The 50,545-nt window shown below is 40.4% G+C and overlaps 1 protein-coding gene across 1 annotated transcript; it reads left to right on the top strand.

Moving 5' to 3' along the window:
* Positions 1–331: 331 nt before the first annotated feature.
* Positions 332–43,290, top strand: Gnai3 (G protein subunit alpha i3). The gene is made up of 9 exons (XM_004659032.2): positions 332–524; positions 22,079–22,121; positions 22,231–22,372; positions 26,657–26,814; positions 29,332–29,460; positions 31,565–31,694; positions 32,447–32,600; positions 41,867–42,079; positions 42,172–43,290. Exons 1-8 carry the CDS (start codon positions 407–409, stop codon positions 42,055–42,057), a joined length of 1,065 nt encoding a protein of 354 aa, XP_004659089.1. The 5' UTR covers positions 332–406; the 3' UTR covers positions 42,058–42,079; positions 42,172–43,290.
* The last annotated feature ends 7,255 nt before the right edge of the window (positions 43,291–50,545 follow it).

The following is a 50,545-nucleotide window of genomic DNA, read 5'->3' as shown; positions in this document are numbered from 1 at the left end:
TGACCCCAGGAAGACACCACGGACCGGAAACCCCTCTTTAAAAAAAAAAATCAATTATTTTTTGTTCCTACCAAGTTAAAAGCGGATTCCGACTGGGCGGCGGGGCGACGGCGCGACACAAGTCCTACGGAACCGCCAAGCCGCCCGGCGACTTCCGCTTTCCCAGACGCCCAAGCCGCTCCAGCAGCCGCGGCCACGGGGCGGGCGGGCGTGGCCGGAAGTGTCGTCACGCCGGACATCCGGTTCCTCGGAGGGCGCGCGGGGTGGGGGAAGCTGACGGAGGAGGAGGCCACCGCCCCGCAGCAGACGCCTCTTCTCTCGGCCTGCCGAGCCGCACTTCCCTGCGGTTGCGAGCCAGCGAGCGAGCGAGCGAGGCCGGGCCCGGCTCCCCTCTCCCGCCGCCGCCATGGGCTGCACGCTGAGCGCCGAGGACAAGGCGGCGGTGGAGCGGAGCAAGATGATCGACCGCAACCTGCGCGAGGACGGGGAGAAAGCGGCCAAAGAAGTGAAGCTCCTGCTGCTCGGTGAGGGCCCCGGGGGGGGGGCGGGCCAGGGCCCGGGGACGGGGCTGCGGGGCTGGGTCTCGAGCGCCGGGGCCCCGGTCCGGCCTGAGAAAAAGGGGGTGGGCCGCTGGACAGAATTCCCCACCACCCCCCCCCCCCAAAAAAAGAAGGGATGTGGCGGGAGGCCGCGGAGGAGGGCGTGGGGGTGTCGGAGGTTGTAGGGATTTACGCTGGAGAGAGGGCGTGACCCGGCGCTTGGGAAAGGGAGCTTGGCCGGGTGGGGATCTGGGGGAAGCTCGTAAAGCCCAGGGCCGGCGTGTCGGGCAGGCTCCCCGTGGCGGGTGCACCGCGTGGGTCCCTCGGACGGCTCCATCCAATAGCGCCCAGTGGCTTGTGAGTTTGTGTGAGCGTGCTTGGGGAACGTGACGGCCGGAGGGGCTGGGACGATTTCGCCGAGAAGCCAGGACAGCAGAATGGCCACACACAGAGGCCCTGTCTTTCGTTGGGACGAGCATTTTTGAGTCGTCGGTACAGATGGGTGGACGTGAAGGGGCGGTGTTGGATGAGATTAAATAAATAGCAGGCTTTTTAGGTAATAAAAAAGAGCTTGGGTACACAGGCTGTCGGTACGTGTTTCACCTTTCCCGATCATGTTTATTCTCTTGAGATTTCATGACTCCTGTTTTTATTGAAGGGAGAGAAGAATGGGGATGGTGTAGCTTGAGGAAATTCAAAGAATGGCTTCTTTGAGGTTTGTGATGGAGGTTCTAGTGGATGTTGGATTGCACACTGGGAGTGTTCTGGGATGATATGCATGGGAATGGAGTTAATTAAGGCTAAATTACGGAATGGGACATTCATTGTGAGACTGTTATAAACTTCCAGGGAGCTATTATATCTTTTTTTGGTATCCTCAAAGTAAAATTACTGCTCTTGGGACTACAGCCTGTACTATACCCATTTTAAGTGGCTTTTATATGCAGTCAAACATGTTTTATTCAGGATGACTTAGTTTTAAACTTGGGTAGACCCAATAAATCCTATAAAGTTCTGTGATACCAGCTTAGCCTTATTTCTTCGTTGTTCACATTTTCTAGCTATCTGTTAGGTAAGTGTAAGGACGAGTCTTGGCTGCCTTAATACAACATTTTTAAAATTTATTTATTAGAGAGGCAGAGAGAGAATGGTGTACCAGAAACTCTAGCCACTGCAAATGAACTCCAGACGCATGCACTACCATGCACATCTGGCTTATGTGGGTTCTGGGGAATCGAACCTGGGTTCTTAGGTTTTGCAGGCAAATGCCTTAACCACTATCCCATGTCTAATACAACATTTTAGACAACTGATTTTCAAGAAAAAGAAGCCACTGTTGATACCATAAGCCCAGACATTTGTACTTCAGAATATGCTGAGGGCTCTAGCTCATCTCGTCGTGTTAACATATATGACAGCTGTTTGTAGATCATAGAAGTTCTACCGACAGCCTTTTTGGACATAAAGGAAAAGTTACTCAGTGGAACTTGAGCTTCCAGTTTGAATACCTGACCTTCCTAAGGGTATGAGTTCAAATCCTAGTTCTGAATTGCCACTGTCTGTATACCAGGTGTCTTCTGGGCATGAACACGGTTCCTGGCACATAATAGGTGCTCCTTACGTATTTACTGTTAACCAGCCTGAGCCAGCTCATGTTGAACATTGGTCCTTATGGCATTTCATAAGTTAGATATAAAACCCAGTGCTTAAAATACTTAGCTTTTTTTCTTTTTCTTTAGACAGGATCTGGCCTTTTAAAAGTTCAGACTGGCCTATTATGTTCTCTAGCTTCCCCATTGCTGTTTCGCCATACTCAACAGCATTAACATATTTTGTATTGATAGTTGGTTATGACATTGAAGATGATGCTCATCTGAGATGGGGTTTACATTTACCCTCAGGATATTAGCCTGTTGTAATCCTGTGGTAAATTAATATGGCTTTCTTCTGAGTGTAGGACAGGCAGAACTTGTCGAAATGTCTAGAAAAATCTTTATTTAGGACTTTAAGTAGTGCATCCAATTAAAAATTAAATACACTTTTGGAACCTGAAGAGTGAGTAAAAGCCAAAGTACAAAGAGACTTGTTTTTAATTTTTACCAACTTCATCATTAAAAATTTTACTTATTTATTTGCAGGGGAGGGGAGAGAAAAAATAAATGGGCACACCAGGGCCTCTAGCCACTGCACATGCACTCCAGAAACTTGTGTTACTTTGTGCATCTGGCTTTACATGGGTACTGGAAAATCAAACCCAGGTCGTTAGGCTTTGCAAGCAAGCACCTTAACCTCTCAGCCATCTCTCCAGCCTTAACTTCATCATTTTTAAAGATTTTGTTTTGAGAGAAGATCTTGGCCATGTAGCGTAGGCTGACCTGGAGCTCTCGTCTTCCTGCTTCATAGTCCTGAATTTAGGATCAAAGGTGTGCATTGCTATGCCTGGCTCTTAAATTGCTTTGTAGTTTCAGAATTTGCAGCAGATAAAATAGTATTTGAACATTTGTGATGAGGATTTAGTGTGTTCAGACTCCACTAAGTAACTTTTCCTTCATGCCCCAAAAAAGCTTTCACTAGAGCTGCAACCTACAAACAGCCAAATATGTTAACAGGAAGAGTGAGCAAGGGCCCTCAGTGTAGTCTGGAGTACAAGATGGTAATTCCTTTTCCCAGTTTTAGGAGTATTTCAGACAGATACTTGAGGGTTTTGTTTGTTCGTTTGCTTTTTGTGTTTTTTGAGGTAGGGTCTCACTCAGGCCCAGGCTGCCCTGGAATTAACTATGTAGTCTCAAGGTGGCCTCGAATTTACAGCAGTCCCCCAACTCTTCTGAGTGCTAGGATTAGAGATGTGCGCCACCACGCCCGGCACTTGAGTATTTTTATGTTGTTATATTCTTCAAAGAATTTCATAAATATTTTGTAATGAAAAGAGTTAGATCTTACGGAAAAGACGTTAGTTGTATGTAGAATTGGAAAACTATTTTAAGTTTTTTATTATACAGTTGGTTATTCATACTTAATATTTCATATTACTAAACATGCTTATTTGAGAGAGGGACTCTTAAGTTATATAATATGCTATAGGTTGGTAATCATTGTAGTTGGTCATTCAGCATAAGGTCTATAGAAGTTAAATTTCTAGTAAGAAAATTGTATCTGGAGGAAAAAAAGAGAAAACTAGCCTAACAAAGTAGAAATGGGCATTGCAAAGAAAAGAGATTTTTTAAAAAATAAGCTCTGCTCTTTTTGTCATTTGTATAAGTGCAGTCATCACTCTTTCAGTCAGAAAAAAAAAAATGAGCCTTTTCCAGGCTATTTGTCATATGTGTGCTTCCTAGGCTATATTGTAGAACAGTGATATCCATAGAGGAGGGTATTCAGTACTTAGTAGATTTGACAGGGCATGGAACTTTCTAATCAGGACAGCAACTCTTTTTCTTTTAAAAAGTAATTTTCAGCTTATTACACTTCCTTGGAGTATTACCAAAACCAAACAAACAAACAAAAAAACACCCAAACGTCTTCAATGTTGGAATAGTTGTCTGGGTTAAAAGTGGTTCCTGGTTGAGAGACCTGTTTTAGAGGTTGGTGCAACCTGAAGCTGTTTACTGTTGATGCTGGCGTCTTCCTCTGCTCTCCCTCACCAAAGCTGCTGTGCCGCTTGTTTCATGGAAAAGGATGGTGGGCCTCTGAGACGGTTCTTTTATTTCCCACCCTGTCTCTCACCCCTGGGTTTCCCCACTGCATTTCTTTTTTGCTTGCTTTGATTTTCAAACTTTTGATGTCTGAACCCATTAGGGCTTCAGAGGCTCTGTGAACTTTTTAAGATTGCTAATAGCATTTGTGCTTGTATTCATTTATCTATATAACCAGAAAGATTTTTTTATAGATTTAAAAAAAATATGTATTTGAGCAACAGAGAAAGATGCAGATGGAGACACAGAGAGGATGGGTGTGCCAGGGCCTCTAGCATTACAAATGAACTTCAGACCCATGTGTCACTTTGTGCATTTTTTTTCACCCTACTTTTCTGTCTCCCCCCCACCCCCCAGACAAGGTTTTGCTATGTATCCTAAGCTGGTTTGAACTCACTATATAGCTCGGGCCAGCCTCCAGCTGGTGGTGGTCTTCCTACTTAATGGCTCCCACACGCTGGGATTATAGGTGTGCAGCATGATATTTGGTCCTGCCCTCATTTTATGTTTCTGTCTTGTTCTCATTTCTCAAAACCAGTCAGTTACCCAGTACAGTGACTCAATCATTAACATATTCCAGATTGTTTGATTTCATAGACAAGCATTTTCTTAAAATATTGGTCTAGCTGGGCGTGGTGGCACAAACCTTTAATCCCAGCACTCGGGAGGCAGAAGTAGGAGAATCACTGTGAGTTCGAGATCAGCCTGAGACTACATAGTGAATTCCAGGTCAGCCTGGGCCAGAGTGAAACCCTAATTGAACCCCCCCCCAAAAAAAAATTGGTCTAAAATATCTACAAGTCTAATTTTTTATTAGTAAGTTTTAAGAATATCATAACTGTTGCCCATTACTATTACTACTTGGTTCCTTTTCCCATAAATCTTGTTTTGATGTTCTGAAGTAGATACAGTTTGTCTCTTTAAAACTGTTACTTTTACTTCACTTATAGTCAGTCTTACTGCATGATGTTTATGTATGTTAATGCTTCACTATATAGTCCTTTAGGCAGGAGGACTAGGTATTTTTCATCTTCGTATCTGTTGCTACAGGACTTAATGTAATGCCCAGGGCCTGTAAGGATCAGGGATACTCACACCAGTACAAGAAAGGGCTTATAGAACACAACATCCGAGGCATTCGACATCCATGGATAGAGAAGTGAAATATAAGCAAGTTGAGTGCTGTTGTGTGGCCCCCTTCTAGAGCAAGTGACCACTTGCACTGCTTTGCTGGGCGAAGTCCCTTTTCCTATCAGCCTTCTTTGTTCACTTGTGACAGTCTTTCACCTCTGCTCCCATGGCTTCCTCTTGACACCTTTTGTGGCTCAGACTCTGCCTGATCTGGTAGTTAATACTTCTTGTCCTTTGCCACAGCATTCCAGGATCCATATTCCTGGGAAAGAGCAAATGATTTGTACAACCTTACTGTGTATACTTCATAAACTTAATCATCTGTGGAGGGTGTGTAGCAGGGTTGATGCTTCAATTTCTCACAAACTCATTTGCTCATACTCAATATTAAGTTGTAATTGTATAAGTTGGGAGATAGGATTCACCTTGAGGTTGTACAAAGAATTCTAACCTCCTGTTGCCAACGCATCTAACCTGGACTACCTAGATTTAATTGCCTTGAAACCCAACAGTAAAAGATACACATAAACAGTGTGAGTTTTCAGGGGCTGTACTGCTTCTGCTTTTCTTCTTTGTTTCTAGGTAGGGTCTCACTCCAGCCCAGGCTGACCTGGAACTCACTATGTAGTCTCAGGGTGATTTCGTGGTTCTCCTGCCTCTGCTTCCTAAGTGCTGGGATTAAAGGTGTGCACCACCACGCCCAGCAACTCTGCTTTTCTTCTTGCTGTTTTCCCTCTGTTATTCTTATGAGTACTGATAAATTGTACAGTGCTAAGGAAAGAGGTTAAGGAGTATAAAAACATTTGGCAAAGTAGATTTTGGTGTATACGTAGATAGATTTGGTTTCTGTGCTCTCGTTCCCTTCGGATGTTTAGTTTTACTGGCAAATGGGGCTTTAATCAAAACAGTTGGGAGAGAGATGCCTTAAGCACTCAAGAGCTGGCACATTAACTGTAAAGACCAAAAAAATAAAAATGGGGGGCTCATACTAGGAAATGCCTTGTGTCAGCCATGGGCACTGTATTTGTTCAAATTATGGAAATTTTTTTTTAGAATATAATAGACTAGTGTTAGTAAAATTCTTTTTGAACTGCTAATCAGTTCACAGATGAGAGATATTGTTTGATATAAAAGATCCTGAAAGTTCAGAGGTTGGTTCTAACTTCTGAGTGTCATTTTCCGTTCCTTGATTGTGAAGTTAATATAATTAACCAGAGAGAATGTTTTAGCAAGTTAAAAGGGAGGCCTGTTTTTTGTGTGTGTTATTTTTTAGTTTAATTGAAATTAGTTTAACATTACAAAGCTGTTTAGGAAGATAAAGACTAAAGTTAGAGACCCAAAGGACATATTCATAAAGTGCCTATGATGTGAATGTTTTAGGAAGAGTTTCAGTATTTGATTTTTCCTTAATTTTAATTGTCTTCATTTTAGAATAACTTTTTTAAAAATTTTTTTTATTTATTTGAGAGCAACAGACACAGAGAGGTAGAGATAGATAGATAGATAGATAGATAGATAGATAGATAGATAGATAGAAAGAAAGAAAGAAAGAAAGAAAGAAAGAAAGAAAGAAAGAAAGAAAGAAAAAAAGAATGGGCAAGCCAGGGCCTCCAGCCACTGCAAACGAACTCCAGACGCGTGTGCCCCCTTGTGCATCTGGCTAACGTGGGTTCTGGGGACTCAAGCCTCGAACCAGGGTCCTTAGGCTTCACAGGCAAGCGCTTAACCACTAAGCCATCTCTTCAGTCCATTTTAGAATAACTTTTGCAGTGTTTAGCAAGTTGGAGTTAATCTTTATGCTTTTATCTATCCAGGCTCTCCTGTTCCCTGATTAGTAATCAGCTGTATCACTTCTGTAATTCAAGCTGTTTGAACTGGATAACATTGTATCAGGATCACTGTTTAATTGTTCTAGTTTAGATATGCCATTCTGTATAAATGAATTATCCTATTTTTTCTCAGGTCATAATGGAAATTAGTGTCTGGTGTGAACTAAGGAAGGAAGGAGGAGATGGGAAAGGTCAGATTTGTTTGACTGAACCTAAATGACCTAGAGATCGTGAAAACAAGTTTTAAGAAGAGCTAGTCTTCAGACCTCAACTTCCAAGTTAGACTTGGAAGGTACTTAAAGGTTTAAGAAAAATTAAGAATTTGCCGGGCATGTTTGCACACATCTTTAATCCCAGCACTTGGAAGGCAGAGGTAGGAGGATCACCATGATTTCAAGGCCACTCTGAGACTACATAGTAAATTCCAGGTCAGCCTGGACTAGAGTGAGACCCTACCTTGAAAAAACAAGACAAAAAAATTAGTTGAGGTATTATTGTTTGCTGTTGTGGACGTTTTTGTTGATAAGTCTTATTTTCAAATGAATAAATGTTTTTAATATAAAAATCTTAGTTTATAAAATATTTTATTTATTTGAGAGAGACAGGGAGTAAGAGAGAGGGAGAATGGACACACCAGTGTCTCCACTCCAGACACATATACCACTTTTTGCATCTGGCTTTACATGGTTATTGGGGAACCAAACCCAGGTCATCAGGCTTTGCAAGCAAGTGCCTTTAACTGCTTAGCCATCTCTCCAGCCCCAAAAGTTTTAGGGCTTTTTTTTTGAATGATGTATTACACAATAACTTATTCTAGAATTAAAGGCATGTACCATGTACCACCACACTTGCAGTCTATAGCTCTTGAATCCAAAATGTCTTTCCATGATTACAACCTAGTCAGTCTGCATGCCTAGGCTCTGCTTACATCTGCTTTTATTCCTTTGGCTTGCTGTTACCACTATACTGGTTATGGAAAGGGCATTGAAAACAGAAATATTTAAAGTAAGCAAGGGAGCTTGATTCTTTTCATCTCATATTTAATTTTCCTATAATAATTTATTAAGAAATCTGTTTATAGTTTTAGATAGAAATAGTTTTCTGTTTTTTTTTTGTTTTTGTTTTTGGAGGTAGCTCAAGCTGACCTGAAATTCACTATGTGGTCTCAGGTTGGCCTAGAACTCACTGCAATCCTCCTACCTCTGCCTCCCCAAGTGCTAGGATTAAAGGCTTGTGCCACCATGCCTGGCATAAATTTTTCTATTTTAAATTGAAATTTTATAAATATTTATTTTTGTTGGAAGATCAAAGTGAGGGTATGATTCTAACATTTTCAGATGTCAAAATTTGGTATATATGGGGTCTGATGAATGAATTTAGCAATGCAATTAACTTTGGAGAACATCTCCAGTATAATGAAGAATTATTTTTCTGAATTAAAATGAGGTCTTTGGGGCTGGAGAGATGGCTTAGCGGTTAAGGCGCTTGACTGCAAAGCCCAAGGACCTCTGTCCGATTCCCCAGTACCCATGTAACTCAGATGCGCATGTGTCTGGAGTTCGTTTGCAGTGGCTGGAAGCCCTGGTACGCCCATTCTCCCTCTCTCTCACTCTGCCTCTTTCCCACTTTCAAATAAATAAAAATAAAATATTTTTTAAAAATGAGGTCTTTGGAGTACTTATGCATTGCAATTGTTTGTGGCATTTCTGTTCCTTTTTATTCCATATTAAAAATAGTTCTCAGTTTTGTCATATAAAAATATCATTTAATTAGTGCCAGCACAAAAATAGTTTTTTGTTGCCCTGCTTTCAAAGAAGAAAAAGGAAACTTAATAACCATAGGCCAAAATTAGAGCATTCAGTCAGTTTGAGAATAATCTGTCTCCATGCTGACAAATGACAGCTTCCCAAACATTCTTATATTTTTGGTGAGGAAGAAACCCAACTTCTGTCCATTCATTGGTCAGCTGCCAGAACTCAGGTTGTATTGTCCATTTGCTCAGTTAATAACATTTTGGTAATCTTTAGGGGCAGAGTGAACTGCCTATTTCTTCGTAACCAAACCAGTATATTCCTTAAGTGATTTATGATTTTGAAAATATATTTTTTAGTTTTATTTATTTATTTGAGAGAGAAAGAGAAATAGAATGCATGTCCCACCTTGTGCAATCTGGCCTACATGGGTACTGAAGAATCACCTGGGTCCTTGGGCCTTGTAGGCAAGTGCCTTAACCGCTAAGCCATCTCTCCAGCCCTTGTTAGGTTTTTTAAAAAAGATTTCTTAGGCTGAAGAGATAACAATGTTTGTTTTGTTATATATGTTACAAAAATTCCTATTTGTATAGTCAATATTTAATTTAAAAAACTCAAACATTTTAAAGGACACACAAAGTTTTAATTAAATTGTCTAATTAAAGACAATTTCGTTCCTTTTTTTTTTTTCTGTTTTTGGTTGAAAGGACAGAAAACATTTAAGCTAGCTGAGTTGGAGGGTGAGTTATTGTTATCACAGAGGGAGTGTTTTGCAATACAAGAAAAGTTGAAGATCAGTGTGGTTAATCTTGGTTGTCAATTTGATAGGATTTTAGAATCACTATAGGAACAAGGTTCAGGCATGTTTGTGAGGGATTCATTAGATTCATTGAGGTGGTTAGAACCAGGCTAAATGTGGGAGCAATACCATTCCATGAACGGGGGTTCTGGATTTCCTACAAAGGAGAAGGCTGAGCACAGCATTCATTGTACTTGGAATCCTGACCCTGAGTGCATGTGAGCAGATGCCTCCTGTTCCTGCTGCCACGGCTTCCTTGCCATACTGGGCCCTGTTCCCTTGAAATAAACTCTTTTTTTTCCTTCCTCCCTGTCTGTCTGTCTGTCTGTCTCTGTCTGTCTCTCTCTCTCTCTCTCTCTCTCTCTCTCTCTCTCTCTCTCTCTTTTTCTTTCTTTTTAGTAGGTTCTCATTCTAGTTCAGGCTGACCTGGGTTTCACTATGTAGTCCCAGGATAGCCTTAAACTCAGAGCAATCTCCCTACCTTTGCCTTCCAAGTGCTGAGAGTAAAGGTGTGGGTCACCACACCCAGTTTAAATTGCATTTTTGAGATATTTGTCACAGCAACAAAAACAGTAACTATAACTAATACCTGGCCTTCTGAATCTTATTTCACTAAATGTGTGATGATCTCTGGTTCCACCCCCCTTTTTTTTTCAGATGATAGAATTTCATCTTTATGGCTGGATAAAACTCACTGTAGATGCATATCCATCCATATGTGGATGAGTATGTGGGCTGGATCTGTATCTCGTCTCTTGGGAATAGTGCAGGAATAAAATGGACGATGATCTCTTTGGTATGCTGACTTAGATTCCTTCAGTTATATAACCAGAAGTGATAGAGCTGGTTCATGCAGTACTATTTTTAGTACTGATTTCCATAGTGGTTATACCAGTTTGCATTCCCACCAGCATCCTATGAGGGGTCATCTTTCCCCTCCTTACCAGCATTTCTTTGTTTTCTTGATGGGATAACCATTCTTAACTGGGGTGAGATGGAGCCTTACTATAGTTTTGGTTTGTCTAATGGCTAAGGATATTGAACATTTTTCTTAGATTTATTGACTATTTGTATTTCTACTTTAGAGAACTGTGTCCAGTTTATTTGCCCATTCTTTGATTGGATGGATTATGTGTGGTTTTCTTTTCTGTTTTAATTTTTGAGTTCTTATAGAGTGTAGTTGTTAGTCCCCTGTTAAGAATACATTCTGTAGGCTGTCTCTTCACTGCTAATTGTTTTCTTTGCTCTGCAGAAGCTAGTTAGTTTTATAACACCCTGAACTATTGGAGTCCTTTTCAGAAAGTTCCTCCCTATGTTTTCCTATAGCAGTTTCAGAGCTTTGAGTCTTACATTAAAGTATGTGATTCGCTTTGTATTGATTTTTGTCCAGGGTGGGAGGAGCGGTCTACTCTTATTTTTACACATGGCTAAGCCAGTTCTCTAAGCACCATTTGTTAGTCATTTTCCAGCATGCATGCATGTACACACACGCGCGCACACACACACACACACTTAAATTTATTTGAGAGAGAGAGGGGAGAGAGGAAGAGGCAGATAGAGAGCGAGAGTGGGCATACCAGGGCTTCCAGCCACAGCAAAGGAACTCCAGATGCATGTACCGCCTTGTGCTTCTGGCTTATATGGGTATTGGGGAATCGAACCTGGGTCCTTAGGCTTCACCTTAGTCACTAAGCCATCTCTCTAGCTCCAGTGTATACTTTTGGAACTTGTCAAAAGTGTAATGGCTCAATGAAGTTTCATAAAATTTGCCCTTTAAGCCTTTTTGGTGATGAGTGTCTGGTTGCATCCTAGAAAAAAAAATTTTTTTTTTCAAAAAAGACTCATCTCTGTCTTAGTTATACCATTAAAGTGTTTGTTCATTCACTGAACAAATATTTAGTGAGTTTTCACACACTCTTTAAGTGTTAGAGTAGCAGAGTGAATGGAATAGATTCGTAGCAACTTATTTGAGTAAGGTTAGAGCAAAGTGAAGCTAATGAGCGGGAATTTATTTTTTATTACAGTCATAGGATGAGAGTTGAAAGCCTAGCCAGGAGTGGGTGTGGGGGCTGAGTGAAGAGAGCAGAGGAGTGGAAATCTGTTTCTGTTAACTGCCCACATTGAAAATTCCGTCCATTGCAACTGGCATTTACAAAATGTGATTGGGCAACCGCTGAATATCGTAGAAACTCAAGCCATTCATCCCACAGATCATTGTGATCTGTGCCTCCTCTGTCCTAGATTGTTCTCTGGGTTTGGAGAAGGGGCCACAGAAAGAAAGCATTGTTTGTGATTTCAAGGATTATGTTTTTGAGTTTAGGGCTGGTGGAGTTCTGAAACAGGCACAAACTGAAATAATTATAAAAATTGACCAAGTACTAGGTGTGTGACACTGTTGGGTTGGGCTAAGCCTGGTCAGGGTGCTCTCACAGGAGAAGTACACAGACTACACAAGGCATGGAAAGGTTTAGGTCATGCGAAAACAAGTTTCATAACTAAATTTACAAAAATTAAGAAAATCTATTAACAGCTTTTGAAAAGGTGGGATTAGGAGCTAGTAAGATAGTCAAATTAAAAAAAATATATTTATCTCTGCCTCATTCTCTCTGTCACTCTCAAATAAGTAAAAATAAACAAAAAATATTTATTTTGAGAGAGAGACCCCTCCCCCCCACCACACACAGATATATAGAGAAAATGGGAACTCCAGGGTCTCTAGCCACTGCAAAGGACCTCTAGACACATGTGCCACCTTGTGCATCTGGTGTACGTGGATACTGGGGAGTCAAACCTGGGACCTTAGGCCTCATAGGTAAATGTCTTAACCACTAAGCCATCTCTCCAGTCCTCAATATATATATATATGGAGTAACAGAGCAAAGAATAGCCGGGCATGGTAGCACACGTCTTTAATCCCAGAACTCAGAAGGCAGAGGTAGGAGGATTGCTGAGAGTTTGAGGCCATCTTGAGGCTACATAGGGAATTCCAGGTCAGCCTGAGCTATAGTGAGACCCTGCCTCTGAAAACAAAACAAACAAGCAAAAAAAGACATGAGTGACTGGGAAGGCCAGTCAGAAAGTTAATTTCAGAAATTAACCCCTGTGACTGATACTGTGCCAGCTATCAGAATGGGGGTGATTGCTGTGTTTTGAAAAATGAAGACCTCAGCAAGAACTTGATGGATGCTTTAGGGATGTTTATATGTGCAGAGGCTTAGGTAAAATGAATTATTCTCATACTTTAGGGTTTCTACTAAGAAAGCATGCCAACTTCATAATTCATATAATGAAAACAGATCTCTAATGTCTCCCAGTGTAATTTCTAAATTTACTTGTATTTAAAATCGAAGGTCCAGCAGTTCCAGGCATGTAGGATGCATTTGTTGGAAAGAAATGAATACCAATTTTCATTTGCTCAGAGATTTTTTTTTTCCACTTGTAACTTCTTCTAACCTTTTAATGAGGGGGGAAAACAAACCAAATAACTGTATTATCCTGATATTACAAGAGTATAAATGCCAGTACTTGGGAGGCTGGGGCAGGAGGCTCATGAATTGGAAGGCTGCTCTGGCCTACATAAAGAGAGCCTATCTCAAAAAAAAAAAAAGTAAAAAACAAACAAACAAAAAAAAAAACCACAGCAACAGTTGGATTTTGTTTCTTTGGTTTTTTGCTTTGCTTTGTTTTTCGAGGTAGGGTCTCACTCTAGCCCAGACTGACCTGGAACGTACTATAGTCTCATGGTGGCCTCGAACTCACAGCGATCCTCCTACCTCTACCTCCCCAGTGCTGGGATTAAAGGCATGTGCCACCACACCCAGCTCACAATTGGATTTTGTATTGAGTATAGTGCCATGGAAAGTATTTTTCATAAAATGTCATTTTTACACATAATCTGGGTTTTTCTGATGATTCAATGCTATTGAAAATGAATCAGTGGGAGTAAGAGGTCTCCTTGTTGTAAGTAGCATAGGTTGTATACCAGTGATCATTAGTAGGAGGGATTCACATTTCTCCTTCCCCTGCCCCCCACTGCCATCTGTCTTAACAATAGCAGTCTAACTTGAAATCTCTGCTAGTTTGAAACTGTATAATTATAGAGCACCTTCAAACATAAATATAGACACCAGCATGCCCGACAACTCCTTCCATCCTCCTCCCTCCCCATTGCTGTGTACTCTGATTCTTCTCAGTCTGTCCTTTGGGGGGAGGAATATGTGCTGGAGAATTCGCTAATGACTGCATGATGATAGCTATTTTATTTTTAAGTTCATTTGTTCATTGGGTTGGGCAGGTAGATAGAATGGGTGTGTCAGGGCCTCTAGCCACTGGGAATGAACTCCAGACGCATATGCCACCTTGTACATCTGGCTTACGTGGGTCCTGGAGAATTGAACCTGGGTCCTTGGGCTTTGCAGGCATGTTAAGCCATCTTTCCAGTCCACTGGTAGTTGTTTTAAATTGTTGAGCTGCTGTGTTTTGATTTGAGACCTCAGAGTTAAGCGATTTCTTGAGCTTTTAGTGTTAGATGTTCAATTGTAACCATAGAGCATATCTTGGCCAAAACCCTTCATATTTTATAGATAAAGAGACCTACCTTGCACAGTGAGGTGATTTACCCAAGGTCACATAGTTGGACATGGCAGAGTAGCACAAAGATTTTCTCTTTTGACTTTATTACAACATGGTGTTGTGAGTTAGAAACAAACAAACAAAAAAGATCTTTTTAAGTGGGTTGTAAATGAAAGGTGAGTATTAGAACAACATCAGGTTTTCATACACACTTGCATCTTGGTGGTGTGGGAATGTCTCTGCCTGTTGTAGTCATGTGTGCCCATAGATACGACAGTGGGAGGCCTGTACAGGAGTGCGTTTTGGCCCAGCACTGGCTAGACGGTCCAAAAGTAGTGTTCAGTTTTGGAACCTAGCTATTCAGACTTAGGAAGAAAGGACTGTGCACCACTTATAATTTTGAGTTATTAGATCTTTTAAGATGGTTTATATCATCAGTTATGTCAACTGGGCTGGTCTTGTTTTAAAAAGTCATTGCCATCTCTTTTTTATTATTTATTTATTTATTTATTTGACAGAGAGGGGTAGAGAGAGAATATGAGAATGAGAATGAGAATGGGCATGCCAGGGCATCCAGCCACTGCAAATGAACTCCAGATGTGTGCACTCCCTTGTGCATCTGGCTAACATGGATTTGGGGGGATAGAACCTGGGTCCTTTGGCTTTGTAGGTAAACACATTAACCACTAAGCCATCCCTGCAGCCCTCTTTTTAATATCTATAACATCATAGGTGTTATACTGTGGAGGGGGCTTATTATGCAGCACCTGCTGTTAAGTTTCTTAAAAATAAAATGGAGAACATACGTAGGAAAGTAGAGTGTACAGTAGAGTATATACTAGTGATTTTTTTTATGAGAGAGAGAATGAATGAATTAGGTCCTCCAGCCACTTCAGTGGAACTCTAGATGTATGTGCACATGTGCGACCTTTTGCTCTTGTGTCACTTGCTTCTTGCTTACATGGGACCTGGAGAGTCAAACATGGTTCCTTAATCTTCACAGGCAAGTGCCTTAACCCCCAAGCCATCTCTCCAGCCCTAGTGAATTGTATTTTATCTAGCAGGGTGATCATGTGTTCGAACTCTATGTATACTTAATCTGATTACATACAAGGCAGTTTTCTGAATTTTACCCCTTATTGTCTGCCAGTTGTCTTGCTTCTTTTCCTGGCAATGAGAGACCATCTGTTATAGCTCTTCTGCCTTTTTCCTTTTGAAAATCTTAGTAACTTTACTCTCATCCTTCTGATTTATATAGGATGCTCTTCAGGTAGATATCTTTTTTGGTTTTTCAAGGTAGGGTTTCATTCTAGACCAGGCTGACCGGGAACTCTCTCTGTAGTCCCAGGTTGGCCTCAAACTCACGGTGATCCTCATACCTCTGTCTCCTGACTGCTGGGATTAAAGGCATATGCCACCACACCCAGCCAGATAGCCTTAAAAAAAATTATTTATTTGTTAGAGAGAGAGAGATAGGCAGATAGAGTATGGGTGCGCCATGGCCTTAAGCCACTGCAAACAAACTAAACATATCCACCACCTTGTTTATCTGACTTACATGGACATTGGAGAATCAAACCTGGGTCCTTAGGCTTTGCAGGCAAGTGCCTTAACCGCTAAGCTATCACTCCAGCCCCAAATGTACTTTTAAAGCTCCTAAATTCATCTGATCCCGCTCTTTTGTATTCCTGTGACCTCCCACCTTTTCTTTCTTACATAGCTCTTCCCCGCTCACCGCCCTCATTACCGCCTTCGTGTCCTCAGTCCTTCACTCCCTCTCATTCCGAGCTCTAGTCTTCACTGCGGTAGTCAGCACTACTTGTCTCACTCTTTGTCTCTTCTTTCTCTGGTGGACTGAAGATGGGCAAATGAATGTTCCCTTAAACTAATGCATTTTTTAAAGAAATACAGGAAAAAAGATGTAGATAAAATTAGAAAGTCTCAAACTACACATAAGTAGCTGGAGGAGAGGTGGAACATGGGAAGCATCTTGGGTAAAACCTGAAAGCCAGATGGCATAAAAGAGAGAGCTTACTACTGGAGTAGCGGTACACAGAGGGTTGAAGTGAATAGACCCCAGACCTAACAGGAAAGGATTACAGAAGGTGTTCATAGGTTGTCATTAAACTGATGATGATTTTTAAAATAATGTTATTTGGAAATTATGAGAAAGCAAAGGGATTTTAAAATGAAAGTTCAAGCCGGGCGTGGTGGCGCATGCCTTTAATCCCAGCACTTGGGAGGCAGAGGTAGGAGGATCGCCATGAGTTCAAGGCCACCCTGAGTCTACAGAGTTAATTCCAGGTCAGCCTGGACCAGAGTGAGACCCTACCTAAAAAGAAAAAGAAAGTTCAAGAAAATTACAGCCGTAACATACTAGGCAAAGTGCCAGGCTTAGTTAGATATGTGAGGAGTAGAAGAGGATTGCTTTGAGAAATGTTTAAGGAGAGAGATTTAAAAAATGTTTCATTTTTATTTATTTGAAAGAGTATGCAAATGTAAGGCAGATAGAGATAGAAAATGGGCACTCTAGGACTTCCAGACACTGCAAATGAACTCCAGACACTTGGGCCACCATGTGCATCTGGCTTTATGTGAGTACTGGGAAATCGGACCTAGGTCCTTTGGCTTTCAGTCAAGCACCTTAACTGATACACTATCTCAAGGAGAGAGATTTTGTTACAGCTTGGTCGGGAAAACAGTGAGTAGGTTTCAGTGGCACTTAGATTTCATACTTGGAAGATGGGTAGGATGGTAGCACTTTTCATGATCTAGAAGCTGAATGGGCCAGAACCTTTTATCATGAAGTGATTCATTCCTTATATGTTTAAAATGCCCAGGAACATTCATTGAGACGTACCCTTAGGTGGTCAGAGGGCTTCCTTTTATGAGATGAACTGGATGCCTAATAAAGCTTAGGGGGAAATACTTAATGTGATAATAAAAGAACTGACATTTTCTCCTTTTTGTGGTGCTAGGAATAGAACCTCAGACTGTGCACATGGTAGGCATTATCCAAGGGTAACTTTGACAAATTCATAGAGGGCTGGAGAGATGGCTTAGCCATTAAGGTGCTTGCCTGTGAGGCCTAAGGACCCAGGTTTGATTCCCCAGTACCCACATAGGCCAGACACACATGGTGGCACATGTGTTTGTTTATGGTGGCTAGAGGCTCTGGTGCACCTATTCTCTCGGTATATCAAATAAGTAAACAAGTAAATAAAATACTTAAAAAAGAAAAATCAGAAAGAAGACAATGTATTTTTTGGTTTTAAAGTTAGCATTTTCATAGAGTAGAACTTAATGAGATGGGTGGAAATGATGCTGAGATTAATAGATTTGTTGACAGCCTCTCACAATAATCTGATATGAAGGGCAGGGTTGCTTTTTTCAATATGTAAAAACAATCATTTGTTACTTCATTAACCTGTTGGTTTCTTAGTGAATTAGTTCTTGCTAATATAAGATAATCTAGGAATTAGGAATTTTAAACAATTTAGAATATAACTGACATGCATTTGTATTTTCTTCCCGAGAACTGAATCATTACTGTTTCTAGATATGTATAAGGACAGTCACTTCTTTTGACAGTGTCATTTGAATTTTAACTTATATTTTGGGTGATAAAGTTGAGAAATGTTTAGCAAAATGTCATGTTTCTTAAGTGTGCATTTGTTCAATATTTCTTTAAGTACCTAATAGATGTCAGACTCAGTTTGACACCCTGGGAAATACAGGGATGCATTGCCTTCACTGAGCTGTTTTAATGAGGAAGAAAAGAAATCAGCAAGTCTGACCTGTGTAGAAGAATAGATGCTGTGAAGGGTAAGGGGAGACTGATGAAGTGGGAGCTATCTTGATAAATTCACTAGGGAATGCATGGAGGAGTAAAAATGTTAGTGAAGAAAATCCGGATGAAAATTACTTCAAGAAGAAGGAACGGCAAATTGGAAGATCATGAGTCAGAACGTAGCTCAGTGAGAACCAGTTTAGCATGTTGGAGGACAAGCAAAAAAGCTGGTCTGACAAGAGCAGTGAGAATAAACTGTAGACTAATAGGAAATGAGGGTGAGGAAATAGGCAGGGCCAGCATATATTGAATCTTATTGCCCATGCATTTTATTTCAAGTGTAAAGGGAGGCCATGGGCCAACTCTAGCGAGAGTTGTGACATGATCCTGCTGGGCATGGCAGTGCACACCTATAACCTATAACCCTAACACTTGGGAAGCAAAGAGAGGAGGAACTCTGTAAGTTCAGGCCAGGGCTACGTAGACCCTGTCTCCAAAAAAAAAAAAAAAAAATTGTGACAAGATCTGATAGACTTTTTGCAAAGTTTACTGTGGTCACGAAGTGAAAAACTGACAATAGTAGAGGCAAAGCTTGAAGCATTGGCATTTAGGAAGCTTTGCAGTGAATTAAGTTTGTGGTTTCCAGTGTGCAAATAGCAAACTGCTAAAACTATATTTATTTACATTTTACTTTAAAAAATTAAACCTTACTAATATTTAATGTATGCTGGCATTGGAACCCCATTCCATCTGCAAGTTTGTTCTATGCCAGTCAGTTAACAAAGGTGTCATTTACTGGGATGAGAAAACTGAGGGAAGAGCAGGACATGTTTGAAGTGGAAATGGGGAGTAAATAGTTCAGTATTGGGCATTTATTATTTTTTTTATGAAAGAGAGAGCAAATTGGTATGCCAGGACCTTAGCTACTACAGACGAAGTCCAGACATGTGTGCCATGTTGTATGCATGCCAGTACCTGTGCGCATGTGTCCCCTTATACATGTGACTTATGTGGGTTTTGGGAAGTTGAGCCTGGGTCCTTAGGCTTTGCAGGCAGTGCCTTAATTGCTAAGCCATCTCTCCAGCCCAGTATTGGGCATTTTAAGTTTGAGAGTCCTACTAGAGATTTATCAAACAGGTGGAGTATGGAGCCAAGGTTAGAAAGCAAGATTAGAGGGCTGGAGAGATGGCTTAACAGTTATAGCGCTTTCCTACAAAGCCAGAGGACCCAGGTTTGATTCTCCAGGTCCCATGTATACTAGAGGCCCTGGCATGCCCATTCTCTTTCTCCCTCCCTCCCTCTCTTCCTTCCTCCCTCCTTCCCTTTCTCTGTCTCAAATACATATCTTTTTAAAAAAGAAAGCAAGATTAGAGGTCTAAATTTGAGAATCTAGCATAGAAACCATATGCCAACTTTGAAGCCAAACTGAATGCAAATTTCAATTTTGCCACTTTGTAATTGTGGACCAGTTACCTGACCACTCTGCTTCATTTATCTCATTTGCGGATTGAGAATGATAGTATCTACCCAGAGTTTTTGTGAAGATTAAATGAGCTAATGTCAGCAAAGTTCTTAGAATATCCTGACACATGGTTTTCATTGGATGTTAACAATTATTAGTTCATGAATGGTGCTTAAAACCGTGGGACTAGAAAACTTAGAGAACAATTGTAGACAGAGAAAAGAACCAAGAACAAACCCTAAACCAGTACCACCTTTAGAATTCAGATTGTCAGAGGAGACTAAGGAGTCAGAAGTAGGAAGGTGTGATGCTTGGAAAGCTGTGTAGAGGAAACAAAAGTATTGCAAGGAGGAGAAGTCATCAACTTGGAAAAATTCTGTTTGAGAGGCAAAGTTATGACCAAGAAATCACCATGATGGGCAGGGAGGTAACTTGCTAGACAAACTGGTTGCTGTGCGAATATGAGAATGTGAGTTTGGATCCCCAGTACACATTGTGCATGGCAGCACAAGCCTGTAAGCCCAGCACTGAGGAGGTGGAGATGGGAGGATCCTTAGGGCTTGCTAGCCAGCTACTTCAGTTGAATCTATGAGCTCTAGATTCGGCAAGACAACACTATTTCAAAGAATAAAGTGAGGAGCAACTGGGGATGATCCCCAGTGTCACTTCTGGCCTCCCACATGCGTACCCACATACATGCACCACACATACGCACAGAGAGAGAGGGAGGGAGGAAGAGAGGCTATTGAGTTTGTCAAGACTGAAGTGGTTTGGAGACCTTGTGGTTTCAGTCGAGTGGTGGGGGAAAGCCTGATTGGCATGGGTAACGGAGAGAATTGTAGACACATAATGAAGACAGTGAGTACAGGTGACATATTAGAACTTTGTTTTTTTCCCCCATGAAGAAGGGTCTCACTCTAGCCCAGGCTGACCTGGGATTCACTATGTAGTCTCAGGGTGGCCTCAAACTCACAGTGATCCTCCTGCCTCTGCCTCCCAAGTGCTGGGATTAAAGGCATGTGCCACCATGCTCGGCTTAGAAGAGTTCTACTGTGAAGAGGTTCGGGGAAAGTGGAATAGTGACTAGAGGAGAATAAGTGGCGTCAAGGAAAGGTAGGGGTAGAGTATATGTTTTAAATACAGTGTATAGGAAGTTTGTATACTAATGGGACTGACTGGTGAGGAGAGAAAAATCAGTATTTTAGTGACACTGGAAATTATAACTGCCACAACCTTGAGGTAAAATGAAGTAGATAAGTGTACAAGGAGAGTGGTTAAGTCTCTTAAGACATTGGAAGAAACAGTTCACCCATTAATGAAGTTAGAGAATACTACTAGAGGTCCAGATCAATAAGAAGATTTGCTTATGGGGAAATGAAGTCATTTTCTCTGATGATTTTAATCTTTCTTTCTTTCTTTTTTTTTTTTTAAGGTAGGTTCTTGCTGTAGCCTAGGTTGACCTGGCATTCACTATTTAGTGCCATGCTGGTCTGGAACTCATGGCAATCCTCATATCTCTGCCTCCCAACTACTGGGACTAAATGTGTGCCCTACCACGCCCATCTTAATACTGCTTTTAAGAAAGGAGCAGGGGGCTGGAGAGATGGCTTAGCGGTTAAGCGCTTGCCTGTGAAGCCTAAGGACCCCGGTTCGAGGCTCGGTTCCCCAGGTCCCACGTTAGCCAGATGCACAAGGGGGCGCACGCGTCTGGAGTTCGTTTGCAGAGGCTGGAAGCCCTGGCGCGCCCATTCTCTCTCTCTCCCTCTATCTGTCTTTCTCTCTGTGTCTGTCGCTCTCAAATAAGTAAATAAATAATTTAAAAAAAAAAAAAAAGAAAGGAGCAGGGTCATCCTCTAGGAATGAGAAGTGGGGAGGGTCACATGAGGCTTTTTGGAAAGCAGGAAGATGTAGGCTGCAGATTGTCAAGCAGTTCTGAAAACCTATTTGCCGTTTGTAATCTTGAAATTGGGGTGATTTTAGTTGGCTATAGAAAGAAGTGCAATTCTCTCCCCCCTCCAAGGGAATATACAGTGAAAAAGCATAGTTAGTGCCCTTTCTGTTTACATTTTGAACCTCTTTAGCTCCATGATGGAGAGTACTGCTCCTGGAACATTCCTCAGGTCCATGGAGACACAGTCAAAGAAGAATTAATTAAAATGAATGTGCCATAGGCCAAGAAATAATCATTCATTTTGTCCATGTATGTCATGTTTTATGATGAGTTACTGTAAATGTTTATATTGCTGTTTTTGAGTACGCATATTTCACCTAAATTGTATCCAGCAGGCCTTGGGGACACTGCCAGTAGATAATACTTTATTGCTCAGTTTTGTAAGGAAAACAAAATGCTCTCATTGAGAAGCTCATACTTTCCCTGATTTGCATGAAAGCCTTACCAAAAATTTTCGTAGCACTTGTAGCTTCTATTTAGCCTCCATTTATCAGTCATGTTGACTTCATAGCTCTGTGTTTGACTACAGAGAAATTCAAAGTCTGGTTTTCTTTTCTTTCAGGTGCTGGAGAATCTGGTAAAAGCACCATTGTGAAACAGATGAAGTAAGTTCAACAAGACCTTTTAAAGACTAGATTTCCACCTCCTGCATCAGAAGTTCATAGTATTTTTCATTTTGGGTTCATGTATTGACTGTGGTTTCTTCTTTTAAAGAATCATTCATGAAGATGGCTATTCAGAAGAAGAATGCAAGCAGTATAAAGTAGTTGTCTACAGCAACACTATTCAGTCCATCATTGCCATCATAAGAGCCATGGGACGGTTGAAGATCGATTTTGGGGAAGCTGCCAGAGCAGTAAGTATTCTCATTTCTTCTTCGCCTCCTTTTATTCAGGAGATGCAGTTAAGCCAAATTTGTCATGTTTTAGGAAAATGAATTTAAGCTAAAAGATAAAATGGAACAAAGTACAGTGTATGCATTTTTGAAGAGTATTAGCAGTCTCCTTTTGGAAGGTAAGTTCCTGCCACAAAAAGAGCTTAGGAAATGGGATTATGTAGATATGCTGTAGGTTTCTGTATTAACTGTTATTTAGTTATGTGCACTCTTTACAATACTGTTGACTTTTAAAAATGTGCATGGACATGTGTTTGTGTGCATGCACGTGGAACCCAGAGTACAATCTTGATCAGTAATGCAACCCACCTTTTTTGTTGTTGTTTGTTTGTTTGTTTGTTTGTTTGTTTTTGAAATACAGTTACTCTAGCCCAGGATGATCTGGAACTCTACTCTGTAGTCTCAGGCTGACCTCAAACTCACAGGAAGCCTCCCCTTCTGCTTCCTGACTGCTGGGATTAAAGTCATGTGCCATTTTGCCAGCTTTTAGTCCACCTTATTAAATAATTCTGGGGCGGGGGTTTGGGGCTGGAGAGATGGCTTAGCACTTAAGGTACTTGCTTGCAAAGCCTAAGGATCCAGGTTCAATTCTCCATTACCCACGTAAGCTATGTGCATGCACATGGTGGCACATGTGTCTGGAGTTCGTTTGCAGTGGCTAGAGGCCCTGGTGTGCCTATTCTCTATATATATCTGCTTCTCCCCCACCATAAATAGATAAATAAATAAATAAAATATTTTAAATCTTTTATTTTGTTTTTTTGAGGTAGGGTTTCATTCTAGTCCAGGCTGACCTGAAATTCACTATATAATCTCAGGGTAGCCTCGAACTCATGGTGATTCTCCTAACTCTGCCTCTAGAGTGCTGGAATTAATGGTGTGTGCCACCATGCCCGGCTTGCTTTTCTTTCTTCTTTTTTTTTTTTTTAATTTTTTATTTATTTATTTGAGAGCGACAGACACAGAGAGAAAGACAGATAGAAGGAGAGAGAGAGAATGGGCGCGCCAGGGCCTCCAGCCTCTGCAAACGAACTCCAGACGCGTGCGCCCCCTTGTGCATCTGGCTAACGTGGGACCTGGGGAACCGAGCCTCGAACTGGGGTCCTTAGGCTTCACTGGCAAGCGCTTAACCGCTAAGCCATCTCTCCAGCCCATTTTCTTTCTTCTTAATATCACTTTCCTTCTCATTTCTTTCTCCACTTTCCTCCCTATCACCCAATGACTTCTATCTTGTTTATTATATCTGATAATTGGTCAATAATGCTGTATTTGTTATTTATTTTCTTCTCTGTGTTGACTTTTCCTGATTTTTACTCTTAGTTTCTCAAACTTTTTCCATTTTTACTTATGTCATCCTGTTTGCCCTATTTCTCTTTAAAATAAGTGTGTGTGTGTGTGTGTGTGTAATTTTTTGGTTTTTCGAGATAAGGTCTTGCTGACCTGGAATTCACTATGTAGTCTTAGGGTGGTCTTGAACTTACGGAGATCCTCCTACCTCTGCCTCCCAAGTGCTGGGATTAAAGATATGTGCCACCCCACCTGGCTTAAAAAATATTTTTATTTATGGGGGGATGGGCAAGCCAGGCCCTCCAGCCACTGTAAACAAACTCCAGACACATTCACCACCTTGTGCATCTGGCTTACATGGACACTGGGGAATCAAACCTGGGCCCTTACACTTACACTTTGCTGGCAGATTATCTTAACAGCTAAGTCATCTCTTCAGCCCTGTTCTTTTTTTTCTTGACCACTCCTCCCCCATTCATTTCATTCCTTTATCAAATGTTATTGGTCTTTGGGTTCTAATCCTCCTGTATCACTACATGCAGTTGACATGTTTAGTTTCTGCATCTCTCAGGACTCCAACATCCACGTCTCCTGATCAACAGTCCTGTGTAACTTTTTAAAAGTTTATTTTTTATTCTTTCATATGTAAGTAAGCATTTGTATTTCATGTCTTTTCTTTGCCTAGATTTTTAAAAAATATATTTTTATTTATTTATTTGAGAGAGAAAGAGGCAGAGAGAGAAAGAATAGAGAATGGGCACACCAGGGCTTCCAGCAGCTGCAAACAAACTCCAGATGCATGTGCCACCTTGCGCATCTGTCTTAAGTGGGTCCTGGGAAATCAAACCTTGGTCCATTAGCTTTTAACTAATAAACTGTGTCTGAAACTCATGGCATTTTTATCATCTTGTTCTTTTACCATTTCCCCCCCTTCCTGCTGCTTTCTTTATTTTTCTCTTGAAGCATTATTAGAATTACTTACTCTAAAGACAACTTTTCCCCCCCTGAGGGATTTATTTCTTGTTCTAGGTTTCCAGCTTCTTATATGCCTGCCTCAGTCTCTTCTTCCTGTTCTGCTCTATAGAATGAAGGAAAACAAAACCTTAACTTTTTCCTTAAATTTTTAAATTTTTATTTTATTTTTTCAATTTTTATTAATATTTTCCATGATTATAAAAAACATCCCATGGTAATACCCTATCTACCCCCTCCCCCCACTTTCCCCTTTGAAATTCTGTTCTCCATTATATCCCCTCCCCATCTCAATCAGTCTCTCTTTTATTTTGATGTCATGATCTTTTCCCCCTCTTATGATGGTCTTGTGTAGGTAGTGTCAGGCACGGTGACGTCATGGATATCCAGGCCATTTTGTGTCTGGGGGAGCACGTTGTAAGGAGTCCTACCCTTCCTTTGGCTCTTACATTCTTTCCGCCACCTCTTCCGCATTAGACCCTGAGCCTTGGAAGGTGTGATCGAGATGTTATTCAGTACCCCAGTCACTTTTTTCTAGCACTGTGATACCTTTTGAGTCATCTTTAAATTTATTTTTATTTCAGAGACAGAGCGTGGGCGAAGGGGTGGCTAGATAGAGAAAAAAAATGGGCATGCGGGGCCTCTAGCTGCTACAAACAAACTGTAGACCCATACACCACCTTGTGCATCTGGCTTACATGGATCCTCGGGAATCAAACCTGGGTTCTTTGGCTTTGCAGGCAAGTGCCTTAACCACTAAGCTGTCTCTCCAGCCCTTTTCCTTAAACTTGATTGAGATTTTTAAAAATATTTTTTTCGAAATAGAATTTCAAAGGAGAAAGTGGGGCAGGGAGGGAATTAACATGGGATTTTTTTTTTATAATCATGGAAAATGCTAATAAAAATTTAAAAAAATATTTTTTTCATTTGAGAGAGAGTTTGGCTGTGTCAGGGCTTTTAGCTGCTGTGAATGAATTCCAGATTCATGAGTCTTTGTGTATCTGTGTTATGTGGGTACTGGGGAATTGAACTTAGGCTGTCAGGCTTGCAGGCAAGTACCTTAATTATTGAGGCATTTCTCAGGCCCCCTTGAATAATAATTTAGTCCCTGCGACATATTTAGAATTCACCTCTTGTCTTCTAGTCATTTCATTTCTACTTTTGTTTTTGTTTTTGAAGGTAGGGTCTCTCTCTAGTCCAGGCTGACCTGGAACTCACTATGTAGTCTCAGAGTGGCCTTGAACTCATAGTGATCAACTTACCTCTGCCTCCTGAGTACTGGGATTAAAGGCGCGCGCCCCCACGCCCGGCCCGTTTCTATTTCTGTCATAGGCTTCCTTCAGCAGAATGGGAACATATTGTATGTAGCTATGCCACAAACTAGGTTTTTTCCCCCTGCCAGTAATTGTGAGTGATCAGGATCGGGATTTTTGGGTCAGTCAGAAGAGATCTTTTATAAGGATGGTGCCGTGACTTGGAGAAGTAGGGGGAAGTAAAACCATTATTTGGTTTAGTCTGGATCTATAACTAGTAGAATGAGAAGGGGGAAAGACTTAGCTTCAAGTTTACTCATCCTGTCTTATCAGAAAAGGTCTCTTTGTAACAGCTTTTTTTTCTTTCTCACAACAATTCTCTTACCTCTGCCTCCCAAGTGTTGGGGTTAAAGGCATGTGCTGCCACACCGGGCTTGTAATGCCTCTTTTAAAGTATGCCTTTGGGGCTGCAAACATGAGGCTCAGAGTTCAGATCCTCAGCACCCACGTAAAAGCTGGCTGGTGGTATACACCTCTAATCTTGTGCTGAGGAGGCAGAGAGAGGAGCTTGGGGGCTTGAGAAACATACCTGACGTCAATCTCTGCCTTCCACAGGCATGCACACACAGAAAAGCAATAATATATGACTTTGTTTGTGTCTGTGTCAAGAAGACTTGTTGAATCTTAAAGACATGAAGGCTCACTTGTCTCTTAACCGCTTTCTTTTCTTCAGGACGATGCGCGACAGTTGTTTGTTTTAGCTGGCAGTGCTGAAGAAGGAGTCATGACCTCAGAGCTAGCGGGAGTGATTAAACGGTTATGGCGAGATGGTGGAGTGCAAGCGTGCTTCAGCAGATCCAGAGAGTATCAGCTCAATGATTCTGCTTCATAGTAAGTCATCTGTTTGCTTGTTTTTGTAAAACTAATAACGTGCTGACCCAAGAGAAAGTTCGTGCCCTTTATTAAGGAAACTTTCATAAGTCTGTAGAGTCCTTTATTATAATTCTCTCAGTGTTAGATTAGCTCCATGGTATGTTTCTAGTAAGCAAATAAAGGAGAGGCATCTGAAAGGTGTAGGTGCTGACTTTCTTCCTACTCGAGTAAGTTCATTCCACTTTGGCCATGCACTTGATAAGACAGCTAGAGAGGAAAGACGGAACTGTGACATACCTTTCTGCATGGCTGAATCTATGTATATGTATGTCATGGATTTCTCTGGTTTCACCACTTATTTTAATTTTTGGTGATATTGAAGATGGAATTGAGGGCCTTATGCTCGGTAGGCAAGTACTATACTGACTTACATCCTCTTTTTACCTTTTGCTTCACACACAGTATCACCAAGTTGCCTATGCTGGTTTTGAAATCACTCTAGCTCAGGCACACCATGAAATTGCAGTCCTGCCTCTGCATCTCAAGTACTGCTTACAAAACTTGCCGCCTGTGATAGTGAACTTGGTATAGACATAGAATGTTAGGTCGTAGAATTAAGTTGAGGTATCTTTTTGACAAAGAAGTTTTCTTAACTGTTAGTTTTATACAATTGGTAATTTATATTTCTGTTAATCTTTTACATGTAATCTTTTTTTTACCCTTTATATGTATTTATTTATAAAACCTGTATTCACAGTATAGTTTTTCAATGTACTTTTTTGAGGACTTGGATGAACACTTGTTACCTGTATCCCTTTCTGTGCCAGATTAAAGCTTTCAATCATGTGCCAGATCACATATCACATATCACATCTTCCTGCTTTTCCCATCCTTATTTTGTCATTAAATTGCTATACAGAATTAACTATTTTAAAAGCTAGCTTGTTTTCTCATGGAAATGACTTGGTAAGTATTTAAGGATTCCTACTCATCTTTTAATAACCTTTTTTAGTTGTATATACTGACAAGTAATTCAGTGGTCATCCAAATAAATAAATAAATATGTATGTATGGATATATATTATATTATAAGCAATATTTTATATATATATGTATATATATATGTATATATATATATATTTATTTATTTGAAAGCGACAGACAGAAAGAGGCAGATAGAGAGAGAGAATGGGTGCACCAGGGCCTCCAGCCACTGCAAACAAACTCCAGATGTGTGTGCCCCCTTGTGCATCTGGCTAATGTGACTCCTGGGGAATTGAGCCTCGAACTGGGGTCCTTAGGCTTCACAGGCAAGTGTTTACCACTAAGCCATTTATCCAGCCCCCAAGGTATATTTTAATTGGCTTTCCCATCATATATTCAGTTAGCTCTGAATCCTGTAACTGCTTGTAATTTATAGACTTGTCTCCTTCACTCCCATAATTATTCATCTAAGCTTGACTCTTAACACTAATGATAGTATTTGGCTTTATAGAAGATCTTTAATGATGGTCTTAAATTAGTGCCACCAGTTTTTTGGTATTTTAGCCTGGAATCAAAGTCTTTTCTTTTTTTCTTTTGCCACAGGGTCTTGCCATGTAACACAGGCTGTTCTGAATCTCCTTATATAGCTCAGATTGGTCTCAAACTTGTGTTCCATCTTTCCCACTCTTCCAAGTGCAGGGTTGACAAGCATACACCAACATTCCTGGCCATGAAATACTCTTACTTAGCTAAATCTTCTACTGAATAGTTAAGTGTGCAACTGACATGCTAAGTTTAAATATCTAAGTACTTAGCCATGCGTGGTGGCGCTTGCCTTTAATCCCAGCACTTGGGAGGCAGAGGTAGGAAGATCACCAAGAGTTCGAGGCCACCTGAGAATACAGAGTGAATTCCAGGTCAGCCTGGGCTAGAGTGAAACTCTACCTCACAAAACAAAAACAAAAACAAATCTAAGTACCTTGTATTTGGTGGGGTTTTTTGTAGTTATTGTTTGGTTGGCTGTGAGCTTTACACAGCAAGCCTCTATATATGAACTCACTATGTAGCCTAGTCTGGCCTACAATCTGCAATCTTCTTTCAGCCTCCTGAGGACTGGGTTACAGGCCTGTGCCACCATGTCTCGCATTGTTTAGGTTTTCTGCTGAATAGTGCCCAGTTTATTTAATAGTAAATGTTAGGAATTTTTCTAAGAATGTTGCTGTGTTTTTAAAATTGGCCTTCACAGTATAATTCTGTAGAATTAGCACTTCTGTTACTGTATTTAGAACCTGTTTCAGTTGTCCCATTGTAGAATCACATTTTTTTTCTTCTGTGTACTGAAGATCTAGCTTTGCTCTGCCCCTTTAGTGACAGGTTCAGATCTACATTGTGTATGGGGTTAGGGCAGGGGAGGGTACTTACTGAAGCTTAGCCTAGGGCCTTGTGCATGCTAGGCCAGTGCTCTACTACTTTAGTCAGGCAACTAGTTTAGTCTGTTGACCATTGTGCATATGGGTGGCTTAACAGATAAAACCATTTATATTTTTCTAGTTACTTAAATGATTTGGATAGAATATCCCAAACCAACTACATTCCCACGCAGCAAGATGTTCTACGGACAAGAGTGAAGACTACAGGCATTGTGGAAACACATTTTACCTTCAAAGAACTATACTTCAAGTAAGCGTTTTTGCTGGATATGACAAATATATCCTACCTTTCTTGTTTTTGTTTTGAGACAGGGTCTTAATATGTAGTCCTTGGTGGTCTGGTATTTTCTGTGTAGACCAGGTTATTCTCAGACTTGCAGTGATTCTCCAATTTCAGCCTCCTGAGTGTTGGGATTGCAGACATATGCCGCCACATGCAGCTTGCTCTCCTACCTTTTGTTAGCGTCTCTTAATGGAGGTAACATTTTTATAGGCAGTATTCCTTGGTTTAGAAACTTAGATTCATCAGCCATTACCTGAATGTTTTGACCAACTAAAGTTTTATTCCAGATGTCCTCAAATATTTGTGTCTTGTTGGAAGAGACTAAATTCAAAACTAAAGATAGCTTACCTATTATTAGAATTAATCATGTCATTACCAATTTGTGTTATTTCAAAGTTTATTTTAAGCTGCTTCTTTGTTAGTCATTAAAACTGGTATTGAGTATCTCTTAGAAGGATAGCAATAATACTAACTGAATAGAGGGGCTGGAGGGACAGCTTAGCGGTTAAGGCGTTTGCCTGCAAAGCCAAAGGACCTCGGTTTGATTCCCCAAGACCCATGTTAGCAAGATGCACAAGGTGGCGTATGTGTCTGGAGTTCAATTGCAGTGGCTGGAGGCCTGCCTGGTGCACCCATTCTCTCTCTCTCTCTCTCTCTCTCTCTCTCTCTCTCTCTCTGTCTTTGAAATAAATAAATAAGTTTTTTTTTTCAGTTGGATAACTTACTGTGTCATGATATTAAAATAGAAATACTGTTTTTACTACTATCACTCCTGTCTTATCAGTTCCTATCTCTCTTTTACAGAGAAGCTAGTTTTGGCTTTTCTCTTGGCTTGGTATGTACATAGCATCACACATGTACTATTAAGTTCATAGCACAGTATAAACTGCAAAATGGGTTTGGAAATTCAGGAATTTGGGGGTGATATGGTGCCATATAAGCACTGATAGTATTAGACAGTTCTATAATTCCAAAAGAATTTTCTCATAGCACACTAGAGGCTCTAGCTACTACATATAAACTCCAGGTGCATGCGCCACTTTGTGCATCTGGCTTCTGTGGGTCCTGGAGAATCAAAGCTGGGTCCTTTGCAGGCAAGCATGCTAACCACTAAGCCATCTCTCCGGTCTGACTTCTTTTTTTTAAAATGGTAATTTTTAAAAACTGATTTTATTAGCACACAGAATTTTACTCATTTCTTCTGTCATTTCAAGAACTTTAAAAACTCTATTTACTTCTTATAATCTAAACCATAAAATAATTTTTTTCTAAAATGATTTTTACATAAAGCAAACATTTGAGGGTCAGAATCAAGTTGAATATTTAGAAAATTTTGAGAGGTACCGTAGGGTTGATGAGCACTGAAATTATAGAGTACTGGATTTCAGACCCCAGACCTCATTTTTCAATGTGCTTTCAGCAAATTTTCAATTTCTTTGTCTTTATCATGGAAATATGATGACGATAATAATTGTTTTTACAGGAGTGTTTTGAGTACAAAATGAGTTAATTTTTAAAGATATTAAGAGTAGTGTCTTAACACCATGGTAAATACAGCAAATATTAGTTGTTGTAATTGGAGTCGTCTTTGTTTTTTTTTTTTTGTGAAGCAGGATCTCACTCTGGTGCAGGCCGGCCTTGAACTCACAGGGCTCCTTCTCCTTTAGCCTCCTGAGTGCTGTGATTCTAGGAGTGAGCCACCGCACCAAGCATGATTTAACTTAGCTAAGCTGTACTAACTACTCAGCTCTTCAGTTTTCCTTGCTTTCCCTTCCTTTCTTTAACCCTTTTTAACTTATTCTGTCCTTTGGCACATCTGAAACAAGTTTTGGCAGGGAAGAGCTTCAGCTGTCGAAAATGAGCATTCAGATTATTCCTAAATTTAACTTTTTCATGTTGTTTTCTTCTCCTTTTAGCTACAAGTATTTAGATTACATTGTATTTGCTCCTAGTTTGTCTTTTCTCTTGCTAATGAAATTCTGAAATGTAATAGCATGAGGTTTTCTAGTCCTCACACTTTAGAGAGGTGTGCATGGGACGTGCTGACTTTTTGCTCTCTTTCCTTACTCAGAATGTTTGATGTAGGTGGCCAAAGATCAGAACGAAAAAAATGGATTCACTGTTTTGAGGGAGTGACAGCAATCATCTTCTGTGTGGCCCTCAGTGATTATGACCTCGTTCTGGCAGAGGATGAGGAGATGGTATGTTTAAGCTTCTGGGGAAAAAAACAAACAAACAAAAACCAGCACAGCCAGGAAATGAAGAAAGCTCCTAGGAAGATGGGGTGTTTCCATTTGATCATTGTATCAAAACTTAGTGCTTTTAGGTTTGCTTGTCATTGAGAATAGATTGCCAAAATGAATTGTTCTATGCCTTAGTTACTCTTGAGAGAGATGATAGCCATACTGTGTAGACAAGACTGGATCTTCCTGTCAGCTGCCTCTTGCTCCTGCCTTCCAAATCCCAAGTATTTTATCATTTGGCATTGATTAAACTTCATGTTATTAATGCCCAAGTTATTTCCACAAATGTTGAAAACCTGTTGGTACCATTTTTTCATTAAATTAGTCTACTTTTACTTTTTTCTTAGTTTTATTTATTTGAGAAAAGGGAGAGTAGAGAGGGGGAGAGAGAATGGTGCGCCAGGGCCTTTAGCCACTGCAAATGAACTCCAGATGCATGTGCCACCTTGTGCATCTGATTTTTTTTGTGGGTATTGGCGAAACAAACATGGGTCCTTTGGCTTTGCCTGCATGCTTCTTAACTAGTAAGCCAGCTATCCAGCCCTACTTTTATCTTTTTTTTTTTTATTGTTTGTTTTTTCAAAGTAGGTTCTCTCTCTCTAGCCCAGGCTGACCTAGAATTCACAGCAATACTCCTATCTCTGTCTCCCAAGTGCTGTGACTTTTACTTTTTACTATTAACTTTTCATCATCCATTAATTCCTTTTCAGAACCGAATGCATGAAAGCATGAAACTGTTTGACAGCATTTGCAACAACAAATGGTTTACAGACACTTCAATCATTCTCTTCCTTAACAAGAAAGACCTTTTTGAGGAAAAAATAAAGAGGAGTCCATTAACAATTTGTTATCCAGAATACACAGGTAAGGGACCATGAAACAGTTTATTGGAGACACACATGTTAGGTTGAAACCTGAGGTTTAGCTGGGTGTGGTGGCGCACGCCTTTAATGCCAGCACAGGCAGAGGTGGGAGGATCACCATGAGTTCAAGGCTACCCTGAGACTACATAGTGAATTCCAGGTCAGCTTGGACCAGAGTGAGACTCTACCTCAAAAAACAAAACAAAACAAAAAAACAAAAAACAAAAACTGAGGTTCTTCTACAACTGCATATATTTACTAGTAGTGGTAGAAAGATTAAGCATATGACCGAGCTCACTTAAATTTAGAGTATGACTTCAGATATAATTGTTTATTTTAAATTAATTTTATTTATTTTAGAGTAAGAGAGAGATAGAGAAACAGAGAGAATGGACATACCAAGGCTTCTAGCTACTACAGATTGAACTCCAGACACTGCCACCTGTGCATCCTGCTTACTGGGTATGGGAATCGAACCTGGGTCCTTAATCTTTGCAGGCAAGGGCAAGTGCCTTAACCGCTAAGCCATCTATCTCTCCAACCCTTGCCCTTGATAAAAATGAAAGCTTAGCTGTTAAGGTGCTTGCCTACAAAGCCCAACAACTATGGTTTGATTCCCCATGATCCATGTGAAGCCAGATGTACAAAGTGATACATGCATCTAGAGTTTGTTTGCAGTGGCTAGAGGCCCTGACATACATCATTTTTCCTCTCTTCTCTCTCTCTTTCTACCCCCGCCCCCACAAAGGAATAAATAAAATCTTAGGGCTGGAGAGATTGCTCAGCAGTTAAGGCACTTGTATGCAAAGCTTAATGACCTAGGTTCGATTCCCCAGTACCCACGTAAAGCCAGATGAACAAAGTGATGTATACATCTGGAGTTTGTTTGTAATGGCAAGAAGCCCTTGCATGCCCAGTCTCAATCTCTTTCTTCTCTGCTTACAAGTAGGTAAAAATGTTATTAAAACTTAGCATATGGCCAAGGACATATAAAGGTAAGATGAAGTTGTTGCTGAAGAAACTGGCATCCAGGTTTAGAAAGAAATGTACAGATTTTGTTGGAGTATCGATGAGCACTGGCTGAACTAGAAGTAATAGTTACCCTGATAGAGCCAATGTAGTTCTGCTCTAAAAGAAATAGCATTTGTAGGGAGGAGGGTACTGAAGAGGTTAGTATTGTATATATGTAAGTAGAATGATTGAGATGGGGAGGTAATATGATGGAGAATGGAATTTCAAAGGGGAAAGTGCAGGGGGTGTTATTACCATGGGATATTTTTTATAATCATGGAAAATGTTAAAAAAAATTGTGAAAAGAAAAGAAGATAATATGCTAACTATAAAAAAAAAAGAAATAGCATTTGTATGAGCTGTTAAAAGGGTGAACTGAAAATTATCAGTCAGAAGAAAAAGCATCTAGGAAAATGAGAATTGCATATCTGAAAATAGGGAAGCTAAATAAATGGGATGGCTTACTTTGGACCCTAGAAGGAATATGGCCAGTGAATTTAAAGTGGTAGATGGGGCAGAGGGAATAGCTCCGGGGTAAAGTACCTGCCTTGCAAGCGTGAGTGCAAACACCAGTTTCCCCGTCACGGTGCTAGGTGTGGCAGCATGTACCTGTAATCCTCGCTCTGTGGAGGTAGAGACAAGAGGATCCCTGGAGCTTGCTGACCTAATAGATGATCTCTAAGCCAGTGAGAGTTTATGTCTCAAATAAAAGTAGAACTAATGAAGCGTATTTGTTTGTTTATTTGAGAGAAGGGAAGGAGAGAATGGGCATGCCCAGGCCTTTAGCCATTGCAAACAATCTCCAGAGGCATGCACCACCTTGTGCATCTGGCTTACCTGGGTTCTAGGGTATTGAACCTGGGTCCTTAGGCTTTACAGGCAAGTGCCTTAACCACTAAGTCACCTCTCCAGTCCTAGTGAAGCATTTTAATAGGTACATAATGTAGAAAGATATAATAATGACGATAGTATGGACTTAGGATACAAATAAAAGCTTTTGATGAAAGACAACAAATAATCTTAGAAGCCAAGGTATGCATGCAGCCGAGTCTTAGAATGAAATTAGAGCTAGAAAATAGCTATTAGGCACTTCTAAAGGAAGTATCCTGTATCTTAGTCTCTTTTCCTCGACTCTGTATCTTCGTTTTCTCTCTACTTAGCAACTTTCTTGGCTACTTACTATATGTTTTAGAAGACGACTTTGTCATAGTTACTATGTCTCCTCTGATAGAATGACAAGGCTAGACTAGGATTGTTTGGTCTCTGTTTCAAATTTCAAGGAAAGAAATTCTAATCATTTAAGTCAGGCAAAGATTCTTAAGCCAGGCAGTCACTTGAGGTTGGGGACACAAACATGACTACCACTAAGCATGTACCACTAAGAACTTCATATCCCAGAGTATTATATAATAAAGTGAAAAGGAGTTGAGGAAAAGGGAGGTAATGCTATAATTTGAATTTATACATAAGAATGTTGATTTGAAAGCCGGGGAGATGGTTAAGTGATTAAGGCCCTTGCTTTCAAAGCCTGGTGGCCCAGGTTCAGTTCCCCAGCCATCCATGTAAAGCCAGATGAGTATTCATTTGTAGCAGCTATGGACCTTGGGGTGCCCATACACACCAACCCACCCATATAGACAGACAGACAGACAGACAGATAGATAGATAGATAGTCAGAAGAGTGAAAATATACCAAAAACCAAGAGAAGGGTTTAAAAAGCAAGGACGAGTCAACAGTGTCAAGTGGAAATAATCAACACACTTTGAGCTGGCATTTAGGAGGCCATTGACCATTCTTGAGAGCATATCAGTGAGATGGCAAGAGTAGAACTAGGTACAGCAACTGTCTCAATGGGAAGTGAAGCACTAGAGACAAGCCTTGACTACTTTTGAGCACAGTAAGTTAAAAGGAGCAAGAGATAAAAGGATGCTTATTGACTAAAGGGTAAAATATTGCAACAAAAAAGAAGTTATAAGAAGCAGATGTAACAGACAGCAAGATTTACAAGCAGGTGGGAAAAGAATGATAAGTAGACAAATAGATTTGGCATATGTGTGCAATGAATATTATTTCTCCATGAACAGAACAAAGTACTGGTAGATACTGTCACTTGATGAACCTTGTATTAGTTACTTTCTCATTGCCATGACCAAAGACTCTGACAGGAGCAATGTAAAGAAGGCTTTCTTGCAGTTTACAGCTGGTGATTGCAGTCCGTGATAGCAAGGAAGGCATGATAGCAGGAGCTTGAGGCAGCTGGGCACATTCGTTCCACAGTTAAGGAAGCAGAGTTGTAAATGCTGTTGCAGTTACTTTCTTTATTAAAGTTTTATTTTTATTTATTTGAGGCAGAGAAAGAGAGAGAATGGGCACTCCAGGGCCTCTAGCCACTACAAATGAACTCCAGACTCATGCAACACCATGTGCATCTGGCTTACGTGGCTATTGGAGACTTGAACCTGGGTCCTTAAGCCTTGCAGGCAAACACCTTAACTGCTAAGCTATCTCTCCAGCCCGCAGTTACTTTCTTGTTGTAGGAACAAAACACTTGTCCAAAAAGTACAGGGTAGCTGGAGCCTGTGAAGCCTAGGGATCCATGTTCGACTTTAGATCATACATAAAACAGATGTACAAGGTGATGTAAGCATGCAAGGTCTCACATGTGCACAAGGTGGAATGTGTGTCTGGAGTTCTATTTCAGTGGCTGCAAGCCCTGGCACACCAGTTCTCATTAAAAAAAAAAAAAATTTATGGGAGGGAAGGGTTTATGTCAGTCTCGAGGGTCAGCTTCATCACCATAGGCTGCCTCATGTCACCCGTCCAACCTCAGCATAGAGACGACAAGCACCAGCCAGCATGAGCTGAACACACACTTAGGGCTGGACATGGCTGCATGTCCTTCATGGCTCCAAGCCTGAGGGGCATTTTTGCATCAAGCCACCACAAATGCTCAGCCATCTTTCTTCTTGTTATGCAGTCGAGGACCCCAACCAGTGGACTGGTGTTGCTCTCAGTTAAGTAAAGTGGGTTTTTCTACCTCAACCTAATCAAGAAAATCCCTCAAAGGCATGCCCAGGGGCTTGTTTCCTAGGTAATTCTAGGTCCTGTCAAACTGCCAATAAATTGAAGCCATCACAAGTCCACCCTTGCCAACTTGGCACCCAAACATATACCTTTTTTGTTTTGGGGTTTTTTTTTTTTTTTTTGAGATAGGGTCTCACTGTAGTCCAGGCAGACCTGGAATTCCCTATGTCGTCTCAGGGTGGCCTTGAACTTACAATGATCCACCTACCTCTGCCTCCTGAGTGCTGGGATTAAAGGTGTGCGTCACCGCCCAGCCCAAACATACACTTTTAAAGACCTAGCATTCCACACTTTATCCCCTTGGGCTCATAGCCATCTTATAATGCAAAATGTATTAAGCTCCAATTTCAATAATTTCCATAATATTTTAACCATTCCTACATTGTTTAAAGTCTCTTTTGAAACGCAGAGCATTCCCTTAACCGTGAGCACTAAAACAATACCAAAACCCAGCAGGGCAAGCTCCAGATCATGTAGCTGTATGTGTAGCATCTGAGACTCAGGATGGAGTCATTCAGACAAGAACGGTGTGGGTAGTTCTGCAGTCTGTGGCACTCGCAGCCTCTTTCTTGGGGGCAGCTCTACTCTGAACTTGCAGCTTTCCTTAGCCCACATTCTGTGGTTCTGGCATCTCCATCATCCTGGGGTCTCCATTAAACTTTTTTTTTAATTTTTTTTTTTAAATTAACGTTTTTCATGATTACAAAATATATCCCATGGTAATTCCCTCCCTCCCCACCCCCCCACTTTCCCCTTTGAAATTCCATTCTCCATCATATTACCTCCCCATTACAATCATTGTAATTACATACATACAATATCAGCCTATTAAGTATCCTCCTCCCTTCCTTTCTCTTCCCTTTATGTCTCCTTTTCAGCTTACTGGCCTCTGCTACTAAGTATTTTCATTCTCACACAGAAGCCCAATCATCTGTAGCTAGGATCCACATGTGAGAGAGAACATGTGGCGCTTGGCTTTCTGGGCCTGGGTTACCTCACTTAGTATAATCCTCTCCAGGTCCACCCATTTTTCTGCAAATTTCATAACTTCATTTTCATTAAACTTGTGATTCACCTTCCTAGCTTTATGCAGTGACCTCTCTAAGGCCTTGCAGGGACTCTGGCCCTGCCATACATTACCTAGCTTCAGCAGCTCTCTCGAACTGTGATACAGTGCTCCATAACCCCCTCAGTCTTGCATTTTTATGCCTCTAAAACCAGTACCAGTATCACATGAACAATACTATCAGCTTGAGATGCAGCCTGGATCACTTTAACCACAGTTGTGGTTGCCTATCTGCCTTGGTAGGTATTTTTAAGCAGGGAGCCCCGTTAGGGACATTCTCAGTTCAGGCTTTCTTTTCATATAGACTGCCATTCTCCCAAGGATGGGCTCTTGCACCTTTTCTTACTGCCCCAGTGCAGTGCATGAGGGTTCTCTTCAGTGGTCGGATTCTTTAACAGCTGCTCCTATAGCACCAGCCTGAATGCTCTCCTGCCCTGAGATTTCCTCCATCAAACGAATTAGTCCATTATGCTTTTAATTCAGCCTCATTCATATTCTCAGGGTCTGAGCAAAATGCAACCAGGTTATTTTTCAACATATCACATAACATGTACTACTTGTAGCTTAGTTCCTGATAGAGTCTTTGTTTCTCTCTGAAACCTCATGAGCCCAGCCTCTACTGTCTGCACATCTCAGCATTATTGTCTTCCACACTACTACCAAAATAGCCTATTAGCCCATATTTCCGAATTCTTCAACATTCCTTCTCCAAAACAGTTCCAAAGGCCTGTGAACCACATGGTCAGATTTATGACAATAACAGCCCCACTGTTTGGTACCAGGTTTCTGTGTCAGTTACTTTTTTGTTCCTGTGACTAAATACTCTTGACCAAAGAAAGCACTTTAAGGAAGGAAGAGTTTATTTCAGTATGCAGTTCAAGTCTGTCATAGCAGGGATGGCATAGTGACAGGATCGTGAGACAGCTGGTCACATGCAGTCCACAGTGAGGAAACATTTGATGAATGCTCATGCCCAGCCAGCTCTCTCCTTTAGAGTCCAGGACCCCAACCTGGGGACCGGTGCTACCCATATTTCTGGTGTGTCTTCCTATCTCACTTAATCTAATCAAGATAATCCCTCACAGGTATACCCAGAAGCTTGTTTCCTAGGTGATTGATTTTGTAGTTGATGATCAATAAAAGCCATCACAGGCCTCAAAAGCATACACTAAATAAAACAAATCAAACACAGTAGTTCAAATAATGTCTCTTTACTTTTTTATAATGTATTCAAAAACAAACAAATCCATAGGCAAAAAACACATTGGTGGTTACCAGGTGGAGAAGATATACAAAGAACTGGGGTTGATAAGCCGGCATCATGCACACCTTTAATCCCAGCACTTGGGAGGCAGAGGTAGGAGGATCACTGTGAGTTCGAGGCCAGCCTGAGACTACATACTGAATTCCAGGTCAGCCGGGGCAAAACCCTACTCAAAAAGGGCGGGGGGTAAATGGGAATAAGAATATTTTTCTGGAATCATGAAAAAAGTTTCAGAAGTGGCACTTATGCAATGTTATCAGTACACTAAATGTTGCAGAGTTGTATACTTTCAAATAGTTAAGTATCTCTAGAGCCATTGATCTTTGAATAGGGTGGAAGGTGTCTCTCAGACCAGAGCATAGTACAGTTGAGATGTAGTTTAAGTCCTATGGCTTCTTGTTTTTTCACGAACATTGGAAACGTTATCTGTTATGAGTCAAGAACAGAGGAGGTGACAATTATGTGACTTTATTGAAAGTAAATGTTAGGATGGGGGGAGAAATCTTACATAAAAAGGTTAGTGCTAATGTTGAAGGGCCCCTGGAAATCACCACATGAAATAAAAATCCTCCAGTAGGGCTGGAGAGATGGCTTAGCGGTTAAGTGCTTGCCTGTGAAGCCTAAGGACCCCGTTTCGAGGCTCAGTTCCCCAGGTCCCACGTTAGCCAGATGCACAAGGGGGCGCACGCGTCTGGAGTTCGTTTGCAGAGGCTGGAAGCCCGCCCATTCTCTCTCTCTCCCTCTATCTGTCTTTCTCTATGTCTGTCACTCTCAAATAAATAAATAAAAAATGAACAACGACAAAAAAAAAATTAAAAAATAAATAAATAAAAATCCTCCAATATATATACTTTGTTGTGTGCATTGCCAAGTTTATTTCACATCATTCTTAGATGTAAAGTCCTGGTTTGCCAGGTATCACATGTGTTCTTGCTGGATTAAAAAAAAACATCACTTTCCCTTATCTGGACACTGATTTTTAGAGGATTTTCTACAGAGTTCAAGAAACCTACTTTATGGACTTGCAAGTCTTTATATAATATCCTTTCTTTTGTAAGCTCTTCTTTGTGCATAGCCTTCTTATATACATAGTTATATTTTTCATCATGCTTGATGTCACTGAAAGTAGCCTCTGGTTTACAAAGATAACTGTATGTGTTGTCTGTGTACTTACCCTGGCTTTAACAAAGCTACTTTGAAATCTAAATAAAGGTTTCTTAAGAAGTCCAAAAAGAGCTGGAGAGATGGCTCAGCGGCTGAGGCACTTGTCTGCAAAGCCTAATGACCCAGGTTTGACTCTCCAGTGCCCACATAAAACCAGATGCATGGTGGTGCATGCATTTAGAGTTTTGTTTGCAGCAGCTGGAGGCCCTGGTGCTCTCATTTTCTCTTTTTCTCTCTCTGTCATCTCTCTACTTGCACATAAATACATACATATAGGGCTGGAGAGATGGCTTAGCAGTTAAGCGCTTGCCTGTGAAGCCTAAGGACCCCGGTTTGAGGCTCGGTTCCCCAGGTCCCCCGTTAGCCAGATGCACAAGGGGGCGCATGCGTCTGGAGTTCGTTTGCAGAGGCTTGAAGCCCTGGTGCGCCCATTCTCTCTCTATCTGTCTTTCTCTCTGTGTCTGTCACTCTCAAATAAATTAATTAATTAATTAATTAAAAAAATGCATACATACATACATACATATATATGTATATTTTAACAGTCCACAAAATGGAAACAGCAGATGGTTGCTAATTATAAATGTTGAAAATAAGGTTTACTGTTTCCTCTTATCCTTAAAAGTAATGGTTCTAGCTGGGTGTAGTGGCACATGCCTTTTTTCCACGGCACTTGGGAGGCAGAGGTAGGAGGAGCCCTGAATTTGAGGTCACCCTGAGACTACATAGTGAATTCCAGGTCAGCCTGAACTAGAGTGAGACCCTACTTCAAAAAAACAAACAAAAATAATGATTTCATTAAGATATGTCACTTTGGGCTGGTGAGATGGCTTAGCATTTAAGGTGTTTGCCTGCAAAGTCAAAGGACCATGGTTCGACTCCCCAGGATCCATGTAAGCCAGATGCACAAGGTGGTGCATGTGTCTGTAGTTCATTTGCAGTGGCTAGAGGCCCTGGTGTGCTCATTCTCTCTCTCCCTCTTCCTTTCTCACTCTATCAAATAACTAAGTAAATAAATAAATAAAAATTTTAAAAAAAGATATGTCATTTTTTTTTAAGTGTGTAAATTATCCAAGTGTGGTGGCTCATGCCTGTGATTCCGGCCCTTGGGATGCAGAAGCACAAGAGGATTGTCATGATTGTGAGGCTAGCTTGGGACTAGAGTGAAACCCTGTCATAGTGACATTGGGTCCAACTTCTTTTGTATCTATTTATGTTTGCCTGTGACTAGTCAGTTACTGCCTAAAGGCTCTGAGTTTAAGCCTCCTTAAAGCTGGACTGGTTTTGAAAGAATGCCCTGCCCTTTTGAATTACTATTTCATGATGACTCCAAGGAGCACAGGCTCCCTCTGACCTTTTTACGCAGCTGTGTGTTCTACAAATGTACCCTTCTACTTTTCCTGATTCTTTATAGTTTCCCCTTTTTTTAGCTGTAAAATCTAAATGAAAGGGGAAACTAAAACTTGTTTTTTTCAGTCTTTGTATGTGATGATCTTAGTTTCAGTGGGAGTCTGCTCAAAGAATCTAATGATTATAGAAAAGCCTCAGGATTGTAGGAATATGGAATTCTGTCTGTATTCAGTTGCATCATGTTCTCTCTCTTAGTAAATGACGTTGGCCTTAATTGAGTTCAGGTACCTTATAGTTTGAGCTGACAATGTTGGGTGGCTGTTTTAGGTTCCAATACATATGAAGAGGCAGCTGCTTACATTCAGTGCCAGTTTGAAGATCTGAATAGAAGAAAAGATACCAAGGAGATCTACACTCACTTTACCTGTGCCACAGACACCAAGAACGTGCAGTTTGTTTTTGATGCTGTTACAGATGTCATCATTAAAAACAACTTAAAGGAATGTGGACTTTATTGAAGAGGGTGGATGTTAGTAAAAGGTAAAACTTCAGGCAGTTTAATTATAGTGCTATAGGTTTGTTTCTTGGCTTTGTCAATTTTTTTCTAATTGAAGGATATTCTTCTTTTTTAGTTACCGCAGTGTGGAGTGTTGAGACCAGACATCTTTGGCTGTCACTTGGGGCAGCTACACGCATGACGGGACCAGGGAGTGGCAGCAGCATGCAGAATCTTAGCACTCTAGCACAGTCTTCTGTATTAGGGAATGTTTAATTGACATGAGACGTTCAAGTCAGGGATTGGAATTGGAACAACTGTAAAGTATGATTCGTGAAGATGTCATTTGGATTTTATAATCTCAAAAGTTTAGGGTATATATGAAGTTGAGGTGCTACATTCCAGAACTGAAATATGTAGCTTTATTTTTTTCCTAATTACTGGTAGTTAATTTCTAAAGTTTTTCTCAATAAGAGAAGAAAAACTACTAAATCTTGAGTTGTTTGCAAAAGAATCTTTATGAAAACACAAAGTCTTAACTATGCACATGATATGATCAGATCATTTTGAAAATATTCCTCTTAGTAGGAAATCTTTGTATGGTCAGAATATGGTATTTCCATAATTACTTATAATTCTTCCCAATTATTGGGGCGATAAGTACAGCTTTTTTTTAATGAAAGTTATATTACTGTCATGTTCAGAATACTATGATGGTTTCTAAACAATAGTTACATTGGAGAGTTCTGCAATAAGATTCTAGCCTCATTTCTTTAAGGTCAAAGGTAACCTTGTTTATGCTGATTACCACATTACTAGGTAAATGTTGATCAAATCAGCTTCTTGGATACAGACACACCCTGAACAGCAGTCAAGTGAAAATGCAACTGGCTAAATTTCAGACAAACCAATGACTTTGCTGCTATCTACTAAATTGACCACTTTGATTCTTGCTTGTTTGTCTCAGTCATAGGGAGTTTTGTACAAAATGCCCCATGGTTTCCATCTTCATGGCCTTTTTTGTTGAGAGACATCTACAGTATATTAACAGTGCATGCTTCTGCTTTGTAAGTGTGGTGCCAAATCCCTGTTTGCCATTGTTTCTACTGTCACATGTTAATTGTACTAGTAATCCTTAGTCAGTTTTTTCTTTTTCTAAAACTCTTGCATTTTGGGACTTTTTTCCACTTTGTCATGTGTACAGATTTTAATCTGTTATAGTTGGCAGCAGTATTAAAATGGTGAGTAAAGAGTCCAGGTTTGCTCCTGTTTGTAATCAGCTTTCCTGGAAATTCTGTCTTGTGTTTCTTTTTGCCCCTGCTGAGTGTTCTTTGGCCTTTGTCTGACAATGGGTTTAGGTAGAATGGTTCTCTGAAAGTCTACTCCCTTGGTATGATAATATTGTCAAATCATGACTTAGGACTGAGGTTTGTATGTCTTTGTACAAATGATGCGGTCATAATCTACCAGGTTTACATTTTTGTGTGAGGAAAACATTCACTTTGGTTTTTGTGGGTCCTTGTGTACAGTGTATAGCAAATATCTTTAGATACTGAGCATACCATTGAGGGAAGGCAAATGGAGAGAATGCATTTTGAGTATTTCAAGTCAGTAGCTTGAACAGTGCCTTGAGCAGGTCCAGTCTCTTTTGACTGAATTCTGTTTCATCTTTTGATGTGACCTTCTACTCACAAAACCAAAAAATTTTGGTGATCATCAAAACTGCTTCAGAAAGCATACCACAGCAGATCAATCAGTGCCTTTGGTAGCATTTTCTAATTTTTTTTTCTATCTTGGTTTTGGAAAATTAATACTATACAGATGGTATAATTGTATTAGTTAACAAACATTTCTTTAGGGATAGGAAAACTTCATCTATAAGAAAGAAAAGTGTTTGCTTCAACCTGTGATTGTCGTAATGCCCACAATGTAGGGTTAATGAGTCTTACTCATTTTGAATTTATCTTTCCTTTGTTGTATTATGTAATATAGAATGGTCTGGAAATGCAAACTGGAGAAATACTGTTTTCATAATTTTTCTACATTTTGGGTTTAATGTAATGGTGTTGATAATCTAAAATAATAGATAATCCAAATTTAATTTTGCTTTGAAATGTATTTTGTATTTTCATTTGAATATGTCTGACTGGTTTGTTAATTTCTTAAGCCTTTCTTTTAATGAAAAGTAATAGTTCTCCACTTTTCTGCCTCTATACACCATTAACATTCTCTGTTTACTTGAAGATCATCTTTACCACCATCTCAAATATACTCTTTTAGGATAGAAGGGAGACAATTTAAGTTTCCAACTATGACTTCAAAATCATCTAAACCTGTTTGAAGAAACTGATTCTTGGCTAGTGGGCTGGTAATCTAGAAACTTAATAGTATTTCTGTTCATTCTAGGCTTCCCATCACTAGTTTGTATTTTGAAATAAAAGATCATTTCTTCTAGCAGAGCCAAAATGTTATAAACATGGTTTTAGCTTGGAGGAAGAAGATTGATACTTTGTAACCAAAGAAGCAAAAAGTTGAATGTTTTCTCTGGAAAATGCTGGGATATGTGATGAATAATGTTTTCAAATTTAAGTGGCCAGATCTTTGGATCATTTAAGAAGTCAATATAGGTAGGAAACTTAAAGTTTAATGAATGAAAAAGAAGAAATTGACCTCACCAGGAAGGACCACAAAATAGTTTATTTTGTTGACAACTACATTTCCTCCTCTTTTATGAAGCAGTGGCATTCTCCTTAATGGGAGTATCTTTCCTAGGCTTATCTTGTGATAAATTCCACTTTCTCTTCTGTCAGGTCCAAAAGCTATTACAATTATAAGTGGATCTTGCCATGATGTTTTCATCTCGGACATTTTTAATTCTAAGTTTTAGATTTCCAGGTCTTTTTTTTTTTTTTTCACAAGGTGCTGTAAAAAAATTTTAAAAAATAACTTTCTGATTTTTAATTCTTATATGTGTATATATATATATATTAGACTGTTTTTCAATGAAAAAATAACTGATAGCTTTTCTAATTTATGTGTACACTGTATATTTTCCTATCCTGACCACTATTTTATGTTTTGTAGCTGTGACTTACTTTAGACATTGTATGTTTGGCTTGACTAGTTCTATTCATATCTTTATCGATTTGTTTAGCAATTGTTGCAGAACTCCTTGCTATATTGAAGTTTATATATAGCCAGTCTCATTCCAGTTAAATATTTGCTTTGACCTTTTCCCCCGTCCAGATGTTAAAAGCATAATTACAGTCCTATGATCAAACCTAAACTAAAATTATGTCCTTCAGTATGACTACTTATGGAAGCCTCCTACTTCACATGGACTACTGACTTTAAGAAAAATGTTATCGTAGCAAACATTTATTGCATTCTATTTCAGGTTCTGTAGTACAAACCAGACAGGCACAGCTTTCCTTGTAATGCTGACCATCGTATTTCATTGTATTGCTCCCACTAAGCACAAGAGAAAATACAAGATGCTGGGCTGGAGGGATGGCTTAGCGGTTAAGGTGCTTGCCTACAAAGCCAAAGGACTGAGGTTAGAATCCCCAGGACCCACGTAAGCCAGGTACACAGGTCCACATGTGTCTGGAGTTCGTTTGTTGTGGCTGGAGGCCCTGGCATTCCCATTCTTCCTCTGTCTTCTCTCTCTCTCTCTCTACTTGCAAATAAATAAGTACAAATTAAAAAAAGAAAATTACTCATTAAAAAGAAGAAAGTTCAAGATGTCTAGAGGCTTCAAACTGAAAAAATTTTTTTTGTTGTTTGTTTTGTTTTGTTTCTTGAGGTAGGGTTTCACTTGAGTCCAGGCTGACCTGGAATTCATTATGTAATCTCAGGGTGGCCTCAAACTCACAGTGATCCTCCTACCTCTGCCTCCCGAGTGCTGAGATTAAAGGCACGAGCCACCATGCCCCAGCAAATGTAAATATATTTTTTAAATAATATTTTACTTATTTATTTCATAGAGAATGGGCATGCCAGGGCCTTCAGCCACTGCTAATGAATTCCAGGTGCTTGTGCATTGGGCTTTTGTGAGTACTGAGTAATTGAACCTGGGTCCTTTGGCTTTGCAGGCAAGCACCTTAACCACTTAATCCATCTCTCCAGCCCTTGTTTGTATAGTTTTTATACCTAATTGCCCTCCAGTGGTTCCATTACTATTTTGAGTTAACCTTTTAAAAAATTTTTGTGTTTTAAGAAAAATTATTTATGGGCTGGAGAGAAGGCTTAGCAGTTAAGTGCTTGCCTGTGAAGCCTAAGGACCCCGGTTCAAGGTTCAGTTCCCCAGGACCCACATAAGCCAAATGCACAAGGGGGCACATGCATCTGGAGTTCGTTTGCAGTGGCTGGAGGCCCTAGTGTGCCCATTCTCTCTCTCTCTCTCTCTCTCCCTCTTTCTCTTTCACTTTCAAATAAATAAATAAATAAACAAAAATGATGATTATTTATTATTTACAAGTAGAGAAAGAATGGGGACGCCAGGGTCTCCAGCCACTGAAAATGAACTCCAGATGCATGCACAACTTTGTGCATCTGGATTTACATGGGCTGTGGGGAATTGAAGCTGGGTCATTAGGCTTCGCAGGCAAGTGCCTTAACCATTGAGCCATCTCTCCAGCCCTTGAGCTACTTTTTGTTTTGGTTTGGTTTGGTTTTGGTAGGGTTTCACTCTAGCCCAGGCTGACCTGGAATTCACTATGGAGTCTCAAGATGGCCTCGAACTCATGGCGATCCTCCTACCTCTGCCTCCCGAGTGCTGGGATTAAAGGTGTGTGCCACCACACCAGGCCCTTGAGCTACTTTTGAGGACATCATCATACTTTAGAATGAGCCAGGACAGCACGTTATTTTCACCTGGTGTGTGTTTAGGAGTGACATAACTCAAGTGTTCTCAGAGATAAGAGGTGAGGGCTAGAGAGATGGCTTAGTGATTAAGGCGCTTGCCTGCAAAGCCCAAGGACTTGTGTTTGATTCTCCAGATCCCATGTAGACCAGATACACAGTAACACAAGCATGCAAGGTCACACATGCACACAAGAGGACACACACATCTGGAGTTTGAGTGCAATGGCTGGAGGCCCTGGCGTACCAATTGATCCTCTCCACCACTACCCCATCCATCTCCTAAAAAGGGCAGTCTGTTGGCCTTGTCCCTCAAAGAAAAAGAGATAAGCAGTGGTAAACTATATTATATATTAGTGGATATTTGGAGTATATGATTAAAAATAAAATTGATGGGAAAACTGCATTTTACAATAAATTCCTCAGGTGATTTTGATGTAACTAATCTGTGGCAACCAACATTTGAAGACAACTGAATTACTGTGCTGCTTTTAAAAACCTTGCCTGATGGGCTGGAGAGATGGCTTAGCGGTTAAGCACTTGCCTGTAAAGCCTAAGGACCCCGGTTCGAGGCTTGATTCCCCAGAACCCATGTTAGCCAGATGCACAAAGGGGTGCACGCGTTTAGAGATCGTTTGCAGTGGCTGGAAGCCCTGGTGCACCCATTCCTCTTTTGCTCTCTGCCTGCCTGCCCGCTCCTCTCTCCCTCCCTCCCCCCTCCCTTCCTCTGCCCCGTCACTCAAATAAATAAATAAAAAATAAACAAAAATTTTTTTTAAATCCTTGCCTGACAGCTTTCGTACACACCATGTATTGTGATCATATTTCTTACCAGCACCTTCCTGAATCCCCTTCCACAGAATTCCTTCTTTCCAAGTCTCTTTTTTTTTTTTCCCCCCTCGATGTAGGGTCTCACTCTAGCTCAGGCTGACCTAGAATTCACTATGTAGTCTCAGGGTAGGCTTGAATTCATGGCGATATGCTAACCTCTGCCTTCAGAGTGGTGGATTTAAAGGCATGCACCACTACGCCTGGCTTCTCCTATTTTGATGTCATCATTAATTTTTTGTTTCTTTTATCTATTTATTGCTCCTTTACCCACAAAAAGCATAGCATCACACTTCCAATTCTATTTTTCCATTTTTTGTAAAGAATATATAACAACTTTGCATTACCATAATTTTTAAGCAAGTGATTTTTAACTGCTGAGCCATCTTTTTAGTCCTGATAATTTTTAGTAAGTATGTAGTTGAGTGGCGTTAATGACATTCCCCCTGTTGCAAAACCATTGCCCTCAGCCATCTCCAGAGCTTATTTTCATTGTCCTGACATGAAACTACTTAAACAGTAATTCGCATTCCCCTCCTTCCTGGTCATGGTAGCCACCGTGCTTTGTTCCATCTTCTACTCTGTTAAGTATCTCGTATCAATGGAATCGTACAGTATTTGCTCTGTTGTGTTAGTCATATTTTGTAAAAAGAAAAACGTGACATGTAACCTAATCTACGTTTGACTTACTTGTTATTGGTGTGTTCAGTCCAGGAAGTACATAATAGTCTCTGCATAAGAAGTTGTATCTTCAACCAGAAAACACTTCCTTATGTTTTCGTGACTTTGTGCTAATTTCACATTCTATTTGGGGACCTACTTACCTGAGCTTACAGATGGTTTTATTAAATATCCGTGATTTAGAGGTAAAACAAATCAAAATCCAGTTTGGTTGGGACCGTGAGTTGCTAGGAGGAGTGGGAGATTTCTAGACCTGGCATACTGTTGGTAGTGGTGTCTGTAGGGCTATGAACTTGGATTCCGAAGAAGAGCTCTGGAGTTCTAATTCTACTTCGGACAGAGCAGTCCTGCTACTGGTGATCTGTATCCTGGGCCTCCGATTCCTATGGGTAAACTGCTAACGATGGGCCTGGGATTAAGTTCTTTGTGAGCAGTATTCTAAGAACTAAGTTCAGAATGCAAGAAAACAGGGTTGAATATTTGCTTCTGGCTTTATTACTGAAAAGAATTACTGCTGGCTTATAAGCCAAGGGCATGAAATTCAACAGTACTGAATACTGTAAATTAAAATGAGACAAAAGCAGAGAAAGATGACAGTATATGTTACAGATTTGCTTTTAGACTTTCTTATAGTTTTATACAAAGAACTTGTTATATATATAAAATATCAGTGAGATAAAAACAGGCTGTGTACAAACACACTTTTTCCTTTCACTGAAACAGTTTGGAAACATAGCGGTTAATATAATAGCTTTTTTTTGAGTGTATGTGTGTGTGCACATGCACAGAAATGTTTGTGCCCCATGTATGTGCAGAGTCCAGAGGAGAATTGCTTATTCGTGAGTTTCGTTCAGACAGAGTCTCACTGATTCAGGATCTTGCTATTTTTGTGAACCGCAGCAGAATTCTCTGGTCTTTGCTCCCTATATAGTACTGGGATTGTGTCTGGATGTTTACAATGGAGGCTAGGAAACCAAGCGCAGGCAGTCTCAGGCCCTCATGCTTGTGTGAGAAGAAAGCCCTCAGCCGCTGAGCCATTTCTTGGTAGCTAATAAGATTGAGGAAACCTTCCCTTGCTTAGAGGCAAGCTCAGTCTTAGAGTTCTTAGAGAATTATTTTAACTTTGTTCTAAAGTATAAATGAATGGGTGACCATGTCCCAGTGTTTCAGGCTGTGTGCACTTGGCAGAAAGCTTCAATTTCAAAACATTCTAAGATAAATGTAGCTGCACCCTAGCCTCAATCAAAACAGCTGTGGATTTTTATGTTCCTTTTAGGAGTTACTATTTTCTCTTGTCTTCCAAGACAAGCTTTTTTAAGATGTTCATACAAGATGGATCACGTGTATTTATAAACCAGTTAAAAGTTAAGATCTGAAAAAAAGGGGAGGACTAAATGACAGCTGCTTTCTGTTAGAGATTTTATTGTTCTGCCAAACAGCCTGTCTCCACTCTTCCATCCTAGTGCCAGAGGGCAGGTTTGTATGGTAACCAGGGAGCCTGGCTTAGCCTACTGTCGTTTGACCCATGGTCAGTTTCTACGTAGATTCAAATAAGAATTAACCTAGTGTTAATCCAGGGGGGATGGGATAATCCTTGTGCAAAAACGGGACAAAAATGCATGGAATAAATGTAGACGAAGTCACATCTGAGGGTTCTTCACCTGGAGCCTCAATTCCAGAGTCTAGAGAAAGGTATCTTTAGTATAGCCTTTCATTAATGCTCAGAATTTCACTTCATGAATTTTAAAGCATTCTGAGCTGGCCATGTTGATGCATGCCTCATAAGGCTGAAGCAAGTAGATCTCTTAAGCAGCCTGGGCAACACAATGAGACCTTGTCTTATAAAAACAGAAAAAATACTATTCTGAAAAGTGGTCTAGAGGTTTCTCTTACTTCTGGAGGGATGCATGATATAAGCAGGCTCTCAGGGCCCATGTGTATAAGTTGAAGTGAACAGGTTGGGGCCTACCATCCAGATAGTCCTGAGTAGCGCTTAGCTCTTGGTAGAAGTCCTGCATGATAATTGTTTCATCTGGTTTTAAATCACCAGCCTCCATAGCCAGATTAGTTCCTCTGGTAATTCTTTCAGGTTGGAGTGACTGTGTGTGTGTGGGGGGGGGGGTCACTACTAAATGAAT

This window comes from Jaculus jaculus, chromosome 19 (assembly GCF_020740685.1).
Source record: "Jaculus jaculus isolate mJacJac1 chromosome 19, mJacJac1.mat.Y.cur, whole genome shotgun sequence".
Classification (NCBI taxonomy): domain Eukaryota; kingdom Metazoa; phylum Chordata; class Mammalia; order Rodentia; family Dipodidae; genus Jaculus; species Jaculus jaculus.
The sequence above is the reverse complement of the archived record's forward strand: the minus strand, read 5'-3'. Positions and strand labels throughout refer to the sequence as shown.

Bases quoted from the DNA above. Each gene is read 5' to 3' on its own strand.
- Gnai3 (XM_004659032.2), top strand. From the start codon at position 407: ATGGGCTGCACGCTGAGCGCCGAGGACAAGGCGGCGGTGGAGCGGAGC. The intron at 525-22,078 runs GTGAGGGCCCCG...CTTTTCTTTCAG, and splicing joins AGTGAAGCTCCTGCTGCTCG to GTGCTGGAGAATCTGGTAAA. The intron at 22,122-22,230 runs GTAAGTTCAACA...CTTCTTTTAAAG, and splicing joins ACCATTGTGAAACAGATGAA to AATCATTCATGAAGATGGCT.